General features: G+C 40.5%; 3 protein-coding genes across 5 annotated transcripts in view; 2 read left to right on the forward strand and 1 right to left on the reverse strand.

Moving 5' to 3' along the window:
• The first annotated feature begins 12,878 nt into the window (after positions 1–12,878).
• gjc4b (gap junction protein gamma 4b) lies at positions 12,879–22,330 on the forward strand. Its single transcript, XM_046054798.1, has 3 exons — positions 12,879–13,078; positions 19,576–20,755; positions 20,864–22,330. The coding sequence occupies exons 2-3, from the start codon at positions 19,609–19,611 to the stop codon at positions 20,875–20,877; spliced, it is 1,161 nt and encodes a 386-aa protein (XP_045910754.1). The 5' UTR covers positions 12,879–13,078; positions 19,576–19,608; the 3' UTR covers positions 20,878–22,330.
• Positions 22,331–23,617: 1,287 nt separating this feature from the next.
• Positions 23,618–36,764, reverse strand: LOC123974044 (lactase-phlorizin hydrolase-like). The gene is made up of 19 exons (XM_046054462.1): positions 36,665–36,764; positions 36,090–36,141; positions 34,677–35,236; positions 33,903–33,973; positions 33,115–33,192; positions 32,924–33,017; positions 31,902–31,986; positions 31,110–31,788; positions 30,368–31,016; positions 28,729–30,279; positions 28,355–28,623; positions 27,964–28,254; positions 27,672–27,870; positions 26,954–27,156; positions 26,714–26,820; positions 26,488–26,619; positions 26,116–26,339; positions 25,657–25,893; positions 23,618–23,847 (listed from the first exon to the last, which is right to left on the reverse strand). Exons 1-19 carry the CDS (start codon positions 36,762–36,764, stop codon positions 23,618–23,620), a joined length of 5,811 nt encoding a protein of 1,936 aa, XP_045910418.1.
• A 24,391-nt stretch (positions 36,765–61,155) lies between these two features.
• hdac4 (histone deacetylase 4) overlaps positions 61,156–72,089 on the forward strand; it is a 137,008-nt gene continuing 126,074 nt past the window's right edge. For 2 of the 3 annotated variants that reach the window (XM_046053436.1, XM_046053440.1), the window contains exons 1-2: positions 61,156–61,290; positions 72,081–72,089. The exon at positions 72,081–72,089 is cut by the window's right edge and continues 260 nt beyond it. The gene's annotated coding sequence lies outside the window, so the exon portion shown is untranslated. Of the gene's footprint in view, positions 61,291–71,142; positions 71,165–72,080 lie in introns of those variants that run through there. The other variant, XM_046053437.1, reaches the window with a different exon arrangement.

The raw sequence follows: 72,089 nt of genomic DNA on the forward strand, positions 1-72,089 counted from the left end.
ATGACAACAGCATAAAGTATTTGACAGGAGATTAAACACATCAAATATAGTATGTATTCAGGGACTAAATTTCCTTCTTTTGTCCTCTACATCAGTATTTGGAGACTCAACAACAGCATTTGTTCGTAATCCTCACGTGCTTCATGACTTTGCATTGAATGTTTAACAGGAGGCTGTTGGTGAGACATGTATCGTCAGTTTATTGTCACCTCTTCATTGTTAGGGTAATGCTGTTAGGGTTGTTGCATGTAACACCAACATCTTTGTCCCACTGTAATTGCTTTACTTGGATATTGAGTATAACCCTGCCAAACAGGAGACAATGACCCTGCCTTTCCCTGTCTGACACACACATACTCATGCATACAGACACTCAAGTGGCTTATGCATGTACACACACAAGATCCTCCTCCTCGCGAAAACAAAAAACAGCTTGCCTTGTAACAGCCTCAGGATATATGCAACTAACAATCCTTTCAGCACCAAATTGTGATCTGCAAAGGCAGCAAAGATCATCAAAGATCAACCTAGTAACATGTTTACATGTTACATTACTGAAGCCATCCAGTCTAACAATAAGGCAACAGGTCCACACATGGATAGTCCAGGTACAGTTAAGTGGTGTATTGGATAAGTGCCAAAACTAGAAGGTGACCTCATTGTGAGAAACTTGTGCAGGCATGATATTGCAGAAAATAAACCACAAATGAGAGCTCAACATGAGATGTGTTGTTTTGTGCCTCAAACTGCACAAATTGATAAAGAAAATGGGTCAAACATGATCAATATCCCAAGATGGAAATCTCCCTGTTAGCTCAGAGTGGATAATTTGCTATTAGCATGTAGCCATCTGGTGAGAGCCATGAATTTTAATAAGATGTTGGATTGTTTTTTTGTTTTTTTTCTGAGATTGGTAAGAAGGATGCACCCATTGCAAGACAGGGCAAGTTTATTTGTATAGCCCATTTCAACAACAAGGCAATTCAAAGTGATTTACATTAAACATAAAAGAAACATAGCGAAATTGAAAAAATACACATTAAAATATAATTTTGGAAAGGGTGAAATAGAAAATAAAAACAGGATTTAAAACAAAAAGGGTAAAACAGGATAGTAAAAGTTACAGTGCAGTGTACAATCACGGTTAAAAGAGTTAAATGGAAAATAAAAACAGGCTGGGGGTTGAGCAAATAACTGAGTTACAATTATTTTGAAAAGAGAATAAACACTTAATCTACTCTCTCTAGCTAGTCTGTTCTCGGGTCCACAGCAATCTTTGGGTCCACAAGGGAAGGCCACTTCACATGGCTGTTTAATGCATGTCAAACATTTGTCAGGAGGTTGTGTTTGTACCTAACCAAACTTTTACCCTACTGTTGTCAGATCAAATGTAGCCTATATTATGTTACGAGTATCTATGCTATGTTTAGCACAAAGGGAGCTGCATTGTGCAACCGTAATTGTTGTTTAATTTAGAGGATGTGGTGTTTGTTGGGCATAAAGTAAAGAAAGGCCCTCCACCTCCTATCAATTACCTTAAGAATTGTCGCTGACCATGCTAACTAAAAGTGCTAACTAAAAGAGTTTTTTAAAACATGCTAGCATTACTAACATGAAACTGACAATGAGGGGGCTCCCAGTCTTTTAACTCCCGTTTTACATTTGGTAACATTTCCAGCTTGCTCAATTTTTAATTAAAAACGGAATACTGTGAATGGGGCCTTTAAGTTCTTGTGGCGTTCACAATTCGTGACTGATCGGTGTCAGGGGGCCACACACTACACGAGCTGACAACCACTGCCGGTCTCCAAACCATGTTTTGCCAAGGAAACGAATACAAGTGCATCTCTAAAAAGTAACTGATCTGATTTCCAGCAAGTTGTTTCATTTATAAATACTGACAATATCCATAGGCTTATTTAAGGTATTAGCTTGTGACAATAAGTCTTTTGTGCGTGCTCATGGTGGGAATAGTTGGGTCTCTGTAAATAGAGTATTTCAATAAAAGTGAATTGAATTGAATGCTGTGTGCGCTTCCACAATTGTTTTTAAATGGGATACCCATGTGTACATATTTAATTGAATAAGTTAAATAACATATGCATGAACAACATGCACCTGTTCTGTCAGTGATTCTTTCGTCACTGTTGGAATTATATCTGATTTTGGTTTTTGCCTGTTGTTATTGAGTGCTGTTCTGTTGCATTTCATGTATTTCTGTCTGTCACTGGCGTGTGGTGATGTGCGTCTTCCCTGTGAGTGCTGTGAAAAAATTTCCCCCTGGGGGGCAATAAGGTCTAACCTGTTCTTGAAGTGGGCCTGTACTCACCGGTATACAGTACTGTCACTATGTACCAGTGAGTACAGCATGACCTTGTCTTCCACATTGGCACTTCTCATGTTCACTAAAATTCAATAAATATTGTTAGTTTATGCCTCTTTCTGTTCTGTACAGGTCTACTTATTCTTAGACCAACATGAAGAGAAAACTGTTTGAAAGAAGGGATGATTGCATTGGGAGCAGTGGGGTGTTGGTGCGACTGTGAGGCAATGGCAAATGGTTCCATAGCACTGACTTTGACTTATTTAACTAACTAACCAGTTATATTTCCAAGATGGCCCATTTATATTTTACAGAGAAGAATACAGAGTTAATGTTGGCTTGGTCTGACTGGATGTCAAAACTAATCATCGCCACAGGGAGTGAGTGGTCAGTCTACTTGGAGAAGACTATTTGCAATGAATATAATATCGTTGGGGGTTCTTACATGTCTCATTAGACGAATAAGTCTTACACTTTAAAACCCAACAGCTGTTTTGTTACTTGACTGGGAAAAAAAGAACACAGCTGTAGTTCAAGTTTAAATTATGTTTTTATGAACAACCATTCCCCCTTTTTGTATCAGCCGTGAGGGAAAATTTGCCACACATAAACAGATGAATTATAGCATGCACCCACTGTGTTACTCAGCTGGTGAGACATTATTTATTCATGTTGCTCAGACTGAAGTGTTTGACGTCTTTTGTGTTTAGGACTTTTAGCCAAACCACCAGACCCTCCCTGCGTTAGTGTGTCACACATTTCGGAATTGCTCTGATGTGACCCCAGTTCCTCCTAAAGTGAAGCTCTTCAGAATTAGAACATACACTCATGGTTGCCAACAACATTTACACACCTTTATGTTGAATTAATTAATTAATTATATTACCGTAGCCATCATCAGTGAACAGCTGTTTTTTTTATAATGTTGAGGAAAGACAAGAGATATAGCCAACCAGCAGAGAAATATGTGTTCTATTCCTGTAAGAAGTTTACCTCCAAATGGTAAAAGCAGAATTACTGCTTACTCCACTTCATGTACGGTGTATTGGGCTAACAGCATGGACCTGACAACTTTTGGCTTAACAACATTCAAACGCTTAAGTATGCCAGTAAAATGTGCAAAATCTCAAATCACGTTGAAATGATCCTACCTATAGACAAATGTAGATACTTTGTTAGGTCTGTTTATTTCACTATGAACCTGTTTATCCAAAGTGTTGGTGTCTGATGATTTTTTACCAACACTTTTTGGACATTTTCCACTCAAGTCCAGTTGTTTGCTGTTGTGTAGTCCCTAGTAAATTAAATATGCTGTCACTTGCATCAAACACAGCTCCCTCAGCAGTCCTGTTAATGCTCTAAAACGGTTGTGAAATGTATTGTTCTCACTGCCCACTAGCTGTCTTGAGTTCAAGTGGTTGTTTTGTCATATAAGGTTGATTAGCCCATCAGCCCTAACAGCACTATCCATGTGTTTATGGGCTGTTTCCTCCAGCCGGGGAATAAAATGTATGCAAGGTGAGTTTAAAAGTCAGACGTTCTCTTTAGGAGCATTTTTACGTCACCCTTACACAATGGGCTCACAACAGACTATACAAAACATGCTGTCAACAAACCCTCACCCTGCAAACTCCTACCATCCTCATCTGGAAGCCATAGTCACATTGTCCTTGCGTGGACGGCCATAAAAATGGCCATTTGCATAGGCTTGCTTCTTTGCACTCCATTCTCTTATGCATGTATGAAGGAACAATGGGATTATAATACAGAGCTGGTAGACCCATTCTGTATTTGTGTTAAACGTAACAGAAAAATCTTCCTTCCTTCCTCAATCCCTTGCCTGCTGCATACTCTCATCTGCCCATGTAAATTCAGTAACTACTCACATCCTCCAATAACTCATGTCACCACATGGATGATAAACTTTTTGTATGGAAGTCATCTCACTTATAAAACAAGCGTCACAAGCGTGACTCACAACTGTAGTCATGGTTTTCCGGCAGACAGTGATTTTGACCATGAGGAGAGTAAGTGTAATTTGTCCCGTCCAGCCCAAATATAAACATACTCCAAAGTCTCCCAAAAGTCTAACTTTGACCCAGTGCGAAAACTGTTGTGTAACAAGAAGCGGTGTCATGACATCACCACTCAGACATGAGAGGGCAGGGCCAGATGGAATAAACACATGTGCAGGACGAGAACCATGTCCGAGCTACCCTCACAAGCGTACGGACACAACTCCTCTCTCAAACTCACGTTTTGACATGTAAAACCTCTTCTCATTCTGTCACTTACTTTGACATGAATTTGGAAAAATAAAACACAACAAGGTAAAGTGGAGGTTCAGTGCACAAGTTTGTTGACCCGCTGATGGCCGGGAATGTGTGAGATGACTGATGGATAAAAAGATATACAACCGACCCTGGCATAGACAATTTAAGAACTAAATTTGGTTATAAATTAAAGTTATTCCAGAAAGTGGGACTGAAGCTCAGCCCTCAGTTTGTATGACTCCAAACACACAAATCTTCTTACGTCTCTTACTGCCGCTTTGATCGATTGTCTCATTTTCCTGTCACCCAGAGGAGAGGTGCTGTGCATGCAGAATCAGTGGTGATCTTGGAGCTCATAATTCGTCTTTGCAACTTCAGTTGAAGGCTTGGCAATATGGCTGCCAAGTCTTTTACGCTTTTATGACTCCTTGGCACAGTCATACTGACATCACCAGAATAGCCTGTTTATGACAAAAAGGTATAGGGGCTTAATGTGAATTAAGGACTATTACTTTTAAAGTTTGGCATTTGCACAGTGCTCCAACAAGTTCTTATAAGATGACATTTCTGGAAGACAGAGAACTGTATAGAGATAAAAACATAGACAGGCTGTTTTTCTCACAAGACACAAGATTGGGTATCATTGTAAGTGGGAAGAGGGATACAAGCTTGGGTGAGTACGGAGTTACAAAACCTCCAAACCAGATGCGGGCAGCTGGGGAGTTGAGTTACACGTGGAGTCTGTAAAGGGAGTATCCACATGCACGAACAGATACAAGTGTGTGGGAGTCTATTCCCCCATACAGTTTGGCTGGTGTTAAAAACATGATTTGCTCAATTGCTTCAGATAATTTTGTATGAAATTATCTAAATTAGTAATAATAGTTTCTCTTGGGGGTGCCATTAAAAAGCAGGGGGAAAAACTGAAAAACAATGTAAATAAAGTGTTCTGGTGCTACTTAATCATTAATGCATTGACTTTTCCACTCGTTTTCCGAAATTTAAGCAAAAACATTTCACAGAGAAGGTTTATGGGTTCTTAGCAAAGGTAAGGAAGCGTCTGCTACCCGGAGATGTGTTGTAAGCAGCAGCATGGGCAGGGGGGCAGCAGAGCACAGAGGCCATCCTCTATAATCACACTTCCTGTGCCTTGAAGCATTTCTTTTTTCTCTTTTTAAAAGACTTTGCTCTTTAGCCTCAAGCATGTTTGCTCCAAAGGATTAAAGGTTGCTTTTTTTTAACTTGTGTGAAACTGTAATTATAGTTTGTATAATTGTCATGTGTCATGTAGACACCTAATGTAACAATCTTACTCTGAACTCTGACCAAAACTCATTCAGTTGCAGCTGAGGGAACTTAAAGGATGGTTGGGGTGAGATATTGGACCAACATGAGGAGAGTAGCTCCCTCACTATTGCATTTAAAGAGTGCATTCAGCAAGTGAGGCAACCTGATTTTCCGTTTTCAAGCGCTGCCTTTTTGTTGGGAAAAGGAAAGACCCAACTTGGAGAACAGGCCAGGAAACCCAACTGAGTGGTGGCAAACCCAGGTAGCTGTGGCAGCTACGCTACAATTCGATCCACAGAAGTCCAGCTCCATGAATTGGAAGGTGTATCAGATTTTACAAGTATGTAAAATCATGATTTACATTTTTTAATAAATTAATTAAATAAATAAAAATAAAAAACAGTTAAGGTATGAATATAAAATATAAAGAAAAATATAAAGGGGTATGCATATGTACAATATTTACATTAATAGCCATTATTAGCCAAATTAAGTGGATATCTTCCAAAGTTACTGGGGCGTTTTGTATAAAATTCTGTCTTTGTGTTACTAACCACCAAATACAGCTACAGAAAACTGCTTGGGGAAACATAAAGAGGAAATTTTGTATTAAGAGGTCTGAAAAAGAATATAAATTGGAAACCAGGCTATCGACTGTGAACCTAACATTTGGTGCTATTTTAGAGCCAGCAATTTCAGTGTGTTAAATTCAAACAAAGATTTGATCAAAGCTACAACAGCTCATTAAAGTGCAATTAAACAAATAGGTGGAAATCTATAAAAGCCTTTAAATCGATGTGAGTGATAACTTGTGTTTTCCTGTAATCCACAGAACAAAGCTTGTCTCTTTGCATTAACAAACAAGTTTACACAAAACAAAGCCACCTGCTTTTGTTAAGAAGACACACAGAACGGAAACCTGAGACAGATAATCATCTCCGGGTCCCGCCATATACTACACTCAGCCCCCGACACCCTCACTACACCATCTGCTAGGGGGGTAGGGCTGTCTGTTTCCATGGTAACTCTGTACCCCTCCTCCCTGTAAGCACAGGGGTTTCTTTTGTGTGTCCCACGTGCAGTCTGTTGCAACTGTACCCCCTCCATGCTGCTGGGGGGTGCTGGTGTTGGCTGCATGACAGACACAAGGGGTTTCGTAATTGCATCTGCACACATAGAAAATACAAAATAGTACATTTTTGTCCACTCTCTGAAACAAAGATGGCACTGGAAGGACTCTGGGTGACTGTATACGCAAAAACCCCCAAAAAACCAGGATCCTCACTTTTGAGAACATCAGCCCCCCTCCCCCATGCAAAAAAGGTGACCTTGCAAATTAAGCCCCCCCCCCCCTTTTACCCCTTGCTTAGTCACCCTGTTCCCCTCTGTCCCAGAAATAGGGTGACAGGCAGGAAAGGAAGGAAGAGCAAGCAGTAAACCAGCAAGGAGTAAGAAAAGTAAACCAGACAGAAAAATTCAGTGACTGCAGAAAAGCTTTCATCCACTCACTGAAAAGAATTACACCTCCCACTGCAAAGCCTCTCTTCCAATATCCAGAGATTTAAAACTTAAAAAACACATCAGCCTTGCTTTATTTAATGATTACACTGGATTTTCTTGGAATGCATGGCACGAACACCTCTGGCTATTGTTTTGATCCATTTGGGGCTCTAGGCGTGATATACTGCACCTGAGAATACAGAATGTTGAACATTTTGGGCTTGTAAGCACATTTTAATGTCCACACTGTTTTATTCTGTTGTGATTTAGGCTTCAGGCACGGCCTTGTATCATATAGTCCAAATCTTGTTTAGATCAATGGCATAAGGTCCGATCTGTTTTAATGAGGGGTTAAGTCAAACTGAGCCATTCTGATCTGATGCCGAACCTTATTAGGCACTATTTAGGATACAAAGACTCCTAAACAACACACAGATGGAAAGCATTAGTCTTGCTGGCAGGAAACTCAGCTTCCCTGTTGTACTGTGAATTAAAATGTAACAACGTGGGCTAGATTCACTGTTGAACTTAATTACTTTGTGTCTTTCGAATGATTGCCAGAAACCTTACAGGTGCAGGTAGATTTACTATCTGAATATGAACTTTGTCTTTTTGATAAAGGGTCAAGTATGGATGGTGGAAGAAAGGAGTTGAAAGAATAAAAAAATGAAAACAAAAAGTTGCCACGAGGAGTGGACAAATAAATCATTTAAAAAGGTTGTGCAACTGACAGCCAGGCTGCAGGAGAAAGGAATTCCTTTCTGGCTCATAGCGGAGACACTGCTGGACATTTTTCTAAAGTCATCTTGGACGCCTGCCAGGTTAACCTTGTGCTAATGCTATTTAATAAAATGAATCATGCCCTTGTGCATTTTCCTGGGTGTTGGCAGGGAGACTGCCTCAAGAATGCAAGTTTGATTCAAACCAGAGAGAGTATGCAGCAAGCATTTCTGCTTACTCGCAGACCCTAATGTGACTGTGGCATTTGTGTGCCTATGTGGATCATCTAATCTGCAAAGATGGCATTAATATAGAGAACAGGAATCCCTTCACAGTGTTCACAAACGGTAGTTGAGGAAACAAAACCACAACTGTCAGTGGCTGAGGTCTGTAGAGTAAGCCATTTTTTTTCCATCTTGATGGTCCTCTCAAGCATTTCAGCTGCTAACAAAACTGGTGACCACAGCTGAATGAGGAACACCAGAGAGTCTAAGTCCATCCCTTCCACTTCCGCCCCATGGGACATTCTTTGGAAAAAATATGTACGGCGAGAGACAACACATTTTTTATCCCGTTTGAATTGTGCCCTGAATAACACATATGAAGTCTGTCAGTGTAAAAGATTATTTTGTCCGTCAAGAAAGTTGCAGTTTGTCATAAAACAGCAAAGTGAACTGGCTGTAAAGCTAGTTAAGGCTGCGTTCCAGTCACAATTGGAGGTTCGAATTTCCCACTTAAAGTTTCTGACTTCCGATCTCAAAGCGTTCAAGGTGCATGAAGCCAAACGTGAATGAAAACCATGGCCGACTGTAACCAACTGATGTTTCTTTATCAAGTGTACACAGCTGAACCCTTAACAGTCCCCTTGCTGTTAATTAAATAGATAGCAGTTTTAATGAAAATGAGTGACATAAACTGGCTTTACGTCTAGATACCTCCATTGGTAACCTGCAAAAGTCAGTAAATGTTGAATATTTCCTAACGTTTTCACATTTTTTTTGCATTTTTAATGTTTTGCTGAATAACTTTAGTGCTGAGAAGATGACTTTCAGAGATTGTTTACCGTAACCATCAACCTAATAACACTGGCGACATACATGTTGACATCAATTTACACACAGAACAGGTTTTACAATATGATAGTATGTATTATGTTAATTAAATACAGGCAAATATGCTTTATGTTGCCTTTTAGTTGATCTACTACGCTTCCATGGGTGCTGCCATGTGATGTCAGACAACTGCTTCTTAATAAAGTTGGGGTGGACGGATTTCCGAGATGGATTTGCCCCAAGTTCACAAGTAGGAACTCAGACTATAATTGGCTGTCCGTTGTACTTTTTCTAATTGGATTATCCATGTGATGCGTTCAATCCAACAACTCTTGGTCCTTCATCACATCATCCACAAAAGTTATGTTAGCTTCAGTCATTGAGTGAAAAAGACTTCAGATACGCAGACTTTTGTATTTGTGGTCTTTCTAATTCCGTCTTGATGTGTTGATACTTAAAACAGTTTTACAACGAACTGCAACTTTCTTGACATGCATATGTATATTTTAAATTAATAAACATTATATGTGTAATTCAGGGGCACAATTCAAACAGAATCAAACATTTTGTTGTCTGTCGCCAGCGACTATTGTATAAATTATTTCCTATAGTGGTTAATCAGAAGCCTCTTTATGGCTTCCCTAGCAGAACTTGCACAAGCATTCATAAGGCACAAAACCAGTTGTAATCTGACTCTTTTATCAAAAATGTGTAGGTGTGTAGGTGCGTGCGTGTGTGTGTGTGTGTGTGTGTGTGTGTCTGTGGCAGGAAAGCAAACATCGCAATTGGATGATTCATAGAGGGTCACGCTTGAAAGAAAACAAGAGGGCAACTCTTGAGCAAAGCCCATCCACCTCTTGAGATATGTCGCAACATCATATCTGTGGAGCTGTCACCACAAAGGAAAACTTGCCGAGTGGTAAGCACTCATAAAGAAAAGCCACTCCAGATGTTTCTTTTTGTGGTAAAACAGAGACCAATGGAGAGAAGCACAGACTAAAAACAGTAACAGACAATTAGTGTCAGACCATATCCACACCAATGTGGATGAATCATAAACGTCAACACTGAAACACCACAAGAGAAGAGTTTAATTCTCCTCTATTGGGTAATAACCAATTGAGCAAGCAGCTTTGGGTCATAAATCAGCATTTACACAGTTTTTTCCACTGACACTGAAAAGCTACTACTTTTGAGGGTGTTAGCTTAGCGTGGATGGAACAAATGTGTTTTCTTAAAGTGTGGGTAAATGGCTGAAGTACCTGAGTCAATATACTGCATACTGCTCATAAATGTATAGCATCACTTCCATTGGAAAAGTAGCCCTTCTGAGTGGCCTTTCCCATCCTGAAAAATGACACGATATAGTATGGTGACTACACCATGAGCCTCAAAATAAAGGAACTGAAAAACAGCCATGGGTTCAATAGGTTTTTACAGTGCATCAGCATTTGGAACAATGTGGTGTTTTACCCCTGTGTGTGATCAGAAACAAGTGCATTCGGGGTAAACTGTTGATGTGCATCCTTATAGCTCAATTCTTAACATGCATGCTCAAAGTCCCAACCAGAGTACTAGCAAGTATAACTGTAGAATATTAATACATGCCTGTACACACTTCTTTATTCTTTGTAAGCAACAGGAAAGCTAACCTCAGCTCATGATGTAAAAGAACCACGAGGCTGGGCTGTTCCATCTCCAGATTATTTTTCTCTGTCATATGGACTGTGGTTTACCAGGGCACCCCACATTACACCCTATGAATAAAAGCATGCTTGTGGTTCACAATAGAGCTTCCCTGCTCCCCGAGAAGGGGGAAGGGCATTGCATTCCTCTGCTGACCTCCTGTTTGCAGCAGATATTAAACAATAACTGGTGCCTGTAATGTGCTGTCACCCTCCGCGGCCAGCCATCAAAAAGACATTAAACAGTCTGATCTTTGCAGTATATTCACAACAAGGAACATGTGAAGGCAGAGAAGATCTGCTTCGTCTGTGTTTTTGTTTGGAGAGGTGGGTGAGAAATGAAGACTGGCATTTCAGGAGAGCATAACAATGTGGTTATTCAATTTGAGTGACAACCCCAGGAGACTGATGCTGACTGGACGCCTGCAACATTTAATCTGGGTAACCGCACATATATCATTTAACTTACTTCTCCAGGGAAAGTGCGGTGTAAGCCTACTGGAAATTCAGCTGCTTAAAGGAAATCTCACTCTTTGATTGAGTGTTAGGCTAATACCATACTGCAGATGGTAGATCGCACTTTTTATCTTTTTTTTTTTTTAGAATAGCAAGTCCACATGGTTCATTTAGTGATTCGTGATCATGATTCAGTACTTCTCCAGACTCCTTCAAGTCCTAATGTGGGTCATAAATCCTGGCTTAAAACAGAGTTAACATTCCTTTGTCTTCTAGTATTGAACATTGTAAAGTATAGGGTGTTGCTTCAAGGAGATGCTAGAGGGGTGGGGGATGGATGAGGAAACGCACGTGCGGCCCTTGCCAAAGAAAGTGTGACATGGAGGAAGGGGCCTCATGATGGCAACAACTTCCGAACATCTGCATCAGCTGGGTGAGGGCGCACTCACTATCAGTAAGCGCTGCATGCTTTCCACACATTGCCAACAGAAACAGAGGTTGGCACTGCTGCTTCTGGCCCCATGCACACTACTCCATTTTTGTTTAAAAATGGAGTTTTAAAATGAATATGATATCTGTCCACACTGGCATTTTAGCTGGGTATCAGAGTTGTTCTCTGTCTACATTACTGACTGTATTACATGACTGAAAACGCACATCTAGTGGCCGTTCACGTATACTGGGCATGCATGCCGGTTTAAACATGAAGCAGATGGTCTATTCCGTAGTTACAGAAGATTTGGCGAAAGAATAAAGTAATATAGACGTAGAACCGCACCAGATTTTATTTTGCATGGACCAATAACAAGGTGGGACTGTTACTGAATGTAACACGGGAGTTAAAAGCGGCTGTGGTGGCGGAAAACAGACTGGGAGTCCTCGCAAGTAACACTTACAGTACAAGTCTGTAAGTGTTATTTGCACGGTACAAAATGTTTTAATAAAAATACCAAATCAAAAACTCTGTCAGTAGCATTGTGTTTATACTTTGCATGACTTAAAAGACCCAATCAGAGAGCCAAGTGTGAGCGTCTGCATCATCATTTCTATAGTCCTCTTTTTTTGCCCATCCACACTAAAACACTAGCCGAAGTTTTAAAACGGAAAACGGAAAAATTGAAAATTTAAATGCCTTAGTGTGGATGGGGCCTGACAGGCCACACAAACAGTGTGACTTCTGTTACGTTATGGTCACCTGCTCTAAGGAATGTGGGCAGAGATGAGGGATCTGCAGGTTGTAACATGAAGCACCATTAAATGAGTTGTTTGTTCTGTTGGTAACAATTTAAGTGCTTTGCATTGTGCATTTGCAGTTGTGAATATAAAGTACTAACGAAGTGATATTTATTCTTCTCTCTGAATCCTTCTGGTGTCACATGCAGTGACTCCAGAGGTAGTTTTTTTTGTTTTAATTATCAGTAGCTGAGTCCAGGGTAAAGTTTAAACCGAAAGAGAAGCAAAGATTGCATCAGGAATGCTGGCAGATGATCGTTTTCCTCCACTCTGCGCACAGTGCGCAGACAGGGGGTGGGGTGCCCGGCTAAAACTGGGAGGAGAAAAAGGGGGGGATTTGGGAATATTCTTTGTCCTCACCCCGCAGTGTAACACACAACTGGCGAAGGACGCTGGCTCCTCGAAGCGAGAAACAACTGAATGGCTTGATATTAGAGCGGGAGGGCTTTCTTTTTATTAAAAGAAAACGAAAAAAAAGCTGTAGAAATACGAGACAACTTCCAGGAGCCGTTGGTGCGGAAACGGAGGACCCAAAAATCACATCTGAAGGTAAAATAGCCCACCACGCAAACAAGTCGCGGTAACGCAGCCGCGGCAGCATCACCACGTAGACGTGTGGCTGTGGCTAACAATAGTGCGTTTGGCTCAAGTTTTAGCTTTAAAGGTTTCGCCGGAGGAATAGTGAATTCTTGTGAAAGCTGCTAATGTAATTCCGGCGTTTTAGGAACGTGTTCTCAATACCGCAGTCGGGGAAATGTAACGTTAGTGTTTTTAAGGCTAACTTAAGTTTACGCGCACATGCTGGCAGCAGGCAGCGCTAATTAAAGCACGTAAAGTGGTCGAGTGTTTTTTATTTTAATTTACGGTATATTGACGCCAAAGTGGTTATCGTTTGCGCCACATTCCATTATATTTCTGCTGGTATGCAGAATGTTCTGGTAATTTTATCTGCCATCCTGACTGCGGTGTCTCGACTGAATTTGGTGATGGGAAGAACGCGCAGGAGTCGTGCCTTGTCTCTCTCTCTCCCCCCCCACCCCGTTTACAAAACCTCTTATCCTGGAAAATAGCTGTATTCATAGCTTACTTTGCCCAAACAATGTGGCGCAACCATACGGTCACACCATTGACTTGTGCTCGTGGAAGCGTGTGTAGGTCCGCGGTGACGTCGTGTCCCGTTAGGCACGAGGAGGATATTTCATTTCTATTCTTTTTTTTTTTTTTTTTTTTTTTTTTGTCTTATGCTCAGTGCAAATGGGATTAGTTTTAATGTTTCACGCTGTAGTGTTTAAATAAGAACATGGTCTACGCCTTGTATTACTTCAGATTAGTCTTCATATTTTATCTCCTCCACAAACACCATCAACAACCTCAGTTTTCAATCCAGTTTTTATGGTATTATTAGTATTATTATGGTTCATGGTGATACAAAGGGCGGATCAGTTAAATTTTTCCCCCCTCTAGTCACTCTCAGTTTGACTCATATTCTGGTTATTGTTGGCCCTTTCCTTCCCATGCCCAGGGCCTCTAAGCTTTAGGGCTCTGGGATAAAGGGGGGACAAACCATAACTAGCCTCCCAGATGTGAGAGTCACAAAAGCCTCTCTGTTCTGGCAGGCTCAGTCACTGTGGAAACTCTGCTCCTTTACTTTGCTCCTTTTTATTAAAAGCAGGCTGTTTTCTTTGAAGTGCTACAGATGGGCTGCTTGAGTAGATAGGACATGGAGGTGGTATGTAGTGCAGAGGCTTTTTGTTTTTTATTTGGGAATACTCAAGATGTAAACATTAAAGAAGCTTTCAAAATTAGGAGTCACTTAAGGGGTGGGCGATATGGCCAAAGTCTTATCACATTATGTAATCTTATAATATGATAAATCCTCAAATTTGAGTTGTGTTTTTTTTAATTGGAACTTGCAAACAAAAACAACTCCTGCTCTGTATTTCAGAGCCTGACCGATATGGGTTTTTGGGGGCCGATATTAAAGTGAAAAAGAGCCGATATTTTGATTTCAAGAATGATTTGGATAGTAGACCCCTTTACTGTATAAACTACACTTAGAACAAGCTGATATTGAAAGCTGGTGTTTAAGTGGGCTATAAAACCTTTTCCTAAATGGATTATGTTAATAAAATCGATTACAGTCTCAAAGTGAACATGTAAACAATTGCACATCAATAAATATTTGCTACTGGAAGGTGCAACTTTTTCAGCCGTCTGTAAACGAGAGAGTGAGAGAGAATAAGCATGTGTATTTCACTTTACATATAATCTGCCATAATTTCAATAGAGCACGTTCACATCTAGTCCATCCCTTTACCGGCACTCTTTAATTCTAACCAAAGCTATTTAACCACCATCAGTATAAATCATGCCGTCTAGGATACAGTGAGCTGCTGTTGAAAACATCTAATACTACAGGAATGTCTCCAACGAGGACCTGCAACTTTGAGATTTCATTTAACTAACGTTACCTAAAGAGGAGCTACAGGAAGCCGTGTTAGATTCTTGTTCAGCTCACGTTTATTTACATTTCCGCTCTGGTTTAAGACACGCCGACTAACTGCAGACAGGCGGCTCGCAGATATATTTAGAATACGTCAAACTATAGTTTAACGGCTCGTTAACGTTGGCGCTCCTCCACTGATTAACGCGGCATTAGCTTTGTGGCTAATTTAGCAACGGGCAGCATGAGCTGCTGTAGCTAGAATATTTAGAAGTGATGAACTAGGGACAAATGTGGACTGTTCGCTAGAACTGCCACACAGTTTGAAATGTGCAGTTACGTCTGTCAGCAGCTTTCAACACCCAACTACTGTAACATTAAACTGCGGTGAGCTGGTAGGAAGCCGGGAGATGGCAGAAAAACGGGAGGGTTAGCAAGTCATGAATGTTTTCAGGAGAGGAGAAGTGACTGGGTCTGTATTTTATTATTATTAAATTCATGTCATTAACTTGACAAAAGACAGACTCACCGCTCTAAATTTCATTTCTAAATGATGCGTGTAAACTCCGGTCAGCTGATTGTTTTCTTCTGTGGTTTTTGTGGTGAGGCAGTGTAGTTAACAGGGGAGCTGCAGCTGGTCGCCGTCTAGTGGGCAAACTATGCAACACCATGACATGAGTGAAGGATCTGACTAGGTTTCTTTTTTAATAGTCATATCTGCTTTTATAAACGGCCGATGCCGATTAAATGCAATTGGCTCTACTGTATTTACAATTTCACTCTCCTCCACTGTGTTCTTCTGCAGTGGTTGGCAAACCAACTTCGACGTACGTTACCCCCACCAACCATCTCTCTCGCACCACATGAGAATCCGGTAATCAGTCCCGTAGCTCCCCAAGTCCATGGAGGTTTAAAGAGAATCTGATACGTCGGTAGCGGTAGTTTGGGCTCCAACACAGGAAGTGTGATGCGCTTTGAGGGGCAATTTGACAAAATACTTTTCCCAAAGACTTGCTTTGTTAAAGAAGCAGCTGTAAAGAAGTGGATAATTTTATTTGGGAGAGTTACAACCCCAAAATAACTCGTTTCACAAACATCTGGAAAATGTTTGGAAAAGTCTAGAAGAGCCACAGGATTAAATAATTTTTACCTTGTGAGATCCGTCAAGAATCCAGCCCTGATTTGCTACATAGCTAAATTTCACCTGGTGGAGACATTTCTATTGTTGCACAGTATATACAGTCATATCGACCTACCCTGAGGCATACCGATGTCAACTTATTGCAGACATGTAGGTCAGTAAGTGACAATATGGTACAGTAACGTTTTAAGGTAGAACATATATTGGTTTTAAAAAATTAAACCAAATTTTGTATTAAAATATATTAACAATGCTTGTTTTGGTGTGAAAAATTAATATCCCTTAAAACATCATGGTCAGTTTTTAAACTAACATCAATATTGGCATCAACCTCCACAATCCAGTGTTGGTTGGGCTGTAGCTAGTAGTCTTTAATGTCTGAAAGTGACTTGGTTGAGGTGCATCTGTAGCCACTGAATTTGTATTCAAGCTTAAATCTGTTACTTTTTGGCACATTGTTGTTCTCTGTGCCTTTTTTACTTGTACTTGACATGATGTTTAAATAGCATCTAACGTCAACATTTTCCTTATGTTTTGTCTGGTGTGGTTAAATGGATCCTCAAAGTGCAATTTATACTTCTGAGTCAAATCAATGGCGTAGGCTACGGGGCTACGCAGAAGCTACGCCGTCGCCTTACGTGCACCTCCTCAAAAATGTAACTATACGTCGAGTCGACACGGACAGTAAGCTCTGTGATTGGTCGGCTGGGTACCCTCGCAATGCCTCCGAGCCGACCGGAAGTACCCCGCGCTTTTGAAGTAACACTTACTTGCGGCCAAAACGGTGGCTGTAACACAGTGATTCAATATATTTATTTATATTATACTCGTTCCGAATGTGATCCATTCGGTCAGTAACATTTGAAAAGGCTACACCAGCTGCACGTTTACAATTTTACCCCCATTTACGTTAGCGGAGCGCTAAACCGGAAGTTAGCCTGCTCGGCCGGCAAAAGTCAACACAGTGGACGCTGTAGCGCTACTCCCGACTAGCGTTTGGAGGTGTTGCAGAATGACGGACACACCTACGCACAAGTATAAATGCATGTCTATGTGCGTAGGTACTCATGTAGACCCTACGCAGGAGTATAAATGGTCCTTAAGAGCCATTAAGGACACATAAGCTAGCAAAGTGTACTGCCTACCAGTTCTGTAATGTTCTTTATTTCATGGTGTGAATATAAAACTACAAAAACAGTAGGAAAACACAGCTGACAGCTCAGGTTGAACAGACTTAGTTTGCATTGTCGGCTAGATTGCACGTTGCTTGCTACCATTAGCAATGAGGCATCGCAGAATAACGACACATACACTTCAGGTCCAACCATGTGCCAGTCTAACAACACTTTACTGTGGAGATGACAAAAAGAGTTGCAGATTTGAGCTTTAACTTTAGATTGAAAGTGTCTGATTATCCAGTTCTGTGCAGGGGTTAGATGGTTTTTAGCAAGTTTGACACTCACACAGACACTTGCATGTGAGGCGGTGGTTTTTCTCTGCCTCTTAGCTCTGACAGTAGCTTGGGGGCAACTCCCAACTGTTAACCTAGATAACAAGCGGCAAAGTATGCTGTTCTATTCCTTACATGTTTGTTCCTTGCGTCTCTTGCAGCCTGAGAGAAGAGCAACGTAGCTTACATTTTAGGTAACTGACACATATGACCAATCTAATGTGATGCAGATAACATAAAGCTTTGATTTCCCAGGAAAACGGTTTGAGGCGGCGCTCATTGTTCCTCTGCATGCATTTCCAGTGTAAAACCACATACCTCCAATGAGGAGAGGCTTTTCTCAGGTGTTACTGCCGAGGAAGGATTATAAAAATTGCAACACCATAAAAGCAGTGAATAAACATGGGCAACCATGAAAGGGGACTTTTGTGGAGAAACATGCAGGAATTTTTTTCACCGCATACTGACCTCATACAATCTCTCTGCTTGTAAATGCAGATTACAAGCAGAATATGAACTCATAATCACAATCTAGTCAGAGAGTCTGATAGAGCAGCCACTGGGTCAATGATTTTGTATTATCTTTACACTTTTAAAGCATGAATGTGTGTTCTTATTCAAGTCTCTCTTCTCTCTCTCTCTAAAGCTGATTATTCATCTGAGTGCCAAGTGCTGCTTCATAACTTTATTCTAACTCTTTATTTATCTAAGGAGAGTGTCCTCTAACCGTAACATCACACAGTACTCCCATTCACACCTGGGACACCAAAACCCATTCTTAAGGATCTGTTCTGGAGCGCTTTGCAGTCTTGTATCATCTATAAAGGCCTTTTAGTGCTAGTTGGTATGAGATTGTTAGACAGTACCCTTTGATTGAGCTATTTAATTTACCTTTTTATTAAACCTGCAAGTTAAAGATTAGTTCCCCATCCTTACCTGAAGTAGCGTCCAGGCCAATATTAAGAAAATAAGTTACATACCGATAGAAAATATGTTCAACCTTAATTGATTTTATTGAAATAGGTCTGAAGCCTAAAGTTGGAGATTGAAAGTTATAATCTTTTTCAAGTCTCAAACACTTAAGTTATAGCTTACCTACTTGGTAAAAGCCTGGTAGTTTATAGTGTTGGATAATTACTCAGAAGTTGTTATGAGATTGGTCACAGATGGTGTGAAGCCACAGGACCTCTTCACTGCCTCTTTAGTGTGTTTAACTATCGGCTCTTGACTCTGTTTTGGCAATCATAGTCCAGTTATTAAACCGGGACTACCGCCAAGTGATTGTGGCATGGGTTTACGGTATGTGTACAGTGTTAAGGTGAGACTAGAATTATCGACTACTGCAGCATTTAACATTTGGTGGTCAATGAAGGGACAGCCTTGAGGAAATACTTCAGTTTGCAAATGTTATGTCTTTATAGATTTTGGATGTTTGCCCGTACTTTCAGACATTTAGTTGCGAATTTGTTGTTGACTTATATGCTTTGACTCTGAAAGGCAGAGCTCGTCAGTCAGGTTAACAGTCTGGGTATGGTTGCATAATTTGGCGATAGCATCTCGTGAGACCTTCTCTGGGATCTGTGCATGCCCGTAGTCATGGCAGTGAGGGTTGGTTTGGGATTTCTCAATTTCTAACACTGACACAATAGTTCCACCTTGTGGCTATAAGTTGCAAAGACACTGAGAGTTGAGATGAACAGTTCTGTGATGCAGTGTGTCATTATCACTCACGTTTTTATTCTGATTACTGGTTGTTTTAGAGTAATTCCGGTTTAAGTAGTTGCCTTGATTATGACCAAATTAATCTAATCTGTTAATTCTCCGTCCCGTAAAATGAAAAATGTGTTCCATAAATTCTGTCTTGATGATTTGGGAATTGCTCTTATATATTTTTATTTTTTCAGTGACCACTAAATATAACATTTCTTTTATGCCTAATGGCTGACAGCATTCTTGTTTAAATCAGATGCAATTAAAACAACACTTAAATTGTCACTTATTTTTCTCCGTAGGTTTGAGAGGATCCATCCTGTTCCAGAGGCAAAATGAGCTGGAGCTTCCTTACACGTCTGTTGGACGAGATTTCCAACCACTCCACCTTCGTGGGCAAAATCTGGCTCACTCTTCTCATTGTCTTTCGCATCGTGCTGACAGCTGTTGGGGGCGAGTCAATCTACTATGATGAACAGAGTAAATTTGTGTGTAACACACAGCAACCTGGTTGTGAGAATGTGTGCTATGACGCATTTGCGCCGCTATCACACATTCGCTTCTGGGTGTTTCAGGTGATTATGATCACCACCCCCACCATCATGTACCTTGGCTTTGCTATGCATAAGATTGCCCGCATGGACGACGATGACTACCGGCCACGGGGCAGAAAGAGGATGCCGATAGTGAGCCGTGGGGCTAACCGGGACTACGAGGAAGCGGAGGATAATGGGGAGGAGGACCCCATGATCCTGGAGGAGATTGAGCCAGAAAAGGAAAAGGAAGTTGTGGAGAAGCCCAGTAAAAAGCATGATGGACGGCGTCGCATAAAGCGCGATGGCCTGATGAAGGTTTACGTGTTTCAGCTGCTGTCGCGTGCCATCTTTGAGGCCTCGTTCCTGTTCGGGCAGTATGTCCTTTATGGGCTGGAAGTGGTACCGTCGTATGTATGCACACGCTCTCCTTGTCCGCACACAGTGGATTGCTTCGTCTCTCGCCCTACAGAGAAAACAATCTTCCTGCTCATCATGTATGCAGTCAGCTCCTTGTGTCTGCTCTTCACCATATTGGAGATCCTTCACCTTGGCATCAGCGGCATTCGGGACTGCTTTTGCACACCACGGCCTCGACCTCCGACCCCCCGTCATGCAGCTCTGGCCAGCCACAGATCCTCCGTATCCCGCCAGCCCTCCGCCCCTCCGGGTTACCACACAGCTCTGAAGAAGGACCCATCGGGGAAGATGGGCTTCAGGGACAACCTGGGAGACTCGGGTCGCGAGTCTTTCGGGGACGAGGCTTCATCAAGGGAGCTGGAGAGGCTGCGTCGACACCTTAAACTGGCCCAACAGCATCTGGATCTGGCTTACCAGAACGAGGAGGGCAGCCCGTTACGCAGCAGCAGCCCAGAGTCCAACGGCACCGCAGTTGAGCAGAACAGATTAAACTTTGCCCAGGAGAAGCAGAGCAGCACGTGTGAGAAAGGTGAGGCTTCCCATCCACAACTTTGTACTTAGATTCTATCTTCTAATTTGTAGCTGTGATCTTTACGAAATGCTTTTACTGACATTGACGCATTTCCTCTCTTCACAGGTCTCCGTGCATAGGTTCTCAGCAGCCCAGCTGACACAGTAGATTCAAATTCACATTAGGATCAGTGAGCGGACATAAGGGAATCAAGCGTGTGTGTGTGTGTTTGTGTTTGTGACATGAATATGCTTGAGGTGGATGAAGTCAGCCCAAGCTTTCCAGTGTTACGGTCAAACGAGGAGGAGAATGGTCATCTCAACCCAGCAATACTTGAGACACCAGCCTGTCTGAAGATCCAAAGTGCTTACAAACTACCGTCGCACAGCAAGAACGGTTAAGGTTAAAGTGTATTTCTCCCTCAGGGCAGCTATTGTGTGTTTATTTTTTTTGTTTTGTTTTTCTTATTACGAGACTTGGAGTTATTATTCAGAGGTTGTCCTCTGGAGTTCACAGTGAGTGCATCTCAAATTTGCCTTAGACCTAAACTGGAACTCTGTTTTATGGTATTTTGTAATTAAGGCCAAGCCAGTTGTAGAGCAAAAAAAAAAACATGTTTAAACTGTAAGAAACTTGGTGTGGAAGTGAATCAGTGAGCGAGTGTTTGTTGATGCGAACAAAAGGTTAACGGACAAGGCACCACTCATAAAAGAAAAGGTACTGGAGTTATTGTCATGCTAAAGTGTTTGATGTGTTAATGTTCATACAAAGGTTTCTTTGTGTGTCATTTCATTTAGTTTAATGGTTTTGACAATGTTGGCGCTGCACCAGTCAACATTCCCAAGCCTGGTGCCTTGATGGTAACTGGAACACACTTGGGGTGCCTTTGTCCAAAGGAATAAACAAACCTGGGTAATGCTTGAAAAACATGTAACTCTTGATGTTGTCTTTAATTGTTTAAATGTGTATTTGATACTGGGTTTTTTTTTTAATTTTTCTATTAGTTTTAAGTATTTTGGTATTGCGAAGAGGCTCTTGTCACTGTGGCTCAATTTTTCGTGGCTTATTTTTTTCATTTTAAAAGAATGACATTCACTGCTGTCTTAGCTCCCTGAAGCCCAATTAAATACATGGACTGGTGCAAATGGTTTGTTAAAATTTGATTTCGAGAAAATAAATACATTTTATTAAATACTAACCTACAGCTTTTATTTACACATCAGCTATGACCATTAAAGCATCACTTTCTCTGTACAGACCCAAATGTATTTGCATCTGTTGGTTAAATAGGAGATTATACTGTCTGTCACGTTCATGCTCCATGTCTGCTGATTTTTGGATTATTTTTTATTACTGTTCCAGCGTATCAATGAGGGTTGTAAACGATTTAATCATTTCAATGTGAACTCAATGCCTTGAATGCACTCTGCTAAGATGCCATCTTTTGTATTCTGAATCGTATCCACAGTGCCATTAATGCCTACTCAAATATTGTCATCGAGTTATTTTTGAGCAATGCTTTTTGTACTTTTTATACTTTTTTGTATTGATAGTACTTTGTGGTTAGTTTTTATAATAAATTTTTTCAACAAATTGTTTTGTATTGTAGTGTTACTTGCTTTGAATGGTCAAATTGTCCACTTTTAATTGTAGTTAAATACTTAAGTCTGTTCAATTAAAGTAAAAGCAAACAAAACAATCTAGTGGGAAAAGTCAACCAATTCCTAATACCTTATTTTTACGAATTTGCATACGCAAATAACCTTACTGTATTTGGGGGGGGATAAAATCTACTTTAATCTCAGGGTGAATATCTTCATTTGGATGGAGAGCACATTATTTTAACAACTACTGCCCTTCAAGAGGCGGTCACTGGTTTTGTCACTTGATTCTGACTGCATTTTGAAACGGAGTTAATCTGGCACTACAGGGTTTAAAACCTATCTGTATGTAAAGTTCAAGCTACGGCTTAGGTTCAGCTAAACTATAGTTAAACTGGATAAATTATGATCTGTCCTTTTGATTCAGACAAGTGTCACTTGTTCTTTTAGTTCAGTTTCCTTGGAAAATTCTAGTTTAGCTTTCTTGTTTTAGACTTTGAAGTAGATGTCAAATCTTTATATATGTATATAATATAATACATTACTTTAATAGGGCAATATAATGTTTCCTTCATAGGATGGTGTGATGACCCTGGGGAGTATACCAGGCTGCCGCTAGGCCAGCAGCACATCTGTATTTCAGATGGCTGCAGACCATGAAGTGGTCTCTCTCGACATGCTCACCATTACAGGACACAGCAAAAGTAATGACAGAGCTGCAGCCTCCAAATGTTTAACAGAAAGTTGACTTTTTCTAAGATACATAAATTTGTCACTGAGACCACTGATGGTAAGTAATAGACCTTATATGGCATTAATGACAAACAGAACAGGCTTATGCAAGTCAGAATTTCATGCATTGTGCAAGACTTTGTTTCACAATGTAAGATAAAGTATCTAACAGCACTTCTCATTGTAGAAAAAGAAGTGTGTAAGAATTATCTGAGAGCATCTGTCATTGAGTCTGAACAGTAACACAATGATGGTGAGAAGATGCTATCATTTGTCATATTGATGCATTAAGCAAGTCATTAAATATTTCACTGGATTAAATGAAGTGAAAGACATAAGTCATTTAATTTGTGTTTTACTTTTAACGACATCTTCTGGGATTCACTGCAGTTTCCATTGCATTATAGAGATACATATATTTTATCTCTAACTTTATTAACACGCAGGACGCTTTATACAATTGTATTTATATGACTATGCAGCTCAGACGTTTACAGACAGTTCAGTGTGTGTTGGACGTCTATTACAGCTCTGCATGTACTTGCTATTAGAGCTTCCTCTCCATGTTTATAGATTCAACATGCAGTTTTTGGAATGTTTTTTTGTTGTTGTTTGCTTTAAAGAAGCAACAGGATGAACAGATAGCTCCAAATATTGCAACAATCAGTAGAGCGAATGTGGTGTTAAGTCCAGTCTCAGCATCACTGGCAGAGAGCTTCATTCCCAGGAAGCTCACAGTGTTGACAAGGGGAAGGGGTGTGATTGGTGCACTTGTTCCTGTGGAAAAGACACAGAGGATATCATATTCATTTTGAACCGATTGCTGACAGTAATTGTAAATCTAAACTATATTTCACGTCTTAAACGTGGGTACAAAATGTCATGCCCTGCTCCTGCAGTTAGGTCATGTGTTCAGTGTGCAACCACTTCCTGTTTTGTTTGAGTGACTCATCCAGTTTCAGGTCTTTGCCTGCCTCCGTGTATTGTGTAATTACCTGTCCCTGCCCTAATGTGCTCCACCTGTGCCTCATTGTCTCCCCTGTCCTAAATACCCATTTCCCCTTTTTATCGGATGCCAGTTTGTCTTGATCTCTTGTGTCAGTGTCCTAGCGACTGTCTAGTGTTTGCCTTCTAGCGTGTGTTTCTACCTTAGCCTTCCCTTCTGACCTCGACTTCTGCCTTGTGATTTAGGATTCTGTTGCATGAGATTGAGATTTGGACTCTGTTCAATAAATCTGTTATTTGTGAACCATCTGGAGTCGTGTCTCATGAGTCCTTTACCACTGTGTCTTTGCCACTGATACTAACAAAATCCACTAGTCCACAAAATCTAGTCTGTAGATTTATCCTAAATTCACCAAAAGTTAGCATTAGACAATGCCTCATTTGTATAAAAATTGTCTTAATGTAAGTAACCAAGTGGGAAAGTTTCATGATATTTATTAGTTAATTGTTTTTACCCTATTCATCTGCAGTTTCTTGCAAAATATGAAATTTTACAATACTTATCTTTAACGGCTGTTTTCTCAAAACCTTTCTCCCACAGTAGCACTTACACACACCAAACCTTACAGTTTTATTTGTTTCTTTATTCTGAAGGTTTTTACCGAGGAGTTTGTTCCTATGTCATTCATAGCCTGATTTATATAACATTTTATTCCTAAAAACAAGTCAAAAATTGATTAAAAAGGCTCAAAAAAGGTTAGAAAAAGGCGCCCCCTCACACTTCTGGTCTACTGGATCTAGCACAAATTGTGAGAGTGTTATCTTATCCTCTAACTCTAAAATGTCTCACTGTTAGTTTGGACCTTGACAAAGGTGGGGTTATTGTACATTACATAGTAGTGATATAATGAGCGTATGACGTTGAATTCCTTCGCACAGATCCGTATCACTCCGTGACAAACAGGGTTCGAGTTCAATCTGCGCTTCGTGGGCGTCTCACGCCCCATTTACACCTGGTATTAAATTGCGATCTGATCCCGATCTGATCGGCTACAGATCGGATTTAATGAGCGAGAGAGAGAGAGATAAATCATTGCTTATTTCGTCATTCAAAATTTGCCTCTCAGACACACACACACAGCAGTCAACTACTTGCCCCAGATGTCTGCGATATTGCAACAAAGTTTAAAAGACTATTGCTCAAGGAGACGCAATCCCGCCCTTTCTGGTAGGTATAATATTGAAGTGTTATTATTTTATGCACTGCTGGCCGCCCGCACACAGTAGCAAGCATATTATCATATAGGTTCAAGTTGCCAAAGTCAATCTACTGACGCTGGACAGTTTGGCTGCACAACAAAGGGCATCGTGCAAATAGAGATAAATAAATACTTTATAAATAAAGTAAATAAATACTAATAATTCTAGCCTTGTATGTTGTCGTCATGCGCTATGTAGCCTGGTGGGTCTACTTTCTGTATTCACAAAGAAATGTCTGTTGATGAAATAAAGTCAAATTGTAGTGCGTCTGTTAGCCTACTTTATTTTTGCCACACTTGGTAGCCGTTTTATAAAAGCAATAGCTCACTTCAGGCCGTGATATACGCTGTGGGGTGTAATTGTGTTAATTGAGCAACTTACCTTCAGGCATGGGGTTCATGCACTCATGGGGTCCCAAGGTGGGGTCGGGAAATCCGTTGCAGTTGATGATTGTGGAGTAGAGGGCAACAGAAGTCTTGGCCACTCGAGGCAGTTTAGGGTCTGAGCGATTAACGTAGAAAAAGCCAAATCTCTCTGAAAAGCCAGTGGCCCACTCAAGGTTATCCATCAGTGTCCAAGCTGTGTAACCACGGATGTCCACATTATCTAGCAGGTAAGCTGGGACGAGAAAATGAACACCCTTAGGAATACAAATACACACTAAATTATTGTTTTATGAACTAGAAATTCAGTATCTTGGTTTGAACGTTATTCTGTGAAATTATGTGAACCATGGTACTGCATTCATTGAATAGAGCTACTTTACATGAGATATTCTAAAACTGTTAGGACTTTGAAAAATTGTCATAGAAAGACCAAATGGAAGTTGTGGTTTGATACCTTTCAGCAGCTGGTTGATGTATTTTTCATAGTAGTAGCTTCTAAAAGTATCATTTAGGTCAATAGGACCCCGCTCTGAGATGCCATTTTCTGTGATGATAATAGGTGGATTTCCATACTCCTCCTTAATGAAGTTTAATATTCTCCTGAATCCAAACGGTGAGACCTTCAGCCAGGATGAACCTGAATCCAGCCAGGTACGATCAGCAATAGTTCCCGCACCCCTAAGAACATCAAATCAGTGAAATCGTTTCACAAAAAGTCGGTAAAATAAAGCAGAGAAAAGAATTAGAAACATAATTTTCATCTAATGACCAGGTGATTACATGACTTGCTTCTCCCATTTGGTTAGGTACGTTGGTACTTGTTTACCTATCGGCATCATAGTGCTGAAGGTTTCCATACTCCACAGGGAATGCCAGGACAGTGGTATAATGGTTGAACCCAAAATAATCGTAGGTACCCTTAATCCTCTTAATCTCCTCAGATGTGAATTCAGGAAGCCTGGAGGAATTGTATTGAACTAATTAAATATACCTGATAAATGTAAAAGAAGTTTCCATAATTTCTCTTTTAGGCTTAAATGTTTATATAATACCTAGATTTTGACAAACCAGCAGCTAAGCTTCGCTCTCGAATGATGGTCTTCATCATGTTGCTGTAGTCGCCATTAAATACAGGATGGGCAAACCAGCCAATGTAGAACTGCACAAAGAGATGCAAAACTATTGCCCTACATGTCTATTGTAAAATGTGAAAGGAATGTGTAAACAAAAGAGGAATCTGCAATAATACCCATGAAAGTATTTCCTTTTGCCTTTGTTTGTTTTTAAAGTACCTGCAGCACACGTCTTGCAGCATCAATGTCCTCCTGCTTATAGGGATTTCTGGGTTCTGACCAGTCCGAGTTGATGGTAATTGAGATAATTCCTTTCTGTGCGGCTCGATACTTGTCATTGTAGAGATGCCAGGCCTCAGCATGAGCTTTAAGCAGGTTGTGACCCACAATGTAGGGCAGAGTCCCCGGTCGGAAACTGATCCCTGGACACACACAAGGAGTAACACACATTTGATAGTCTATTTAGCTGTATGCTTTGGGGCCTTGTGGTTAGAAAGGTCAAGATTGAGGATTAGTTTACAGAAAACATAATGTTTCAAAACACTCTGTTTTGAGACAGATTCTAATCTTTACCATAGCCATAATTTTAGTTCAGTCAGGACAACGTTCATCAAAGACTGATATTGTGGAGTTATATTTGGCGGTATGGCTCTGTTCTGGGATCTCCCTGCCCAGAGCACACCTCTCTGCCCTTCCACGAACACACACATGCTGCTGAAAATGGCTGCTATCGCTGATATGCTGGAATGAGCAGAGCTTGACTTTTTCGCCTGCCTGACCTAACGCTGTGCTTGATTTCCTCAATTATCTTATCACTTGGTAGCATAACATGGTGTGCAGTGGCAGAGCAGCATTGTTTTCTTCATTTGACCAAACAAGTGAGCATACATTGGTGTGATGTAAAGTGTTAGATGAAGAACATTGGGTGAAAGCATACCTGGGGCAGCTGCTCCATAGCCATGGCCTATATTGGCTACATTGTACGGCTCATTAATGGTGATCCAGAATTTCACTTTGTGGCCAAGACGGCTAAAGATAAGGTCAGCATAATCCCTGAATTTGACGATAATAGTATCATTCTCCCAGCCCCCAATATCCTGCAGAGCTTGTGGAAGGTCCCAGTGGTAGAGAGTTATCTGACGGCAAAGGAAAAACAGCTAGCATTTACCGAATTTACCAACTTTCCATTGCAAATATTTGTTTGAGATGCTGCCAAGAATTACACTTACATGGGGTTGGATGTTTGCAGCAAGCAGTGCATCCACCAGCCTGTGGTAGTAGTTGAGTCCAGCCTCATTGATGTGCTTGGTGGTGCCATCAGGAAGCACCCTCGGCCAGGATATGGAGAAACGATAATGGGTCACCTTAAGTTGCTTCAATATAGCAACATCCTCTTCTACTTTATGGTAACTGTCGCAGGCTATGTCCCCATTGTCATCATTAAACACTCGGAGAGGAGTGTGAGCAAACTTGTCCCAGATGCTGAGACCTTTTCCATCTGCTCTCCATCCCCCTTCAATCTGGAGACAGTAAATGTCAAATAGATGAAGAACTGAGTAAGGAATATATACACAATTCCCATACCTGGCATTAATGAAGGGGCTTCATCTAACCACTTACCTGGTATGATGCTGTTGCAGTACTCCAGATGAAATCTTTGCGGAAATGTCCATGAAGTAGCTTCTCATCATCTGGTGTAGGAAAACCATTGTCCTTTATGACTTGGTAGTAGAAATGAGCTGAGTACTTTGGTGTCCTCGGCCGGTTGGGGTTAGTGAAGTCTACATGGTGTAAACCGTATCCAACTTTGTACCCATTAAGCCACTCAAAAGAATCCATTAGAGATGTTGCTATGTATCCTTTCACCTTCACACCATCAATATCAAAAGCTGTTATTAAAACATACATGCACAAATAAACAATCAAGATTAAAAATCTAAACAGTTCTGGCAATCATTAATATGTATTTTAAAAATGTATGTATGTCAGTGCACCTTTAAGAACCTCATCAATATAGGTCTTGTAATAAAATACTCTGGCAGAGTCATCCCAAGTTGTCTTTGATTCTGTAGCAACTCCATTCTCAGTGATGTAAATATCGGGATCTCCGTACTCCTCCTTGATCCAGTTGAGGAGCCTTCTCAAACCCCATGCTACGGCTCTCTGGTTACTGATGGCAGTAGTTGATGAATCATCTTCCTCTGCTTCTGACAAGTCACGGTCATAATCATAAGATTGGGGAGTAAGTCTCAATGTAGCATGGCGTGCAATCTTTGTAGTGTAATGATTTACACAGAACATGTCAGCAGTTCCCTTGATGAAACTCTTTTCTTCTTCAGTGAAGGACGGTAGTCTTGTCTCTGAAAGGCCTTGGAGTTCACTTTTGTTTCCAACTTGCCACTTCATTGCATCAGGATAGTCTCCATTCTTGAAAATGGGGTGTGCAAACCAACCCAGTTGGAACTGCATGGCACGGTCAGCAGCCACCACTTCACGGGGAACATTAACATCTTTAGGTTCAATCCAATCAGCATTGAGCGCAATGGACACTCGACCACCTTGCGATTTGCGATACTTATCACCATATGTGTGGTAAGCCTTGGCATGTGCTTTTATAAGGTTGTGTGCAACTCTGTATGGTGCAACTCCTGGATTTCTAACATTCGGTGGGATCTGTCCAAGTCCATACCCTGACCATGCAATTGTGTGAGGCTGGTTAAAGGTCATCCAAAATTTCACTCTGTCACCGAAGGTGGCAAAGCAAAAGTCGCAAAAGTAATTAAAAATGTTAATCATATCTACATTGTCCCAGCCACCAAGGTTTTGCAAAGCTTGAGGGAGGTCCCAGTGGTAGAGTGTCACCATAGGAGTGATGTTATATGCTAAAAGGCCATCAATGAGTCTATTGTAGTAGTCAACACCTTTCTGGTTCAAAGAGGTACTCCGACCATCAGGAAAGATCCTTGACCAGGACAAAGAGAATCTGTATGATTTAACCCTTAGAGCTCGCAGCATGTAGAGGTCTTCTTCAAGTCTGGTGTAGCTGTCGCAGGCCACATCTCCATTGACATTACCAGGAATACTGCCAGGTTTATGGGTGAATGTATCCCAGACACTGGGCCCCTTCCCATCAGCATTCCAGCCACCTTCAATCTGGTAAGCTGAAGACGATACCCCCCAACTGAAACCTTGTGGGAAAGTGCCATAGTGGTACACCTTTCTCTGGAATTTTGACTGGTGTGAGAATTTCTCCCAGACAACCTTTGATTTAGATGGAACCTCTGAGGGTGATAAAGCAGTTGGACGGGGGGTAAATTGCATCTCTGCCACTTTAAACACATCTCTTTTGTGTGAACCAAAGCCATTTAGCTTGATAACCTGAGAGTAGAAGTATGCAGATTGCTTTGGGCTTCTTGGCCTGTCTGCATCTTCAAAGTTGACATGGTGAAGACCAAATCTTTGGCTGTAGCCTTGTTTTCCCTCAAATCCATCCATGAGAGACTGCACTGTGAATCGCTGCACATCAACCCCATCTAAGAACATTGCTACAAAATGGACACAGAAACCATTAAAGTTGAAATTACTTCAACACTGTGCAAAAGGTGGTTTCCTATAAGAGAAATTCTTACTAACCTTTCAGGGCCTCATTGATGTAACTCTTCATGTACTCTATTCTACTGATGTCATTGAGAGTCTCTCCTCTGTACTGAGTAGGCATACCGTTCCCAGTTATGTGGATAGGCACTTTGGTAACATTCAAGTACTCTGTGGAAATGTAGTTTAGAAGTCTTCTAAGTCCCCAGGGTGTAGAATAGATCCAGTCAGATGCTGTAGAGGACCATGATGGGTCCACATGTGCCTGGTAGTCGCCCACCCCCTGAGGACCAGGGGTGCAGCCACCATCACTGTTATTAACCAACCGGGAAGTATAGTGGTTTAATCCCAAAAAGTCAGCTGTACCACGGATCCTCTGGCTCTCTTCAGCTGTGAAAACTGGAAGTCTTGCAGACTCAGAATGGGGACACTTATTTCTTTTCTGTTCTATCTGAGTCTTGAGTGTTGCAGGATAATCCCCATCTACAAATATGGGATGTGCAAACCAGCCCAGCATGAACTGCAGATAGCGATCTGCAGCAACTATGTCTTCAGGTCTGGAGGGGTCCATGGGCTCAGCCCAGTCAGAGTTCAATGCAATGCCCACTTTCCCTCCTTGTGTCAACCTGTACTTGTCATTGTAGACATGCCAGGCTTCAGCATGGGACTTCAGCATATTGTGAGTGGCCTGCACCAATAAAAGAAAAGGGTGTGGTAAATATATACGAATGGCTGTGTATCAGCATGTATTTACAGAATATATTCATAATATTGCCATCACCTTATAGGAGGCAACCACGTAGTCTTTTAATCCAGGGGCATGCTCACCAGTGCCATACCCAGCATGGCTTACCACCCAGGGGCTACTAAATGTGTTCCAGGTCTTGACCCTGTCTCCAAACCTGGAGAAGCAGAAGTCTGCATAGTCCTTGAAGGCTTCAACAATGGAAGCGTTGGTCCATCCACCATAGTCCTGGAGGGCCTGGGGCAGATCCCAGTGGTAGAGAGTGACAACAGGTTGTATGCCAGAGTCAATAAGAGCATTGATCAGCTTATCATAGTAGAGGGACCCTTTCTCTGATTGACTGGCCCGGTGGCCTGAGGGAAAAATACGGGACCAGGAGATGGAAAACTGGTAGGTGTTGACATGAAGACCTCGCAGGAGGTAGACATCATAATCAACCTTGTGGTAACTGTCACAAGCCAGATCAGCTGTGTGATTGTCAAAAACCTTGTTTTCATGACCAAAACGGTCCCAAATGGTTTCTCCCTTCCCATCTTCTAACCAACCACCTTCAACCTTAAAGGATTCACTGGAGGTGGCCCATTGGAAGCCTGGGGGGAATGATTCGTTGAGGAAAAGATCTCGTTCTGTTGTCGTCTGGGCCCCAAACTTATTCCACACATTCTGATAACTATTTCTAAATGCTGTAATTCCATTGTAGTCTGAAATACCACTACTGTTGGGAAAGAGAAGGACATAAAACAATGTAAACATACATGAAGCAAACGTACATATTAAACATATTAAGCTGTACTGAACTGTTCATTTCATTTCAACATAAACTGTTACCTGGTTAGGATGTCCTGCATGTCCATCTTATGCAAAATATCCATCATGTCACATCCCACAATATCCAGGTCATTGTTGTTCAAGACTGTGATGCATGCAAGAGAAAGTAACAGTTATCTGATCGACATTGATGAAATATACAGGTAAAAATATTCCTTTTTGTTATATAGCTAAATGTTAACATCAACTTGCTAACATGCTGACAATGACAATGCTAACATGTTGATGCTAAGAAGGTTCAACATCTTAGTATCGCATGTTAACACGCTAACATTTGCTAATTAGCACTAAACACAACATACTGCTAAGGCTAATGGGAATATCATTAGTTTGGCAGGCATTTGATCATAAAATATAAAGTAGGTTATGAGACAAAATTACATTTTGATCAAAATGGCATGCCAATGCCAATCTATCCAATAGTCCAAGATATTTCACTCAAAAAACACAAATCACTCAAATGGCAACCTCATGGTGGCGCTAGAGGGAAAGTAAGGGAATCACCAATTTCAGTAGGATACATCCTCTGGATACCATTAAATGTTTGTACAAAATTTCATGTCAGTCTAAGCAATAGTTGTGTGATATTTCAGATACAACAATAACAACATCAGCTTTAAATCCTACATTCTTCACAAATTAACGTTAAAAATTTCTTTCCACAGTCAAGTGGATTTGACTGTTTACATTAAACAGTATTGCCTGCTAAACACATTAAGTTGTGTTTTATGGATTAACTTATAAATACAAAAGTAAGTCCTATGGCTGTGCTCCACCATCCCTGTGATTTTCCTTGTAAAACTTCACTGGACCACAGCAAGAAGAATTTTAACTAATCACTGCCACATGATAAAACTCCCAATAAAATTAAATGATATTGCAATTTACAACAGGCTAGCCTTGATGAGGTTGTTAAATATGATGTTAAACACAGAAAATGAGATAACAAGGCAAAAAAATACAGAAACTACTAACCACCATGCTGCAAAAAGTGACAATAAGTCAGCTGTAATGACATTTACCTTGTAGGAAATGGCCAAGTAGCTGGAATTGACTGTAGGAGCAACTATCAACAGTCACCTTGTATATCAGGATTGGCAAATTGCCACTGGACATCTACAGCATAACATAAAATGCATGTGGCTGCAGTGTGATAGTAATACAGAATACGAAATGCAAAGTGAAAAGAAATACATTTTAATATTTACTGTACCTGCAAGCTGCTCAGAATCTTTTCAAAGTCTGATGCAGAGGCACAGTTATATTCAATGTGCACTGACAAGAAATCCATCTGTAAAATAGGAGATAGAGCACAGTATGCCATCACACTCAAGTCAGCTGTAGTACCCTGCGTAGAGCAAGCACAGGCACTTGAAGGAGTAAAAGAGCTGTGGTGGCCTCTGCCAGTCAGAGGAGGAGGCGTGTGTTAGCGAAACAGAGGGTAAGCATGGATTATCACTTCAACAGGCTGTTTCTCTTCTGCAAGAACAAATTAAAGGAACTCTCATTAATTTTTTTTTAAATTAACCATTCGCGTGTTTTAAACCAAAAAATGTTTGATTTTTAACAAAGCACTGGTCCAAAGCACATTGCCTTGTTGTTTGCATTCAGACCCCATAAATGTGTGTGAAAAATGTTCATAGGTCTCTCTGCAATTTGAGTGCCTTCAGTGAAACTCCTAAATCCAAATATGTATAGTAGATAGTCAAAAATATAGCCTGAGTATAAGCCAAAAAAGTATATATGTATGTATAAGTGTATTGCTTAACACATTTTACTTACATTAATACAGAATTGAAAATTGACATAATGTCCACAAAAGTGATGGTAAAACTTTCCATAAATATAATATTGAAATTTATTTTTATGTTGCTTTTTTACTATTTTCAAATGGTTTTCTTTTGGAGCTTAAATGCAATAGCACCAAAACTTTATTATATAAAGCAAGATGAAGTTGTTTAGAAGATACGTATGAATAAAAGAATAGAAGATGCAGCTTACTGTAGTTAAACCTTTGATCTGGGGAAGAACTTCAACATCACTAGCTCTCAACCCAATTGACAGACGTCTCCCTGTGAATGTAAAGGCACATAAAATACATATAATACGTAAACATTTCCACCAACTGAGGAATGTGTGGCAGACTTCAGTTTGTTTTCAGCTGAGCATAAATAGACCTTTTTTTACTGTGGATATTTTGACAAACCATAGGTGTGAATAATAAAATGATCGCTGAATTCCATTTAACTGCATCAATTTAAGGGTCCTATTGGCTCCAGCCCCCCCATGATCCTGTACACAGGAAAAGCGGTTGACTATGCGTGAGTGAGTGAGTGAGTGAGTGAGTTTAAGTGTCCTATGTTTTTTTTGGTGCATGCTGTCTGAGAAGTCACAACGTTGGCTGGGACAAGGGCCTATTGGCCACAGCTCTACAGTGATGTGTGCATAGTTCTTTTATTGATCTCACCTGTATTGATTATTGAGAAACACATGATAATCTACACTTCATCTTTGCCATCTCGATTTGAGTTGAAGGGTTTCAGTCAAGTAATCATTTTACAAGTTATTTCTCAATACATACTAAAAAGACAATACATGACTTAACATATTAATGCTTAAATATTTAATTTATATTTTAAATGATTAAGGGTGACAACAAATAATTCTTGTTCAATCTAGCTATTAAAACACAGTAACAAATGACCAATCCTGAAAAGGGGAACTATGTCAATAAATCAAATCTTTAAAAATCTCCTCCTTTTCTGTCTTACTTACCTTTGTCTGGAAACTGTTGATGGTAGAGCTGGTAAATGTTCTCGCTGAGTTGGAGTACATTTTGCAGAGGACTGGGAGCACCTGCAGGCTGCCCATCATGCCAAACTTCATCCAAGTCACTCATTGTAACCCATGAGTCTGCCAGGGCTCCAAACTCCTGGAAGGCAAACTCAGCATACTGCTGAAACAGCTCTACCAGCTCCTTGCTCTCCCAGCCTCCATACCTTGATCTCAGAACTTCTGGCACTGTGGATCCATGAAGGACGACCAGAGGCTGAAGGCCCACCTCCAGCAGCTGTTTCAACAGGGTCTGGTAACAGGTAACCACAGCCTGCTGAGGCTGGCTAGGGAGGCCTGTAGGCAGGAGCTGAGCCCATGACAGCGGCACTTTGAAGTGAGTCACCCCTCTGCTCTGGAGGTACTTAAAGTACTGGTTAGAGCCTGGAGGTATGGCATGGCTGCAGTCAAAGGCATCATTCACTGCACTGCTTGGGCTTCTCACCAGCTGCTTTGTTAGAGGGCCTGCAACAAGCATGAAGTCCTCCTGCCCATTTAGATCACTGCTCCGGCACCCATACGGACAAAAAACATACAGACACACAACCCAAAATAGATACTTCATTGTGGCTTGCAAAGGATGGACTGCTATTATCCACTCAAAGCCAAGCTCTTTAAAGAAATACTGTTGTCTCATTATTACACTGTTAAACAATTAAGATCAATATCACATCCAAGCGGTGCAAATTACAGTGTTTTATTGCAGCTGTGTGATACGGTCAGAAAGACTCTGGACTCACACATGTCAGGTCCCTCTCTTGTACTCATGTTTGAAGACCATAAAATATGTAGTCGCGAAATGCAGTTTTTTTTTTCATTAGGAACCTACCGGTGCCCCTCTGAATTGATTCTACACTTCAACAAACCTAGTGAGGGAAAAACAGAGTGACACTGATGCTTGTATGTTGTTCTTCAAATGAGTAAATGTAATGAAATATAATGTAATTGCAGTGGTGTGTTTCTCTCACCAGCTATATTTCTCTTGTTAATTTCAGACCAACTCAAGTAAGTGGCAGCTATCACAGTATCCACTATAAGCTATCAACTGACCCACTCTTGTATGTAGTGTATGTATGCAGAATGAGTGTGGAAATATAAGAAAATGGAATAAATAAAAGAATAAATAAGTACATTTTAAAAAAGTGGAAATATAAAGACAAGTAACAACACATAAAAGAATAATATCAGGTTGACATGCTAATTCCTCTTTATACTAGGCCTATGAGGACTATAAGAACAAACAATTTTGGAAGTGTTGTTTTGTAGTTAAAATTTATGGTTGTTGGTTTTTGTTCCACTGACACAGCATTTGTTAAGGTAATGAGATTTATTACTGGCTATATAACACTTACTCACGCTGTATCTTGAATGCCCAAAGAAGTAGAGGTGATTGCATCCATGTAGAGTGCTGCAAACAAGAAGCATTGTTGTCTGTAAAAGACATTAGATAATGAACACACGAAAACCTCCCCATACATACACATAACCCTTTTCATGACAGCTGAGTTTTGTTTAGTTCATTTAGATTTGTTGCACACTTAAATGTGATTAAGGCCGAGTCTGTACCTGGTTACATTAATGGGCGATTCATACCAACAATGTCTTCCAGCTCCTTGTAGGATGTATGATGATGTTCCCCTTTCAGTCGATCATACAGGGATCCATGTATAGTCTGTACAGATGTGCTGCACATTTCCAGAGGGGTTGGCATGAATATATGACCTGCTGTGCATTTGTGTTATTCCATGCTGATTACAAGTTTATGATAGGACCCCTGCATACAGCAATGTTAATTATAAAACTCTGGTCTGACTGAAAGTTCAAGCTTGTAAACAGTGCTATTTTAAAAAGTTAGCCATCCAGTGGTACCTCCAGAGCAGAGGGGTGACTCACTTCAAAGTGCCGCTGTCATGGGCTCAGCTCCTGCCTACAGGCCTTCCCAGCCAGCCTCAGCAGGCTGTGGTTACCTGTTACCAGACCCTGCTGAAACAGCTGCTGGAGGTGGGCCTTCAGCCTCTGGTCGTCCTTCATGGATCCACAGTGCCAGAAGTTCTGAGATCAAGAAATGTAGGGTGGGAGAGCAAGGAGCTGGTAGAGATGTTTCAGCAGTATGCTGAGTTTTGTTTGGAGAGTTTGGAGAGCTGGCAGAGACCTGAGTGAGCCTGAAGCAATGAAGTAATTGGGGCGGCTGTGGCTTAGGAGGTAGAGCGGGTTGACCGTTAATTGGAAGGTCGGCGGTTCGATCCCTGGCTCCCTGGTTGCGTGTCGAAGTGTCCTTGGGCAAGATACTGAACCCCGATTTGCCCCGCCAGTGTATGAATGTGTGTGAATGTTAGTTTCCGTTTGAGCACTTAGGCTCAGTGTAAAAGGCTACTGTAAAAGCGCTTTGAGTGGTCGAAAAGACTAGAAAAGCGCTATACAAGTACGGAGCATTGAAGCAACAGTATTTATGAGTTGGGAGTGAGCAGCTTGGATGAGCTGGGGGATGCTGAGCATCTCAAAGTCTTGCACACACCAGTGTCTTCTGATACCACCACCAACTGTTTCCAAGGAGAGGTAGGAGATCAATATTTTATTGCATTATGTGCTGAGCTTGGATAACATAATTGGACAGTTGCAGCTTGTAGCTGCAAATGGTAAAAATATTAACCAGAAACAAAGAGAACTGTCTGGTCAACCTCTTATTGTTCCCTTTAATTTTTCCATTAAGTAGCTTGAAATAAAAACAAACAATTCCCACACTGTATGATGTACATAACAGTCTGCTTGTAACTTTACAAATATTCAAATGCAAGAAACATGAATGGTCCTGCAGGATTACAGAGGTTAATTGCAAAAGACAGACAGTAGCAAAATGTTTGGGATAGTTTTTATTGGAAGTTAGATCGATACTTACTCGGGTTTGATGGATGATACATTAAGAACAGGGATTCTTGTTATTTTTAACACTGACACCAATTACATCCTGTCAGCCTGTATTATTTCCCACCATGACTGTATTGGGAGCAGATTATTTACTCTGTCTTGTAATCACATTTTGGAGGCAATCTTTCTTATCTTCTGTTGTAGTTGTCCAGCTTTATTAGATGTACAGTAATTATGGCGGTGCTAGATGAGATAATGGTTTCCATATCTGTTCACGGCATGTGCCAAAGTTCATGATAAGGGAATAGAGTAATGCGGGGGGAAGGATAGGTAAGAATATGATCTTTCTGTCTAATAGTGGAGGAAAGCTGCAGATTAATTACTAAAATAACACGTTATGTGTTGCAGATGAAGGAGTATCAGTTGCGGTAATTAAGTGAGTAAAGTCCCAATTATCTGTGACACTCAGCTACTTGTGAGATCACACTGTCACAATCAAGTGTTTTGGTATGTAGAAATGTATAAAGTTAACACTCTAGATAAAATCAGTCTTAACTGTCTTACTCTGGGAATTCTGTTTTATGCACTTGTATTAAACATAAATATATTTCCATGTAGGGAAACTGTGGAGACAAACCCATTCTCTTTAATGAGGTGAAAATCAACATCATTTGTCCTTATCAGTTCAGATACCAGAATCTTAGGTAAAAGGTTCTCTATAACGATCAATCAAGAGACACAAAAATAGAAACATAAATTGCTTTTGCTAGCTCACTAGGAACTATAAGCATGCTTCAAATTCATGCTTCAAATTCAAACACACATTCACATTTGTGAAGTAATGTGAAGTAGTCATATTCAGTCATTTATTAATTTAAAACCTTTACTTAATTATTTCATGTAATGAAAAATGTCATCATAGATTGTAATAGAACAATGTAGGATACATTATATCATCATTATATAATAAATTCTCATACTTTTACAGCACTGAGCAATGGAGACCAAAGCGTTCTTAGATTTGACATGGTGGACATATTCAGTCCAGCTGACACTATAGCCAAGAAGGATTTAATCACAATATATCCTGACCCACCTCTGTGAAAATTCTTATTTGTACATATGCCTGATACTATTTCTTCCATTCAGATACCACAAGGTGGATTATGATGCCTACCTCCTGCGAGGTCTTCATGTCAACACCTTCCAGTTTTCCATCTCCTGGTCCCGCATTTGCCAATCAGCAAAAGCGGGTCACTACTATGATAAGCTGGTCAATGCCCTCATTGACTCTGGCATACAACCTGTTGTCACTCTCCACCACTGGGATCTGGAATACTAAAGCAGACGGCGACAGGACTGGTTACGTTTAAGAGTCACTCCTCAAATGTTGCACCCTTTGTGGCAAAAATGTACATGCACATTAAAATTGCTATAAAATCATTATACATCAATATTCACTTAAACAACTTCTCCACTGCTCAAAAATACCAAACATTTAATAACTGCCAGGATTTTAACCCTTTAAATGCCAGTTTATTTATTTGAATTCTTTCATTATTTATTAAAAAAAACACAAACATCGAATTACTTTCCATAAAATAAATAGTAGGGGGATGGGACTTTGGTGGTTATTAGTGTCTTGGATATGTCAGAGATTAGCAACAAAATTTTATTGATTGCATTAGTATTTTTTATGTAGGGTCAAATACTGCTGTTAAATCCTCATACATCAATATTCTTTTCTGCTGTTTTCATAAATAACTCAAAGAACTTCAAACTTGCTCAAAACTACCAAACATTTAAGAGGTTTATTCACATACACAGAGCATTTGAGGCAAGGTGTGTCTGGCTGGCCATTGGAGCAGGATTTGGAATTGAGGTCCAGAGTCCGAGAGTTGCTGGCAGGCTTACCTGGCTGAAGCTTGCCCTTCAACAACAGTGATGGTGGCTGCACTTCTGGTCCTCAGGTGGTGGGGGCGACTTCCAGGCACATGTGGACCCTTTATGGTCTTCTACAGCTTCTGACTAGATCTATTCTAAACCCTGGGGACTTAGAAGGCTTCTAAACTACATTTACCGGTAAGCAGAGTATTTGAATGTTACCAAAGTTCCCATGCACATAACTGGGAATAGTATGCCTACTGAGTGCAAAGGAGAGACTCTCAATGACACCCATTGAGGAGAATAAATCAAGAATGAATATGTGAAAAGGATCAAAGGGACTCGAGATTAATTTGGCTTCAAACATTACACTTCAGGGTTGATTTGGGAAATCAGCAGGATTATGAAGGGAACAGGTAGACTGACATTTTAAATATGACACCTAGATGACTTGGGTGGAGCAGTGAACTTGACTGGCATCCACAGAACGCACAACTATGAAGACTACATTAAGCGGAAGCCCTGAATAACATAGTAATATTTTGTATGCTATTATCGTGAGCAACTGAACACCAAAACATTATCCAACAGTCTAATTAAGTCAAGTTTTTAAGGTATGTACATGCTAAATGTAGCCATTACTGTTGATATTTCAGCCCATGTTCTGGACATTCCTAATCTTTAATGGACAACTCTTAAGTGGCTACTTGGCTGCTTTTCTTTGTGAACCGCTCCAAACCCACTTGCATCCCTAAAAACTTGCTACGCCTCCATCATCACCGGCAAAGGTTTCCCAGACCCGGCCCTAGGGAAACATAATGCAAAGTCCACATATTCAAAAACAATGTAATCATTGTAGGTTTTAGGAGAGAAAACTTGCTCTAGATTCACATTCTGAAGAGTGGAAATAAGCTTGTAATAGCATGCAGAACATACATTATGAAAGCATTTCTTTTGTGTGTCTTGTGCATGTCTTTTAACTGCTACACCCACTGTGACCACACTAGAGTAGAAGTAGTAGTAGTCTTTGTATTTCCACTGGTAAGTGTACTTGGTATCATCTTTGTTGTTCAGCTCCTGAAAACAAGAAGGAAGTTAAATGGAGCAGCAGTGGAATTCTGGAAAGAAGTGAAATCTGACTAACACACATGACATTTTTGGCAGCTTCTCTGGGTCCAGGTCATGCACACCTGGGTAACTAATACACGAATGGCTGCCTATTTATGTATTGGAGAAACTGAAACTTGACATGGATTTTCAGAATCTTAAAACAATACAAAACAACTGTGTTGTTCCTCTATTTTGATTAGAGCTTTATTACAACTACCTTGACAACGACAATTTGCTGATAAGTCCAGAATGAAAGATTTTTACCAATATAAGATATTGAGCTTCTTATTGAGACCCTTCAAGATAATAGCAATATTTTAAGAATACAAAAACCAGATCAAACAGGGTTGTTGAAAATAAAAAAACATTTTAAAGGCTGTGAACTTAAATTAATAGGTAATGACATTTCGCCTCCTGAATATGGTTTTCTCATTGTAACATTATCTGATATAGGAACTTAACACAACTTTGGCTCAAAGACAAAAATTCAAATCAGCATTTGCAGTCATGCAGTTACTCCAGTCTATGTTTCATTTGAACAATTTCTGTGAAAAAAAAAACCTGTACATATTTGATTCAGGGGTGTGTCACCCGGTTTGTCGAGGTTATGTTGTGATCACTGTTACTTTAGTGTTTCCAGTGTTTGTTTTGTGAAATAAAGACTATTCCTTGTAATGTTTTTAGACTCTTGTGTCACTGTCAGCTAATGACCCCTGGATGGCGCCAGTAAATCATTGTGGCCACTGGCTGTGCCGCTGCTGTTGCTACAACATGCAACAATTTCTCCTTTGTCAAATACTTATATTTTATATATATATATATATATATTAAATATATTTAATATATATTATTTAATATCTAACCAAGAAAAAATTAAAGTATGAATTGAAGAAGGTAAATCAAGATACCAATTTAAAGATCATGCCTTTCAGCAGAGTGTCCATTCACTATTTTTCATATGTACACAGCTCTTGTCTGACCAACGACTACCGTCCTGATGAGGAATACATTTAATTAGAGGGTTTATAGAGGTCTGACATTATAACCTGTTTCGTGCTGATGCAATGCTTACAGAATTTCCCAATGGGACTAATAAATCACTTTATTTATCCATTTGATAGCTTGTGGGTATATAATCAGTCTTAAACTGCTGGGCAGTCAGCAGCTACACTGAGGTAATTTGAATTCTGAGTGCCTTGCTTGAGGGCCCCTCAATAGTAGTTCTTAAAGAGAGGGAAGGGTATTTTATTTTACCTCAGCTTTTCACAGTACTAGCTTGTGTTGTCTGGGGATTTGAACCATTCACTATCAGGACACACCCACACCTCTAGCTTTGGCTGCCACCAAAAAACCCTCACAGCCTGGAGCAGCCAGTCCGACATGCACACACATGTTTCTCCCACTCAATAACATGGTCCACACAACCAGGTCTTCCCTGACTCGCAGGGCAAATACTCATCTTCACTGCACTCCTGCCTCGATACTTAGGTCTTCTCAACAGGATGTACGCATTAACTCACGTTGGGTGTCTGTTCCACGTGCTCTTTCCTGCTTGCTCCTCACAGTCTGATCACCAAGGGTTCTGTTCAATATGTGAAACCCCCCGAGTGTGTCAGGATGGGGTATGAGTCAGACTGAAAGAAAACATATTCACTCATGGTGTCATGAAATGTTTTTAGGTCAAGCTCATTAAGTTCCATAAAAGTTTGATGACTTGCACATGTACGAGCACTTGCCAATCTGTGAGCTATACACACTCACATTGGTATACACAAACATTGTAAAGACTGAGGAAGTGTAACTTATGAAACATTAAAAAACTTCAACTTGGTAATTCAATCACTGAAATCCAGTTTCAGCAGCAGCAGCATTACAATTTGGATGTGTGTGTGTGTGTGTGTGTGTGTGTGTGTGTGTGTGTGTGATTGTGCATACACACATCTGTCAGTCTGACAATAGCGTTTCCACACAGCCATCCAACTCATATGCACCTAAAAAGGAGGACACAACCTTGAAATGGCAAAATACTTTTTCAACAAGGAACATCTGTCTTGCTATATTATATTTATACAGTAGAATTATGAAGCGCTTTCATTACTGAAGCTCAGAGTCAACCATTAAGTGGAAAATACCTTTTCAATCTGCTCAAATAAATATAACAAAGGACATCAGTCTAACACAGGTGAGAGTGAACATATTGTTATAGCTTGCCCTACCACCTGAGTCAGTAGTTGGGGATGTAGTCAGATTCACATCAGATAAAGTCATAACCTCTTACGGAAAATGACTAATTTACATAACATTCCAATTTTATCTTGAATCACAATAGATGTCATAGATGCCTTTGGCCCCTCAAGACACTTGCTCCTCATCTGTGTCCATGACAACCTTCTACGCAGACAAACAAACATAAGCACTGTACCGCACACCTGCTGCTCTGCACAACCTCTCCATACCGTATGTGGCATTGGCACAAACATGAGACTTGATGTTGTGCTGTTGCTTTAATCAAATGCTTGCTGGGTGGAAGTGTCCCCTTTGTGTCATGGAGGCAGAGTGATGGTGATTGCAAACTGCTGCATGCCATCTTTGCTCCCCAGTAGGCTTTCTGCTTTTATGAGCACACGATGGAACAGTTACTCTCATCAAGAGTTTTCCGAAGCAAAGAAAAAAGTGAAAACTTTGCTCTTTGTTTTTGCGATATATTCTGGTTGCGTACTTACATTTTACACTTAGATTTTGAGCTTTTTTTCTGATATTCTTGTCCAGTCTGACACACAGTGAGTGCTTAAATTACACTTTGCAAAAGCAAAAACCATTTTCTTGAGAAAAGAGGGAGTGTTTTCCACTCTTTCTCTCTTTCCAGGAAAGAGGCCGAGATCTTCCTTGTTGAAATTCTAGACCAGGAAAACATTATTGTTAAAGAATCGTGTGGGATGGGACGCTGGAATTGGAGCCTCCCAAAATGGAGGGGGGATATTTTCATTCCAATAATAGCAATGTGATACTTTAAGAATGTTTCCAGCTGAGCCAAGGCTGTTGGAGCCAGCACCTTCTGCAACACAGATCTTGAGGTTATACCGGGTGTCATTCTTTTAAAGCACAAGTTTAGCAAAATACAGGAAAATACAGGGTGAAAACTACTGAAAAAAAGTTACCTAACACCCTGCAAATCATTTCTACCTTCAGTCCCTGCGAATCAAAACATAAACAAAGCCTGTCATTGGGTGACTGTGTAAACATACTCATGCATCTGTAAAGAATAAGAGCAATAAATGGTGGTTGGGTGTTGTTGTGTCTGCTTCCCGTGGCAACCTTAGATGTGGAAATCCAGGTTGGTGAACATGTTGCTGTGTGTTAGTTTTATGAGTTCTAATTAGTGAAGCTTATGGTCTCTCTCTCTCTCTCTCTCTCTCTCACACACACACACACACACACCATACACACAAGCAGGCACTTACATGAACACACTGCCCTTGTAAAAGAAAGTCAGTTGCTTCCTTGTGTTGGGCGGTGTCTTTTTTAAAGCTTTAATTTTGCCTGGCCAATGTAATGACTGCTTTTAGCAAGGTTTAGCGCAAATACTGTGTATTTGAATCACCATATTAATTAATTAATTAGTCATTTAGCTGATGCTTTTATCCAAAGCGTCTTACAATTGCTATACATATGACAAATGACAAAGGTCGCACTCCTCTGGAGCAACCAGGGGTTAAGTGTCTTGCTCAGAGACACATTGGTGGATGTGTCACAGTGGACTTGAACCCGTCTGCACATAAACAACAAGAAATGTCAGTACAAAAATGCTGTGTTGTATGTTTAAAGTAGTTTTAGAAACAGTGTAGCATTACATAGTTTGTCCGCTACAAATCAGTGACAAGTTTAGTAAAAAAAAAAAACACTTTATATCTTATTATATATATAAGTATCAAATGAAGATATTAGTATTAGCCTCAAAAATTCCAAATCAATTAGGCTGCAGTATAGATATGCAAAATTGCTGTAAAGAATTTACTGTGGGAAAAGAGCCAGCGGACTATATCTGTAATAGACACATGTTAGTTTTGAAGAAGGCCTCACTGACAGTACGGCCACAATTCATAAGATAGAGTCTAAGAAAACAGAACACCGTCGACTTCGGATGTAAAGACATCTGCCACCGAGATGTGAAGTGTTTAGCTACTAAATCAAACTGGAAAGAGTATGCACGTCAAGACCACTTAACTCAGGCCTGACACGCTCTGGTTTGGATAAGGAGATAAAACAGGTAACAGGCTGGTATCACATTTTAAGGGTACAGCACTTGTTTAATAGCCAGTTAGAGATTACTGCTGTGTTAGAAGTAAAATCTCCTGAGGGAAGCCTGCTAACCCTGTTTGATATCACCCTATGTTGTTATTGAAATCATTATCACAAATATTGCCTTTGACAGAATCAATTTCCTTGTTTTGTGCTCTGTGGTGCCATATCGGCTAAATGTTGCATTCTTCCTTTGCAATTCCACCTTCATAGGTCCCCGCACGAAATAAAGCAGGAATGGAAACTGGAGCAGGAAATTGAAAAGAGGGGTCCTGTTGTGTTGTGGAGACCGCTGTGCCTACTGCTATTTCCTCTGAACATGCCAGTCTCGTACACTCACCAGATGCATGTGTGCCCTTCTCACACATTCTCACAGTCCTTGAGGGGAAAATTCTGGTCAGACATGTAAAGCAATATTACCCATAACACTGTTGCTGTTTCAAAGATCGATTACAGTTTTTGTTGTTAGGGCGCTGACATGGCGGTAGTATGCCATTTGGCATCCTCAGCCCGTCTTGGCTCATTCTTCATGCAGCCCGGTTGGCTGTAGCACTTCAAAGGGCATGCGGCAGGATGGCACACAACAGCTGGCATACAGCTTGGTGTGTCTCTGTGGTTTACAGGCTGCTCACCAATGTTTACTGAGTGCCAAAGCCAGTTTAGAGTCTCTGCCAATTATAACACTTAGTTTTCAGAGGTGAAAAGAGAAATGTGAGTAACCACAGTCTGTTTTTGTTACCACAGTCTTCTCTTCTTTTGCCTTATGGGATATGAGCATACAGGGGGAGGCTGAAATAATAGGAGATGGAGATTGAAAGGGAAACATACGAGACTAGTTACAAACAACACATTGTAATTAACCCGATTTCAACTAATTAAAAATATACTTGAGATAATATGTCTTTTGAAAACATTTATTACTTCTCATTAAGCTTAAAAAACACTACTCATTAAAAATCCCAGTTGGGAGATAACAAACGCTCAGTTTCAACAGCACATTTGTCACCACAACGGAAGACAACCTTCATGTAATCAACTGACGGGCCATTATGTAACTGTAGGTGACATTTACACAAGTGTATGACTGTAGGTTACTGACAAGATCATTGCAAAGTCATTGTGTGCCTCCGCGCCCACAGAACAACCTCGTCTGGCAGGTTGGATTGTTTGAAAGTCCTAATTAAGTCTAGGCTGTCTGGTGTGCCACTGGTCTCCGGGAAACAATTAGCAACAGCCCCAACATGACAGGATGCAGTCCGCCGTTCTTCTGCTGGGTTCACTCACCCTGCTGAGTGGAACCTGTGCCACTGACTCCTCACTCGGAAAAACAAACAAACAAACAGTGACGAACTTCGCTGTAAAGGCCTATTCTGTAGCAAATCCAGTGTGTTTATTGTATTGTCTTAAGATATATATTGTAATTATTGATGATTTTGCACTGTACTAATTTGAGATTGTCATTATAAAAAACTATAATAATTATTTGTAAATATCTGTTTCCAGAAAAAATTAGGGAAGAGTTTGATACATCTGCCATGAAATATCCAGAGGTTGTGCTACATCAGCAAACTGTGCATTACCAGTCTGTTATCAAAGAGATAATAGTTGAATTGCTGAATCTAAACCAAGGGTGAATCTTGATCTTGTGAATCTTGGGCTTTTTTAAATATTGGTTTGCTCAATAACATTTGATAAATGAACAATAAATACATTTTCATTAATAGCAAATGGTTACACTGTTAGTATCACGGCTTCACACAGACTCTCTGAGGCTCGACTTCAGGTGGTTCAAACAAACTGGTTTATTGAACAAAGTTCAACACTATAAGAATCAGTATCAAAGACAAGGATATGGTCAAACTCACGGTAAACAAACACTATGAAATGGCTTGGACACGAGACGATCTGGCACAGACATCAGGTGGGAGTGGGTTCTATACACCAGGACAGGGGAGACAATGAGACCCAGTTGGGGCACATTAGTGCGGGGACAGGTAATCACACATGGTGGGAAGGCAGACACAAGATGAGTGGCACTTCCTCTTATAACACCTCTAACTCCTAACATCTAACACGCACTATTTGTTCTTTTCCTCTAATCCCCATTAATACACTTACATGAACTGTAGATTTTAGTAAAGTTAACAAAAGCTTAACACATAAGGAGGAGGTTGGGATGATGGAGTGAGTTGCAGCTAGCAAACATGTTGATACGGTGGTGTGAGCAGAGTAAAACCGTCAGGTTATAAGGCAGCTTTGAACACCTCTCTGAATATGATTGTGTGTCAGCCAGTGGCCAAGCAGCTGCTGAATTAGCCGCTGATGATAACGCATGACTGAAGCATCATGAAGCAGATGCAAGTGTGACATTGCCTGAAACACAACGCTCACTTAGAATCAACCGTTCGGCAAATTATTACTTGCAGGACAAAGTTTCTGTTGACTCACACCGCCAAATAATTATTTATGTAAAAAGGTGACTACTAAAACTATTGTGGAGCGTCAAACGAAACAATATCAACTTCCTCTGATCAGCAATTGTTTCTGGTTCTTCGGCATTGGCAACTGTCACGTGGCATTAAAACACAATAGTAAGGATGGCGACCTTTGTCACATACCTTCTCTCTCTCACTCTGCATGCTTCTCTTAATCTTTCACTATGAAATTTAAACAGAAATGTAAACATTGAAAGAGTGCCAAGTGAAACCAGATTCCGCAGAGTATTTTAGGGCTGCCAATTGAATCCAAATGAGTCACAGATTGACTATGCCATTCACTGCTGCACATGAATGAGACAATGAAACAGTCCGCCATTGTATTTAGCAAAGCAAATGAATGGTACATATTTGGTGAGAGATAAGGCAGTGGGATCAGCTGCAGTGGTTGTCCCAGAGTGGCAAAACGAGGCTAATAATGACCAGACCACAAACTGCCTTCTCAGAGGGAACCTCTACTACAACACTGTTGTGGTGAGGGCCATTTCTAGACATTTAAAGAAGACAAACTCTCTCTGTATATAAAGGGAACAGTTTATCCACTTTGTTAAGGATTACTGGCAAAATCTGATATGACAGTAAAACTGTGTTTAAAAGATATTTACAAAAAACAGCGTGCGCATGATGTAGCAGTAGAACCCAAAGGAGTTTATTTCAGCCGGATTAGCAGCACGTGCTGTAAGGACGGCAGTGTTGGTTGTGTGTCTGTCTGTTGTTTGGTTGTTTGGTCGGTCCATCACTTTGGTCCAGATTGAAATACCTCAACAACATGTTGATGGATTACCATGACATTTTCTGCAGATATTCACAAGAGGATTAAATTCTACTGACTTGAGTGATCTGCTGCCTTTTGTTGTAACCCCACCATGAGATTGAGGTAAAATATTTCAACATCTGTTGGACTGCCATAAATGTGGGACAGACATTCATGTTCCCCTCGGGACTAATTGTAACAACGTTTGGTGATCCTTAAACAAATATGTTGACCACGGTAAACATTACCTTCCAAACATCAGCACGTTAGCACGGTGATACTATTATTAAGCCGTGCACTGCTGTGCAGGAGTACAGCTTCATAAAAGTTTGGGAAAGTAAGAATGACAGTGACATAACTCTCTAGTTATGGTAATAATAACACAACTAACTAGATCAGATGGACATCTTTGACAAACAGATTGCTTAAATGAAACTACTTGTAGCATGGGGTTCAACCCGCGCGGTGAATACCAGTTCTCTGCTTAATTGCTTTTCTTAATTTAAAGAACACAATCAAAATGTTTCAAGGGGCTCTACAATCAAAGTTTCCCCAGGTAACATAATAATTAGGAGCGAGAGACACAGTTGTCCTGGTGGATTTCATTGTTGACTGGAGTGCATGGCTAAATTCCCTGTGGGTGTTCACTGTTTGGCTCCTTCTGTGTACTGAGGCGAGAGGACAATGGAATTATGCATTGCTTTCACTCATCAGATCCCCAATTTAGACTGATTCACATGAGTGGCAGGTGCACGCATAGTGATACACCACATTTGAATTGGTGCAGATGTAACTTTTTTTCACGCCTTCATTGATGTCGCTTCATTGTCCATAAATTCCATCCACCATTTATAAAATCTTCTGATTATAATAAATATAATAAAATATCTGATTAAAGTGTTCCTTTCTCCAACTTGCTTCTGTGTTCTGTCAACAGAAAAGTGACACTTGCATTGAGCTTGTGTTACTGTGATGTTATTTCTCCCGTCTGTGTAGGGGAGTATAACACGCCTGCAGTTATATAATTATGTAATATGATGCAAAGTACAATGGTGCAAGTGTATGTGTGTGTAAGTGTGTGCCCATGTTTATTGAACCTCTTATGTGATTAGCTGTGGAGGTGAATCATGCAGGCCATGGGTTAAATTACATGAGTGGCTCTTATTTTCAAAGGTCACCCAATAAGACAATCAGGCAGTGAGTGAAGAGTTGCAGGGTTTTTGTGCGTGTATGTAGGAGATTATCATGACTTTTACGAAGCATGCTTAAAAGCCATAAGCCACTGTAAATGGAATATTTGAGGATCCATGTAACGTTTGTGTACCACCACATTAATGCAAATGTTTTCCTTTTTGCTATCATTTGTATCTCTCAAGGGATAGGGTTTGAATTGGTGCAATGAGAGCTGCAGGGTTATTGCTTGGTTTTTACTGTATTGTGTTTTATTTTATTCTTAAGGATTTGCCTATATGTTTATTAATGGAAACTTGGAATTGCGAAACTGAGTCAAGCCACAATAAGGGTGTTATTAATGTAGCGTAATCTGAACTGTCTATGCTGTACAAGGCAACAACAAAACAAACACAATGTGAGTATTTATCCAGCGGGTTTAAGTGCACAGCCCCAGTTATGTAATAGATGATAATCCGCTGTTACCATAGTAATGCTGCTCACCACTGGCATGGAGATTGCACTGTTGTAAAAGTAAGAATCAAAGCTCCCTTCCCACCTCGCTGTCATGCCTCGTGCTCTCTTTCTGTGCACTAATGTGTTGGTGTTGTTGGTGGATCAGAGCTGTATTCTGTTTATCACACTGTCACAGGACTTTGACTCTGCTGGAATCATTCTCCACAACGCTTAGCTCCTTACGGATGTTCCTGAGCACCATTGTTGTTGCCGGTTTGTTAACAAGCATGGAATCTGGAACCTAGACATCCAAAATGTACTGTATTTGTTTGTTTCAGGTTCTGCATAAGTATTCAGAACCTGGAGGACCAACATTTGCTGTAACAAAACAAGGGTTTGTTTGATTCCAGAAACAAGCAAGCACCTAATCCACTGAAATAACACATTTCATCTTCTTATGTTGAACTCTTAAGCCTAATCTAATGAAAAACACGAAATAAAGAACTGAGTGAAAATTGAGAATCAAACTGGTCAATACCTTTTCTATTAATCTAAGCATCTTTATAGCTGGAAAAGCAGTAAGGATGTCCAGTCAGTGATGTCTCATTATCACAGGGCATTACTGGTCTGGGAGAGGGCTAGCATATGACATGGGATTGTAGGATAGGCAGGTTTGGGAATCTTTTACATATGACTAAAACCTAAACTGAGAGATGACAGTTAAATGTATATTTTCAGGACAAATATTACTTATCCATCTCAATTATTTAATAATGCATTGTGATGCAAATGGGAAAAAAGAAACAGAAAACGAGATCAAGGAGGTATGACTATTTAGTCATGTCATGAACTGCAGAACAAAGTATAAGGACGTGCAATGTTGACGTGTCCATGGTCATGCCAACAGAACTGCATTGAAAATCTGAGATAGAGAGGAAGAAAGAGAGGGAAACACATGAGGGAATATACAATGGGGAGATGGTACATATGCAGGCAGGGATAAATACAGTCATCTGAGGGCTCCTCAGTGTCAGGAGACCCACGAGGGATCACTGAAACCATACACATCTGAACTACTGCCACCGTGCCTGGCTTGGCTTAACAGGATTGGCTGGTGTGTTGTGGCTTGGATATCATTAATCCCTCTTATCCACTTACTGCACCTTAAACTGTGGAGAAAGGATATATAGCAAGCTGTTGCTATCTTCTGTTGGCGATCCCTTCTTTAAACCTGTGACAGAGGAAAACCATGTTACATCCAAAACCACTTATGTGCGCTTTACAGAGTTTTGAATTACATTCCACAGCTCCAGTCATTCGTACACGGGTTAAAGGATTGCTTCCGTTGATTAGCTGCATGCCAGGTGTCAGTCAGGTGATATTTCTATTGTATTGCATTGCATTGTATTCTATTCTATTCTATTCAAAACTTTTCATCATCCTTTTATTCTTTTCTGTTCTCAGATCAGGTCCCATAAAGCCGACTATCTACTTGGAGTTGCAGTACTGTGAGTTAGTGTCCCAGGTTCCAACCTGACCAGAAACAACTGAGGCCTGTGTGGAGTTTACATGTTACCTCCATGTATATAATAAAAATAACAACAAAAACCATCTTTATTTATAGAGCACTTTTCATAAACAAGTTACAAAGTGCTTTGACAAGTGCAAAGGCAATAAAACAAATAAAAACAAATACAAATATGTGCATGTAGCTGTTCATATCAGATATTGGTTACAGGTTTAACTACTTCTTAGTCTTCATGTTGTATGATGGCCAGCAGGGTTGCGTCTTGCCCTTGACTACTGCATGTGTTTTGTGTCTCCCTTCAGGTCCTGGCAGCGGAGTTTACATTAGTGCAATGGGTTGCACCTGGCCAGTCCATCCAGGAGGCATTTAGGATCAGCCATCCCTATTTTTCCATGCTCTCACTTCATCTCTGGCTCTCCCCCTTGCACCACACGGTTTCTTTTATTTTGTTTGTTTTGTAACACCCCTGACTGACCATGTCATGCATTTCATTAATGTTTTCTGTTCTTCTCAGTGCAACTGTATGCCTCGGCCATGATAGTTAAATAACATTCTGGACATTCAGGCACTAACTGCACTGTAACAATATCTTGTGTCACCATATGGAAATACAAGAGATTTTATAAAATGAATTACTTCTAAAGTAAATACAAAATCATCCACACCGACTACAGTGTTATGGTCCTTGATGCATGAATTCCTCGAACAGTGTTAACTATCTACTTTAATATGCTTAGCATGTTTTGATCTGACAGCTGATGGCAGAAGAACAAATTCCAGCCTGCAGGTCTGTTTCCCATTCCTACAGTATTAATTGATCTACAGTATAGCAATCAGTATGCATGCAGATCTTGCATACAAACACCCTAATCTAGAGTCAGTAATCTTGCTGTTCACAATCATGTATAAAACTCACTTGAGTCTGAAAGAAAGTTGTCTCTGTGCTGGACCAGTGGGTCAGATCACTGAGCTGAGCATTCATGACAGAAATGACTAAAACCCTGGGCCTTAATTAAGTTAGCTGGATGCACAAACACACGCCCTGTTAGCCTTTTCCCTTCTTCTGTGGGTGGCTGAAATCTTGAAATTAAATAAGATAATGGAAAAGAGGAACATTATTAGATTATTCGAAAAGGGTTACAAGTGAAACCCTGTTCTCTCACAGTAGTACATCGGAGTACCAGCTCTTTCCCCTGTTTATCATGTGTGCCATATTTGTGGCATCTATCCTCCGCTCCTCTGTCCCACTTTGAATTGCATTAATGTGCGGCGTGCGAATGTGCCAACGTTAGCTTATCTCTTAAAAAGATAATGCTGTGCTCTCTGGAGAACGCTCAGCTATCGTGGGTTTGGAAGAATTGATCTTCCCGTCATAACGTCCAGGAAATCCATCCACTGCTGTCAAAGCAATATTACAATAAAGGTATACAGTGTGTGTTTCCTGCAGATCTTGGATGACTCGGGAGCTCAAATGTAATTATTAGTTGTGTCTGGAAGAAATGCAGCCAGATTTGATGAAGCAGGTGTTTTGAAAGGCCTGTATTGGCATTTTTGGAGGGTTGTTGACAGCGTTTGGGTGCATAAGCAGCTGTTGGAATTAGTTGTGGCTTATTAGTATTTTGGTGCAATGAAGACGAAATGCAAATTGTTTTTACTGATAAAAACTAGAACAAAGCCATATGCTTTTAATGCAAATTATGATATTCTGGTCCGTCTGCTGAAGCTTTCAGCTCAATCTCTGTGTGAATTGCAGTTTCTACTTTGTGTTTCTCAGCAAATAGAGTATGGTTATATAAAAGTGTTTGGGATCCCTTTTGTAACAAATTGATAAATGACCAAATTATTATTTGATGGTAAATTCATGTCCAGTTTTTCATAGGCCTCCTTAATTCCTCTCAAAACAAGTCATATGACATTTTGTTGTGATCCATTTATATTCAGTAAGAAAGTGTCTAGGACTGTCATTTGTCATCAGGTGAGTTCATGTTTTTTGTGATCTGATGTGCATTCAAGATGTTCAAGATGACTTCTCCCTGACACTTTAAATCGCAGACTCCATCATCAGTCATTTGTGGACTTTCAATACTCAAGCAGTCTTTTTTGATACCCTTCAAAAACAAAGGGTTCAGGGTGAATTTCCTCTAAATTCTGTCTTAATATTCAAGTTTTGCTCAACAAATCTGAACTAAGTTCTTCAGTTTCTTGTCTTATTGAGGGTAGCCTTCACAGTTAGCATGCAAACCTGAAGCCCATCAATTTAAATGAAAGTGAAATATTATATTTAAACCATCTCACACTATTTTCAGAGTCATTTCCCCCTTACTATTGAACATCCAGCCACTGACGGTGGAAAATCTTGGAGCAAACCCATCCGACTCTAAAGTGTTATCTGAGACAAAAAATTACATTGGAAGTATTGCAAATGAAAACAAATACGTGCTTGTCATAGTATTAAGGTTTCTCTTTTGTCTCCAATTCCAATGAGCGAAGCTTTCCTATAAAAGCCTCTACTTTCTGTCACTTGTTTTTCTGAAGCTCAAATGGGTGTCACCAATCCTGACAAGGCTGACAAGACAAGTGTCAACACAGGTGAGAATAAGTTTCTCTTGCCACATTTACTTGTCATTCAAACTCTTATAAAAATATAAGAGCGTTGTCTATGTCAATGTTGCCATTCTGAGGCTTGGTAAAGACTTCCACAAAGGTGTTGAGGGACGGTTTCCTTTCAGTCTCTCTACATCCAAGATAACCCACTCTGTGAGACTGTACCTTAAGCAAAGTTGTCACATCAGCATGCTAAAACAGACTTAGTTTTTGGACTGATTTATACTTAAAATGTATTTCCAATTTACTGTATTCCAATTTTATTAGTCATATTCTCCATTTTATACTTTAAATGACCAGTGTTTAGGATTTAGTGGCATCGATACCGCATCTTGCAACCAACTGAATACCCCTCACCTCACCCTCCCCTTCTAAGTATGTAGGAGAACCTACGGTGGCTGCAAAACTTGCCAAAAACCTCTCAGTCAGTGTTCTGGGCTACTGTGAAACATGGCAGTGCAACATGGCAGACTGCGTGGAAGAGATATAAAAGGGCTCATTGTAAGGTAACGAAAATGGGCGGCCCGGTAGCTCACTTAGTGGAGAGCACACCACGTTTCAGGGCTGGATCCTTGTCACGGCGGCCTGTGCATGAGTCCGGCCTGGGCCCCTCTGCTGCGTGTCATTCCCCTCTCTCTCCCCTGCCTTTCTTGTCTCTCTCTGCTGTACTGTCACATTTAACAGTAACAAAAACAATAATTTTTTTCATGTTATTATACACACTGGTTGTCTATGTGTGGCCCTGCGACGGACTGGCGACCTGTCCAGGGTGTACCCCGCCTTTCGCCCGATGTAAGCTGGGATTGGCTCCAGCCCCCCGCGACCCTGAAGGAAGGATAAGCGGTTGACGATGGATGGATAGATTCTACACTAATGAAAACATACTTATAAATGTTATATTCCATTTCTGCCATATTCTGCCAATAGATCCCACTAAATCATACACACTGGTCCTTCAAACAAGGTTCAAACACACACAGAATCTTTTTCAGGTTGCTCCTCTTTCTGGATCAAGTCAAAGCCTGATATCCCCTACCTCTTCTTTCTGATCTCAGACACAGCAAGCTCCACTCTGTCCATTTGTTGGGTGTATCCAGCTACAGCTGACAGGAGCAATTACGTAGAGATCAATAAGTGAACCAAAGGACAAAGAACAAAGTTTTGGGTTTGATTTGTGCAGGCTGGTTCTACTGTTCAGAGAAAGTGAAACTCAGAGAGTTATTGCCACGGAGGTGAAAATGGCACAGAACAGGGTTTAGCTGGACTGGGAAACATGCTCATGCTCAATCTGTCTGGATCTACAGAAGAATCCGGTGGCTATTTCCCTGAGGTCAAAGCTAGTGCATGAGCTATATTAAAAGTTTCTGGGATGAAGAGGATCAGAAGACAATCCACAGCTGTCCTCAGTGTAGACAGGCCTTTAGACCGAGGCTTGCCCTGGAGAGAAATGTGCAATTTTAATAGAGGAAGTGAAGAAGACTGGGCTCCAAGCTGCTCCTGCTGATCACTGTTATGCCAGGCATGAAGATGTCAGGCTGGATCCAAACACTGCACACACACAGGTCAGAGGGGAACAGAAACGAATTATGAGTGAAATGCTATCATATTCAAAGACAGATTCACTCATTGGTGGCAGGTCCTGAGTGCAGAGTGTCTGACTGGACGTTGTTACTGGGAGGTGCAACGTAGAGGGGAGGGGTTTTTATAGCAGTTACATACAAGAATATTAGCAGACCAGGGAGCTAAAATAGATATGGATTTGAATTCGGTGACTAATCTTGGTCAATAACTTGTTCCAATTCAGACATAACAAAATGAAAACTTCCCTCAGGTCCTCAGTCTTCCAGAGCAGGAGTGTACCTGCAGTGCGGGTAATTAGTTTGTCTACAGCGTCTCTGAAAGCAGGACTCTCTTCCACAGAGTTGAGACCACATTCATTCAGCCTTTCTTTCCTGGACTTGATGATTTGCTTGGCACTAGGACAACAGCTGAGCTGAGAATTTTTACAGTCAAAGGACCTTGCAATTCTGTAGGTGACACTTTCTTTGGTCATCTATGGTGACTACTCATGCCAACAACCCCTAGCTTGCTGTTTATGTCTCCCAAGCATACTGGTAATGTAAATTTAATTTTACATCACCAGGAGGGAACTTCAAAATGGGATAAAAATAAACTTTCAAGGGGACTGCATTGCAAATTGCATTACTAAGGATGTAATGAAATGTTTAAAAGTAAAAAAAGAAACTGAAAAAAAGGAAAGTAGCTATTTAATTGGAAAATGGTTGCCCTGAGATAGAAATTTGAATATGGAAAATTAGATTGAAAAACCTGAAATGTAAAATTTAAAAGCTTAACTTAAAATGCTAAAGTAGTTTGTTTTATACCTGCAAAAGTATTGACATTCTCAGCGGTTCCAAATTGTACCTAACAAACATCTCACAGAGCCGTGAGCATGGCTGTAGAGTATTTGAGATGTTTATTGTAAATATTTTGTGTTGGGCATGATTGTCAGCAATTATTGTAGTGCTGAAACTGACTGATGGATGTGGGATGCTTTTACAGGCAAGGAGGAAGCCATGTGATATAGTTAAGAGTTCATACAGACCAAGTTGTTATGGAGCAATCACATGGGTAGAATGAAGTGTATGTATTTAATAACAGTTCACTGTCTGTAAGTAAAAGCAACGATTTGCTCTAAGATGGCAGGAAGAACACTGGACGATGCTAACTTGGATATTGCCTTGTTTTCACACACAGTGACAGTCCATGCAAGAAAGTTTAAAGAAGTATACATTACATTTTAGCTGACACTTTTATCCAAAGCAACTTACAATTGCTATACATGTCAGAGGTCACATTCCTCTGGAGCAACTAGGGGTCAAGTGTCTTGCCCGGGTCTCTCACACCATCACCATACACTATCCCTTCTGTGTAGATTTCGCAACTTTAACCCATTTACGCCTGAATTTATTTACAAAGCTTTTTTTTCATTTTCTTTCAAGCTGATGTTAAATTAAGTGGAAATTGTTAATTTGTCTATAAAAAACATAGAAAAGATATAAATTCAGGTATGATGCTCCCAGGTACCTATCGAATATGCACAAACAGGCATTGGGGGAATATATATGCTATTTCAGCTGCAGTCTGAAAGGAAGAGGTGTGATGCGAATTTGTGACAGTCTGCGTTAAGGGGTTAAAATTTGCACCGTCGCCACACATTAGACTGTTATTGTACAACAAAAACTTATACAAAAGCTGTATTGTTGCTAAAGTAATGGTCCAAATAAAATCTTCTGTAGTTGCCCCAAGTGCTGGTGGTACATCATATTGCATGGTATGGCATCATGTGTGAGCCATATCTGCTTCCATTACAGCAGATAAACTCTGGATGCATCCCATTTTGCACTGCCATGGCTGAGTTTCAGGGAATACTTATTATGTTGTCAGTGGAATCCTTTTAGAGGAGAGTGTGGCCGGGTAGAGTTGTCCCATCTATGCTCAAATCAGCTTTCTTTACTTGCTAATGTGGACAGGCCCGTTTGAGTGGATACTTATTATGCTGTCAGTGTTTTCTTCAGAGTACAGCTCCACTGGGTTTAGTTGTTCCACTTCTTTTTAGATGAGCCCCTACTCTTAAAAGCTAGGGTGCCAGTGTTTACATAATTCTGGTCTTACTGTTGCTTCATTTGTGGCAGCATCAAGTGTAAAGGTTTAAAGTCTGGCATTAAAATAGTCCACTGTTGTGCAGCACTTACATCAGTGCTTTGGATCACATGTATGAGTATGAGCACATATTGTACAATACTGGATGTCAGTGATTTAGGGACATAGTTACCACAACTGCAATTAATCACATTTGTCTGTCACTCCAAGTGTCTTCTAATCTTCTCTCTTTTGTTTTCACTCTCCATGAGTTTTCTCGAGGCCATACATTTTGAAAAACTGAAAAGGAAAAGTCCATATTTATTATCTCCCGTCCACTCCCCATAATCAGCTCCAGACAGTGTGTTTTTGATAATAAGTAGATGAGATGGTGTTGCAAAGGGATGAAGAAAAGAGATTCATAACTCAGTTGTCTATTTCATCCACCTAATTAAAACTGTTTTCCCATGGTTTCTGTTTTCACTGATATTGTGTCGTTGGTGTTTTCACCGCCTGTCATTGGTGTCTTTGCTACTTCTTTGAGCTGCAAGATTTGTGTTACTACCACAATGCTGACAACTGTTTATTAAAAGTTGGGGAAGATGTGACTTGATAATTAAAGGCTTTCTTTGGGCATACTTACTCTCTGTTTAAAATAATTTTGTGCAATGTTCCACTGCTTTAAAATGATACCTACTTTCTCAAAATTAACAAACAAACAAAATATAATATATGTATTTTTAAATGTATTCAGTATATGGTGAATGAATTATAATTTATTGATAGTAGATGAAATATTTTAGTGTTGTTTTGATATATTGTGTGCAACTGTAAACTTGAGAGTTTACAGAGCTTTTCTGTGCCACCCTGAGCTTGTTTGCGGCCACTTAAACGGTTACAAAGGCGCATGATGGATATTCAACACAAAAAGAGGGAAGTCCAGTGTCAGTTTGTCTTTACTTTCGTTCAGCATCACATAATGATCCGGAGCCAGCTATTGTGTAACAGAACTGTTTGTTGGAAGTAAGTTCACACTAAAGTTTCTCTTGTAAGTATGGAAGAATTTGACGAGTTTTGTGTTTGTGCTAAAACAATGTTTTTGTGATTTTTCAGTGTCTTGACAACCTGACACTAATAACTATTTTGTGCTGTCGGAGGTGTTCCCCTCACCTGCCTAGAGAAGAAAATGAGTAGATGATGCAAAAATAAGGGTAATCAAAAGCACTAGCAGCAGGTAAGACTTCAGTGTGTGCAAGGAGTACACTTCTGGTTTCCCAGCTATAAAACTGTTGCTTGGAAACAAAGAATCTACCGTTAAACACTTAAAGAAAGTTTAAGCTGTTTATGAGTAGCTATTGGTGAGAACTCCTACACATCCACAGGCATTTTGGTCAACAAATGTGCCATCACCACTATAGTATGAATTCAATTATAATATGTTTCAGCTTAATTTCTGATGATATCAGTTTTTAGAAAAAGACTCTTTATTATATATAAACCAACAAAACTAGCAAAACTACCGATTGCAAACATGTCTCACTTTTCTCAACTGGAAAATCTACTGTTGATATATGTCTCTCCTCCAAAGTATTAAACCAACTTCAGAATGTAACAAGTTGACACATGTTCTCAGCAGTGTGAAAAGTCTGGAAATCACCAAAGATAAAAGAAGAAGGTGAGGCAGACACATAAAGAAGCAAATAACAATGTTCACTCACAAGGAGTGTATTGAACTTGGGATGTGATTGTGATCTGTGATGAAAAAGGATAGTTTGTATTATATGTTACGTTGGATTCTATTAGAAGACAAGGACCTTGAGCTTTGTGGCCTATTACCCTAAATATTCATCTAAAAGCGCTGAAAACACGTTTTCTCAATCAACTTTTTAAGTAATGGGGGTTACAACATATGATCACACAGTTGTGTTCTTGTTGCCAATGTTGCAGCAGTTGTGGTAATTCCACATGAGAGATTTCTGTATTTTTGCATTTGTCAGCGCTCGTCCCACTGGTTTGAAGTAGGAGGAGCTCAGTTGGAAAAGGTTAATGTACCTCTATAGGCAACAATCACAATTTAACAATATTCAATTATTATGGCATTCAGGGAATTGGTTGCTCATGTTGCATTCATGCAATGTAGGCTGAATATGAAGAACAAGAAAACCTATATTATTCTTATTTCTTTACATATTATACAACAATGGTTACTGTCTAGGCCCATTGCCTTGTAGTGACATTATTTAAATGCTTAAATTAGCTTATAGTGTTGTGTTGTAGTATTGTATGTATTTGTAGTGGTTCATTATTTATTCATTATAGGAAAAAAAAACAGTGCATAGCTTCCTATAATTAGCTGAACTGATTATTTTAGTGTTAAACAAAGTTAACTTTTTAACTTTTGTTTAGAAGCAGGGCCACAATTCAACCACACCTTTTATCACCTGTACCTGCACAACCCATCCTGTCTTGTATGTCTCAGTTTTCTTGAGCCACCGTCCCTTTCCCTCCCCCTCCTCCATTTCCCTCCCTCCCACATCCATTCACTGTCTCTCCCCTCCTTTCGTCCCTTTTCTTTCAATCCTGTGCACAACTCTCCCATGTCTCCTTTTCCAGGTACTGGGGTCACTATTTGGCTCGGGTGACTACACTCCCATCAATATATCCATCCCAGACCCACCTAAACCGACAGCTGCCTCTCACACGTTCATCCCCTTCCTCACATCCATCCTCAACATCCAGTCCTTCCTCATTTCATTAAAACTTTAAAATCACTTTGTTGTGAGGTGGTCCTTGCTTGTGAATTTTAGATTGTATTTTGTTGTAGCTGTCAGCAGCGGAGGCTTTGCAGCCATGTTGCCAGCGGTGTGCCAACACTTCTGTAGTTCTTTCCACCAAGTCGAGACATTGTAGCAGTCAGACATTCCTCTTCCTGACTTGGCTGCTTGTAATTATGGTCTGATTGATATGACATGATCACTGCTTTTTGTTGCCGGAGATATATCACAGTCAAACCTGTTCATACCACAGTCCTGATTAGAATAAAACTTTTGACTGGTAAAGATTGAATAAATAATAGCTAAGGATGTGGGTTTTTTTCTGAACTTAAAATTTAATTGTCGATTATTTAGTCATTGATATTCATTGTTAAGGAAACAATACCAAAGATTTGAAACCAAGGCTTCAGTGGCTTTAAAAAAACAATGTTTTAATTTTTGGGGAAATATCCTTTTACAATGTATTGTAGTATGGTACAATCTTAAACTCATTACACAGAAAATCTTGGGATTGTATTATTCTCTTAAAACAGAAGATGAATAAAAATGTAAAAAGCCTACTGTATAGTATCATAGACACTGCACATTGTGTCCCCATGGGATTCAGGACATTTTAATTACAGAGAAAAAGTGAGAGACAAAATAGGTAGGATAAATTCAATTTAAAGTTGTAATGAGCAACAGCAGCACAGCATACCAAATGAATATGTGTGAATATGAATGTAACAAATACAGTAGTAGTAGTAGTAGTGATGTAGTGTGGGCTGTTGTCTCCTTAAAACAAGTAACAACTGCGGACCCCGTCCCCTGCGGAAATACAGGAGGTTGTCCAACACGTGATTAATTCAGTATGGCGGAGCTGTGGGCTGAATGATTTTTACGGTGCCGAGGGGTCCTAAAACCCTGCTGTGTGGATAGCCTACGTCTGAAGACAGGGAGACAACCAGCCACTTGCACCCAGGGGTGCCCAATTCAGGTAGTGTTTCTATTCTGCCTTTGTTAAACACACTTAGCCCACACAGTCCTCTCTTTGGCTTGGATGTGTAGAGACAGCCGTGACTCAAAAATAGGTTTATGTTGTTGCAGGTCTCTGCGCTTTTCCTCCTCGGACTCAAACTGAGTTGCCGTATCTGTGTGCTAGACTTGACTTTTCCTGCGAGTTTGTATCCTATTTAATAGTCAGCAGAAGGACGGCGTTAAGTGTTGCGCTATGTAGACATTTTGTTCTGTATTTAAAAACTGTCGAATAGCCTACGTGTTGTGCAACATTGTTACTCCGCCGCCGCAGCCGCTCGATTTAAATCTCACTGTTGGCTGTATTGTTTCAAACTTGTCATGTCGGGAAAGTTAATACTCTTTTCAAACGTTTTGCTTTTATTATTATACGTATGCCGCCGTACTTTAGCACACGCTTCTCCTTGAAAGCGTGAGGTTAGTGGAAACAGTTCCCAGATGTAGTGGGGAACTTTGTCGCCCAGTTACAGTTGTTTGTTTACCCGCACAGCACGTCACAACTATAGTGAGGTAACACGTTGTCTTCTAACTTGGTTTGCTGGAAAACTATCCTCTCCACATATTTCTTGAAGTAACACAGCCAGTACTTGCGTTCACGTGTAAACCTTTTGGTTTGTGTGTGTGTGTGTGTGTGTGTGTGTGAGAGGGAGAGCAGAAAGCAGTATTTACATGATGGAGGCTTGTGCTGAGGTTGAACCGCCGCTGCCGCAGCTTTGGGTGTAAACTTGTGTCTTCATGAAGTGTAAACACAAGAAGAGAGCAGCGGTAGGACGACGCTGAAGTTCTGTTCTGGCTCATAGCTTTAGAATCGGCACTTTTGTTTTAGTTTATGAAAGCAATGATTTTGCTGCTGTTTACTCATATAAACCACTTTGGATGTTTTTGTGTGTTTTCACGCACAGAATAAAGTGTTCCCAGTCTCAAACTGTTAGATTCTCCGTGTTAACATAGGCCTAGTCACTGTATCTACGCTTGAGATGTTTAGATAATGTGGGTTTTGATCTAGACCTGGTCTGTTGAAGGCGATCATTTGGTTTTGTTTTCATAAATTAAGGTTTCACAATCTGAAAGTAGGTTTTTAACAGCTTTAACTATGTCTAACACCCTTTCACAACAGTAAGTGGTGCAAAAGATGGTGGCTCAGTATTTTCATTCAAGTTTCCCTTAACTGCCAAATTGGAAACTGTGAACTTGGAAGCTAACTACACTGTCGTAGCGGCAGGGATGTGTCTTCACTCTGCTAAGACTGCTTGAAGCCTTTACCAGCGGAAACTATTCCCTCAGCATTACAAGCTCTGGAGGACCGCTGGTGCAGGCTCGTAAACTCCAGGCCCCACAGGACCAAGGTCACTGCAATCCTCTGAAAAACTGTCTCAGAGTGCTCCTCTTTAAGGATGAGTCTGCTGAGAGCAGTGCCCTCATTGGAGCAGAAACAAAGCAGGATCTTCTTTGCCAACATTTTGTCTGACATTTATTTTATTTTCGGCTGAGCTTCTCTTTTCTCAATTGGCAGTCCTATTCTTGCCGAAGATCAATTCTAGTCGCTGATGTTATACAGAGTTACAGTGAATGAGAAGGGAGGGATTCATACATGGAGAAATGTATTTGTCTCTCTGGTTTGGGCTTTTAGTTGTTGAATCTGGTCACATTTAGTTGTCTGGTGATGACGTAGACGGCATGACATCATGTTAGGATAGCTCCGTTGCAGTTACATTGGGGTTTGGTATTAGAAAAACAGGTTTATCTCAAACATCAGTAGCACATGTCAGATTTTTTGTATCAAATATTAGGTGGAAGCATTTATTTGGAGACTCGCTGGTCTCACCAGGCTCTTATAACCGTTCACATGAAGAAATCCATTAGGACTAAGATGGCCCTTTCTCTTCAATAGGTCTTAATGCGAAGCAGCCCCAAGAAACGTTCCCAAGCAGTAAACATGATATTTATGGAATCGTCAATGGGTCTTGCGGCTGCATCGTATTGTGGTCTTTATCTGATTTGTCTCTGTGTGATTGTTATATATTTAATATGTGCAACACGGACTCTTGAAAGAATCTCTTCCACTTTGATTTTCAAAGACCTGAAAGTAACACCTTACATTTCAATGACATATTTTATACAGTTGGAACATTCTTACTAACACAAACTACACACACGTTGGTTGTGCAAAAATTACACTGTTAAACAACAAAATGGATTTAGGGATCAAAGGTACATAGAGGGATTTTTGTGTTAATGCATTTCAGAGTTTCTTCTTCTAAACCTCTTTGTGACTCAAACACCTGCGGTAAATTGAAGACTTCTTCACATTTTAACTTAAGTGTCTACTAATCGTATCCTGTGGTTTTGATGCACAATTGTGGTAGACGACAGTAGATGGCTGCCTGCAATGTATAATTCCAGTTTCACATAGCCTGCATAGCTTTTTATACAAAGATTTTGGGGGCCCAGGAAATAGTATTTTCAGTTGAATTTGTGAAAAGCCAAGTCTGTGTTTTCTAACTTCATGACCTCACCTGCCACATGCTTTCTCTTTGTCCAAGACCATTTCTGTTTGATCTGTTTGTTAGATTTTAGGACCATACTATTATGGCTGGGAGATTTCAACAGAATCAAATATCACACTATGTTGTAGTATTAACTCCGTAAGAAAAATGTAGTGATATTTTGAAGCAGATTTGTTATTTCATGAGATATGTAAAAATCACTGATTATGTAGTATTTGATCTAAAAATACCAGCATCAACATAATTTCGATGGTACACTGATTTGTAATCACAGTGAATGTCATGAGAACAGGGTAATGCTTTACAGCACCACAGGACTTCAGCGAAGCTAGCTTTGTATTCTCACTATGGATATCAAGACAGACGCCAAGCAGGCATTCTGTGTACACAGTCTGACTAGTAAGTAATATTGCTATGTCTTGTGTTGTCACACTTTCTTGATGTTTGCTGTGATAGCAAAGTTGTCGACTTGCTAGTTTTTGATGATAACAAATGCATGTACAGCTGTCTGTATTTATGGCGGTGGTGAATTACACTTTGAAATGGTAGGTACCGCCAAATCTCACAAAAAACTCATCTTACATAATGTTGCTTTAACGTGTTGCTTATGTGGCAAAGTTACAGTACCTCTCAAAGGTGAGTACACCCCTTACGTTTTTGTTAATATTTGACTAGCCTATATCTTTACGTGTGAAGAAATGAAACTTTGCTACAATGTAAAGTAGTGAGTGGACAGCTTGTATAACAGTGTAAATTTGCTGTCCCCTCAAAATAACACATTACATAGCCGTTAATGTCTAAACCGCTGGCAACTAAAGTGAGGACACCCCTTAGTGAAAATGTCCAAATTGGGCCCAATTAGCCATTTCCCCTCCCTGGTGTCATGTGACTCGTTAGTGTTACAAGGTCTCAGTTGTGAATGGGGAGCAGGTGTGTTAAATTTGGTGTGATCGCACTCACACTCCCTCATACTGGTCACTGGAAGTTCAACAAGGCACCTCATGGCAAAGAACTCTCTGAGGAGCTGAAAAAAGAATGGTGGCTCTACGTAAAGATGGCCGAGGCTATAAGAAGATTGCCAAGACCCTGAAACTGAGCTGCAGCACGGTGGCCAAGACGATACAGCGGTTCAACTAAAGAAGTTGACTGCACATGCTCAGCATCACATCCAGAGGTTGTCTTTGGGAAATAGACATATGAGTGCTGCCAGCATTGCTGCAGAGGTGGAAGGGGGGGGTACAAGCTGTACACTCACTACATTACAAAGTGTCATTTCTCAGGTGTTGTCACATGAAAAGATAACCAAATATTTATACAAATATGAAGGGTGTACTAACTTTTGTGAGATATTGTAAATCAGTGCTGTTCTTCTTCAATTTTGTAATCAAACGGATGGTTTCTGAATTGAATCTATTCGACTTTTAGGCTCATTGGCCAACTTGCTCATCGCTACCGTACCAACATTTTGCAGAACTTCATTTATTTTCTGTACTTGCCCCCAAGTTGCCTCTTGTAATCTCATTAATAAGCTCATTTAGCTCAGTTCCATTGTGCTTTGTCAGGGCCCAGGCCTGACTTTCTGACATCCTCCCATCACTTAGCACAAGCTGACACTGAGAAAACTTTCTTGTTTGTGGATATTTTGAGTATGTTGTCACGCTATTAATGCCATTGTTCTGCTCTGGGACAAATAAGGGGACAGGATCCTGTAACGCAAAGACACATTCTCCCAGCAGGAATTTGTAAGCTGCTTTGCAGGGTCATCCAGTGAACCCACAATGATTCAGCATCTCATTGTATCTTTGTTCTCAGTCCCTGTTCATTTGTTTACCTACCTCTTCATTACACACAGTGTTTGAGATGCCTCTATACGGTTTGAATAAAACCTGGGGGAATCCGTCGTTGCATCACAGTTTTTTAGCAAAAAATCTTTTCACTGCCAGCTCTTGAAACCAGTGCAATATGTTGACATGGACCATTGCCAGTTTGAATGTTATTTTTGGATCAAGTAAAGATGAAACATCAAGGTCAGCGAAATCAATCATTACACAGTTACTTCGCCTTTTCTCTTTAGGCTTACTGTTGTGAAACTTATAGAAAGGAAGTTGGATATTGGCCAGGGGGCCAAGAAGCAGTAGAAATAGACAAGAGGAACATTCAAAGCAGTAAAATGGACACAGAGTTTTTAATGGGCAGCTATACAGAAGCTCTCAGGCTCAACTGATGTGATTTGAGGCTTGATGAATCCTTGTGTTGATCCTTGTGGTCACCCGATGAGTTCATGGGTGCAAAACATTCTCCCAGATTCAGGCCCTTCTACCCAGTTGTGCCTCACGACTCCATTAATAAACCCATTTTAGCTCCTTTATGCTTTGCCGGGACCTTGTCCTGACTTTGAACCCACCCTAACTCCCCGAACTCAGTTAGCAATTGTTGGGGTTGGCAGTTGGGAAAGGCATCCTTGTTTGTGGACATGTTGTAGATGTCATGCTAATGGTTACTAATTGAGTCTATTAATGGCTCTGTAGTGTTGGGTACAAGGTTGGTGACAGGACCCTGTGTTGCACAGGCACACTCAAACCAGCAGGACTGTGCAAACTGTCCTGCTACCCTACCCCCTTCTTACTGTGTTATCTCACCCAATCAGATGTAACTGACAATTTTTAAAAAAAGCGAACAGTTGTATTCTTTGGGCAACTTTAGAAAATGGCTGACAAAGAAAATCAACAGAGCACAGAGCAGACAGACATATTTTCAAATAAAATGTACAAATATAGCCGCATCCCCATGACAGTCATTCTGTGGGAAACAGCCCTGTTAAACTGCAGTCAATTTTCAGTTGGATTTATCTCTGTCCAGTAGCCTAACCTGGAGCACTTTTTATTTTGAGATGTGTTTCAGAGTGAGAAGGTTTTGCAGTGCAGTTTTGGAGAAAATGTAAAGGTTATGCAATAGATGTTTTGTTATGAACATTCAATTAAATGGACCATTGGAAGAATAGCTTATGCTAATGAGGATCGAAAGAGAGAAAGAAAGAGAGAGACAGAAAGAAAAGACACTTTACGTAAAAAAATGTTTGTGTATGCTGTCAGTTACAGTTGGAAAAAAAAATTGGCCAAAATCGCTATCGGCAGGTCAGTCTTCTATCTCTTTCAATCTCTCAGTGGTTACAGAGAAGCTTGAAATACAGCCGAACAATGTGAAAAAAATCATACTGCGATTATTTTTACTGAAAAGAATCTGAAAATGATGACGATGTGATTTAGGCCGGGATCTTTACCAAACAAGCATGTTCCCTTACATCTGGAGAGTATGATTTGTATTTATGATGGTATGTTGTGACACATTTGTTCTTTTTTATGAGAGAAATTGCAGTGTCTGTGATTTGGATATTGCACAATTTTCAGTTAATATTTCGATTTATTGTTCAGCCCTAGCTTTAAAATTAAATTGATAGATGAAATAGCCATTTATACATCTCTCAGAAATAAATTGCCAGCAGGAGTTGACACTAGAGTTGCTGTTGTCACTAATCCATCTGGTCATCGGGCCATAATGCATCACAATTTGATTCCCACTTCTGTTTAATGAATTTTGTTGCTTTTCAATTCCCACCACTGCCTGTCCACAAAACTGGATCCAAAGCCACAAAGCAAAGGTTGCCTACAAACATCTCATTCTAAAGAAGCTTATACGCAGCAAAAATCAAGCCTATTTTCATCATCCGGTTAGGCGTTGAGTCTAGATGGGAGGAACCAAGTCATAGTGTTCCTTCAGGTTTGGCGTCAGAGCTCCCTCCGTAATAAATTAGTTTAGTCGTTGGTCTGATCATGTGAAAGCAGCAAAATGAGTGCTGTTTACTAAAGGATGAGCTGGATGATAAATAACATAGATGAGCGATGCAAATATAAAGATAGAACAATACATGGGTGAGTGAGAGTGACATGAAAGAATATAAAGGGAGGGAAGTTGAGTGGGCTCTTGTCATTCACAGGGCTTGGCACTCTGCATGGAAAGATGCTACTTCCTGCTTTTCATTTGACTTGACCTTTTGTTGCCAGGGTAACAACACATGGGTGTTTGATTGTCCGTTAACATAAAGACTTGAGTGTGTAATACCATGGTTCCTTTTTATTACTGTGAGGCAGTAGTTCAAACTACAAGAAGATTGCTTAAATACTACAGAAGCAGTGAAGAAGGGCAAACGTGATATGTCAAACACACACATGTCTAATTTCATGCCATGTAAAAACATTTTCACCATGAAAGGGACGGTCCAAGTGCTTCATTGCACGCGCACACGCACACACGGGAAACATGACAAATGGCAGCATTTTTTCCCCAACTAAAACTTTAGAGTTTAGGCAGTTTGGGTTTGAGACAGCACTGTGTCATTTCTAGCTGCTTCACTTTCATAGAACAGCATTGTTAATCTCTCTGAGAGATAAAATGCAGACATATGCCGTTTAATAGAAGCTGGTGAATGTCATCCGTGTGAGGGGAAGTTGTCAAGCTGAGGTTAGCCATGGCAGCAACAGCTACAGTCCACACGGGGAAGGTAGCACATAATATGAGTGCTGCAGTTGCTAAATCAAGACCCTGTATGTAGGTAATATATTTCAGCCTGTCTGCTGCCAGTAACTTCTTCAGATGAGGTGGATTTTACATTCAGCCTGGTTATAATTGTCTTTTATTCAGAAACAACCGACTGTAACCACCTTCCCTCCATGTTCAGTGATGAATTGTTGCAAAGCTTTAAAATGCTGAACAAGCATTCAGCAGAGCCCTGTATTGCGAATGTATTTTAAAATGATGTATTGAATGACTTCATTGCCGTTTGTGCCCGACTTAAGTGACAGGTCTCAAGCATAGTCACGATTTTGGTGCCAGCCCTCTCATCATCACCATGTTAAATACTTATAGTCGGTCATTCGCTTTCCACTCTGTTCTGTTCATTCAGGCAGCTTATCAATAATTTAAGAGAGACTGGGGAGTGATGATGGCAGAGATCTTCCTCCAGAGACTAGAGTCAGGCCTACAGGTGGAGGATGGTGTGTTACAGGCCATGCTCTAACTGTGCCCAGGCTGTCAGGGCTCCGAATCAAGAAAAATTATCCTCCTGTGCGACTTGATGGCTGTGCTCCTCGTCTTGTCTCTGTTCAGCCAACAGCTGATTGATGTGATGTCCTGCGGTCATAGCTGGCCTTGTTCTCTTGCAAACATGACCGAGCAGCAGAGTGTCTGGTGTTACCGCACGTCCTTTTATGCCGGCTAGGGTGTCGCTTTGTCTTCTCCTACTTTCACACTTACACTCATGTCACCTGTGTCACCCTGACTTTAAGCCTCTCTCCATTTGAAGGAGGACTGGTTCAGTGTGACACAGTCATGCCCACAATGGAACCAGCGACAGTCTAGACATATAGCCATATTCTAACCCTGGCCTGCCAACAGAAAGACTATTTTTCAACCAACAAAGAAAAATCTGGAACATGTCAATCAATAGCATACTGGCGGTGCTACTAATCCCACTCGCCAGCTTAATAATTCATAGTCAATTAGGGCTGAGAGTCTGAAGCTGTCTTCATGGCACAAGTGCATTTTCAATGATTTATTTCATGAGCTATGCAAGGGGTTTCTTAATTGTTGTTTACTGCTCGCTACCCGACCACATGTTATTTTTATGCCATCGTGATTACTCCCGGCAGCGCTCAGAGTGCTTGGGAAATGAAGTCCATTAAGGGGTCCTGAGAGCTGTTTTCCTGTCAAGCGCTACGAAACGTTTCCAAGTTCTAACTGTGCTGCACGAGAACAATAAATCTCATCCAATCTTAAGTGTCACTGGGCGGAAATGAGAAGCATGAAGAGGTGCAGGTGGTGTATTTTATGGTTCTACAGTGCAGTAAAAAATACCTGCAGTGTTGTACAAAGATTCATTTTTAATAGGGTCCCTGAAGAACAGTTAAAATTGCAGAAAAAGTGAACTCACATGGAAGGAACATTAAGACCTGCTCAGCTGACAGACCAGTGCCACAAACTGCAGCTTCATGGCGTCAGAAAAGGACCAGATTTGTCTTCCCCTTGAGCTGCACTAGCTGTTTGTCTGTGTGTGTGTGGCAGAGAGAAAAAGTGTGAGGACCAAATGCCTAAGGTCATTGCTGACATAGTATGGCAAGCTGTGTAAGCACCGTCTGAATTCTTATGTGACAGGCGTCTCCTTTGAAAAAAATAGGCGTTTGAATCTGAGAATGGCCCTGCTGCCTTCCAGCCAACACACTGACGCCTTTTCTTTTTTATTTGACACCTCATGCCTCAGCAAATCCATCGACATAAAGTATCCCTCCTGGCCATCAAAGTATTGTCTGCACACATGCGACTATTAAATAAACACCCATGTCAGACATTCACACAAACATCTAAACCTCCCCTCTGGTGATTCTGCCCGTGGCCTGGAGGACGCCGTGAGGTGCTGCGCACAAATTCTGAAGAAAGTGAGAAATGCTGAGGAACAGTGCAGTGTCACAGCAGCACACGGATGTTTCATTTCCCAAACTCTGCCAGTCTATATTTGCACCTCATTGTCTTTGCATTAAAACGGCGAGGGCAAGCACTGGAGCTCTTTTTTATTTTTTTGTGTGTATTTAAAAACTTGGAGTGTCTTCGTATTCCTACAGTGTCTTGATTTCTTCACATTCCACGCTAGTGAATGACCTGGGCCTAAGGGACTGTTTTCCTTCTCCGCTAATTCCCGATAAGTGAAGTACGACCCTGGAGAATCCTGGCAGTACTGTGTTTCCATGAGATTTTATTTCACTGTGCCATGTCTGCACCTTCTTTCCACTGAACTCATCATTTGACTGTAATTCAGTCCAACAACTTTAAAGTAACGGTGACAGCAAAGAGACTGTGTTTTGTTTTGTTTTGAGAGAGAGGAAGGGAGCACATACACACTTTATTGTGGCCTCTGTGGTATTTCTAGTGACTGATTGCAGCTCTAATTACCAGTTGTTTGTTTTCAGCTGTGTTGACACCTGTTAGACGTGACAGAGGTGAGTTTTGGCTTCTGCCTGTTAGTGTTGAATTGCCGGAGGGCTCCCTATGTATGTGTGTGTCTGTGTGTGTTTACATATTCCTTGCAGTTTTGATTGCATAACACACACACACACACACACACACTCAATATGAAAAGTTTTCTTCCTCTTTCTCCTCTGCTATTGACTCTGATGTAAGTCTAAGTCTGCAGGAAGCCTCTGTTTGCATTTCATTTGAGGCTCTGCTACAGGGAAGAGCCTTTTTTACTGACTTCCACAGCTGACCATGCAAGCTGATGAAGTAAGGATTTAGTAATGTCACTAGAAGCTGGAAAATGTTCAAAGTCAAGTATTATTTGTGTGTATTGATGTGCCAGGATTTGACTGCTTTTAGCCATATAGCTAGCTAACAGCACGGACAGTGACTTGCAGTGCTAGCTGGTGCTTTTAAGTTACATAAACATGCTGTGATTTTAGACAATCCAGATGGTTCAAATGAAACCATATTCATTTGATGAAAAACAGACATGTGAGACAACTCTAAACTCTTACTTGGAGGAAGCCAGAGCTGTTTTACATCACCACATTGTTTCTCTTACCCACAATAAACCAAATGTTTTTGATTAAGGTTCATATTTGTAATGTGTTTCAACATATTTTCAGTACTAATAATGTATGTCCCAGAGTTTTAAAGGAGAGTTGTTTAAATGTCATTTCTGCTTTGCAACAACAAGAAGTTTCACTGCAATTTATTTTCTCAATTGCTGTTGTTGGCTGTGACTTGTGTCCTCTGTGGCTGGCAGCCTCACCTTGGCAGCCATAATCCAGCTCACAGCTGACCATGCACATAAAACACACACACAGCAGGTGAAATATGTCCCACAACTCACTGAATATCATTGGGAAGCCTGTTTTAGGTAGAGTGCGGAGGGTTATGCATGTGCAGTCACAGATAGAGACAAAATGATCATGAAACACCGGGGTCATCGGTTTCTTTGATGGCAGGTTTCAGGTTTTTCTTCTTCCCTAGCCTGTTGAAGTTCCCCACATGGCCTCAGGTAAACACAGATGAGCTTTGGCACAATAACTGCAGGGAGGAATAATAAGTCTAGAGGACACCAGCCCACGATGACCCCTGATTTGGAATATGCCCTGTTTGTGTGTTTGTTTTAAATTTGGAGGTTAACTTGTGTGTTTTCTGTGTCCACCCCTCACAGCCTGACTGT

The sequence above is a fragment of the Micropterus dolomieu genome, linkage group LG07, assembly GCF_021292245.1.
Source record: "Micropterus dolomieu isolate WLL.071019.BEF.003 ecotype Adirondacks linkage group LG07, ASM2129224v1, whole genome shotgun sequence".
In the NCBI taxonomy this organism is placed as follows: domain Eukaryota; kingdom Metazoa; phylum Chordata; class Actinopteri; order Centrarchiformes; family Centrarchidae; genus Micropterus; species Micropterus dolomieu.

What these genes read in the sequence shown, in the direction of transcription:
- gjc4b (XM_046054798.1), top strand. Translation starts at nt 19,609, where the DNA reads ATGAGCTGGAGCTTCCTTACACGTCTGTTGGACGAGATTTCCAACCAC.
- LOC123974044 (XM_046054462.1), bottom strand. Translation starts at nt 36,764, where the DNA reads ATGAAGGACGACCAGAGGCTGAAGGCCCACCTCCAGCAGCTGTTTCAG. An exon ending in AGATCAAAGGTTTAACTACA is followed by an intron (nt 33,193 to 33,902) that starts GTAAGCTGCATC and finishes CCTATTTTACAG; the next exon opens with ATGGATTTCTTGTCAGTGCA. An exon ending in CTGCAACAGCATCATACCAG is followed by an intron (nt 28,255 to 28,354) that starts GTAAGTGGTTAG and finishes TACTGTCTCCAG; the next exon opens with ATTGAAGGGGGATGGAGAGC.